Genomic DNA, 72,089 nt, shown 5'->3' with positions numbered 1-72,089 from the left:
GATTAAGCAACAACTTCATTTCATTTTACTTCTCCAAAGCAGAAATTGTTCTGATCTTTCATGTAAGGAAGATCATATGACCTTCATAATGACCTCATTAAATCTATTATACTACTTTTACAAAGGTGAAATTGGGATGGTAAAAGATTGCTTTTCTCTGAAGTTAAATATCTGGTAAATTGCATACTTGAGACTTGAATACGAATAATATAGCTTCAAATTTAAATTGTGAACAATACCGTGACTTCCCTCTAAGTTATTAGATCCAAAATCTTTGAAATGAATACTTCCCCTTTCTCCTGTTAAAAAATAAAAAGTAGATTTACATATGTAGCTTTAAATAGAGATTTTCAAATGAACTAAATCTTTGAAACTTTATTAAACAGCTTATTACAACTATTTTGTTTTTCTGACTATCATGAATCCAGTTTATTAAGTTCCTTTTCCATGATGTAATATTCATGAGTGTAATTTATCTGAAATATCTATGACTTGTGGCCATCCTGATAAATTGCTTACATGCTCATTAAGAGCTATCAACAAGATATTTGTCCTAGGTTCTTGCTTTGTAACTTGCAAATATATCTAAAAATGGTATTCATACAGGCAAATGGATTTTGTTAGAGTCTCTATGAAATTTTAAATTTTGCATTCCGTTTTAGCCTACCATTGAGTGAAATATTTGGTGATAAAGCAATTTAATAAATACCAAATATTCTTTGCAAAATAAAATCTATTGTAGCTTAATATGTCTTTTCAGTTTCAAATAAAATATAAGAAACCCTTACAGAATACCAATTCAATTAAACTGATGCTAATCTTAGAAGATGTATGCTATTGTGGAATAAGATAGTTAGAATTAACTGCCTAAATAGTTCCAAATGTTTCAGTTACTATTTTGTAGCAGTGACTCAGCAAGTAGCTGAGTCTTAATTTCTATATTTTCCTCTATATATTGTTCACATAACCCCTCATTAACATCCTACATGCATGCCACACACACCTACCCGTATTCCCAAATGATAATTGTAGATATTTAAGGAAATCACTAAAGAAAATACCTACTACATTGTTCTATTGCTAAAATAATCTTATTAACAGAATCATAACAGCAGTAACAAAGTCAAAAAGCATTCACCATACACAGGCACACATATATAAAATTATATATATATATATATATATGCATACATACAGTGTGTATATGGTTTTATTTCAGAGACTAATACTGTGACTTGTGTATTATCTTTTCTGTTTGTTAGTAAGTCTGTTAGCAATGGTATAAACTATGAATATCTACTTATATAGGAAGGTGAAATGAAGTATAAGGTATATTTAAACCACAATTATATTATTTGTAATATTTAAAATGTTAAACTATTAGGAAATAATTAATTTTTAATATTATATATACTATATGCAATATATATACTATATGTAATATATAGTACATATGTGTGCATATATATAGTATATTTTATCTGAGCCATTTGATGTTTTTAAAGAGGAAAGTTAATTTAGGCATTAGAATTTTTAAGTAGCCATTACAATTTCACCTATGTTTTTACTCAAGATTGCAAAAAAAGTATTATATTCTCCAACATAAATTTCTTTGGCATCTTACCACAGCTACAATCTGATGTGAAACAAAGCACCCCATTTTGAGAAGTCTTTTGCTCTTCCATGCTTTAAATGTACTACAAGCTTCATCATCCTAAATAAAAGTCATTCCAAATTCATACCGACTTTGTTAATAGTCTAGATTGAGATTGGAGATGACATTTGGACTGGAGTCAATTTATTAGCATTAATTCTTAGTTTTCCTAAAATACAGTAAATAGCTATGGCACATCTTTGTATGTTTATGTAATGACAAACATATGGCTGATATTAAATGATGTTAATACGTCTCCAAACATTACAGGTATTGTAGTCCGTGAGGTGTCCTCATCCCTAATGTTCTGTGGGTAAAAATCCACCCATACTCATTTGTGTGTAGTCCAATTCCATTGTTTATCTCATTCTATGGCTTTAAACTTATTTTTCTGATTTGATTTTGGAGATACCCTGTTTTCTTAAATAGATTCAGGAAAAATTCCAGTTTATCTAGGCAATCTGTCAATATACCACCTGGGACAAAGCAACTGTGATGGTTGCAAAGGAGTTAGTTTTGTCCAAATATTCTAAAGCATACAAACTTGCCAAAGTCATCTGTTGACAAATAAAGGTGCCTGAATAATCTAGACAATGCATGATTATAGTATCCTAAATAGCATACATTATACACCTCTATTAAAATAAATATTCCCTTTAAATCTAAAATTAATAATCCAGAAGAGGCAGGGTTTTTTGTTTTTTGTTTTAGTTTTGTTTTTTATTGTTTTGTTTATTTGTTTATTTATTTATTGGGTTTTATTGCCAAATTTCAGAATACTAAGGCTGAATTATCTTAAGTCTGGCTGGATCTTGCTCAAGTGAGAATGTAAAAATGCATTTTCCTTTTTAGTATCTAATCTATTCATTACGCTTGTGGCTGTGTTTTCTCATTGTTGCAGGATATAAAGGTGCCCCAGTTTGTTTCTGATTTCAATGTTCTTCTCTCTCCTGTTAATAGTTCAATGTAATATTCTTATGTGAATAGACTTGTAAGGGACTAGGAAATAAAAATGTCTAGGGTAGTCCTGGCAGAGGATCACAATAGCTCAATAGTTACATACATATGACTGTATAAAATGATGCTAATCAAAATGAGCTCTAATATATGGAAAGAATTTTTTTTTTCTTTTTTCCTAATGTACTGTGTGAAGTTATTTCATTTTTCTTTAGATTTTTTCCCCTTTGGTTTATCCCTTGTTATCACTGTTTTTTATTTTGGTGCCCTGTGTATTTTGTGTATATGTTTATCTAATTTGGGAAATAGAAGGGGAATAACAAAATGGTGAAACAAAGGACAAAGCAACAGTGACACTTAGAACACACTATGTTGGAAATGATCTATATAACTAGAGGAGGGAAGGGAGTCAAGAGGGAGGACAAGTGGAAGAAAACAAGGGAGTGGGTAACATTGTTCAATAAGAAATGTACTCATTACCTTACTTATGTAATTCCTCTGCATAATCTTATCATATTTTGTAATTTAGATTTGTACTTAACTCATCTGTTTCAAATATTTGTTGTTTGAGACCCTGGGCTGCCATGCTCGTTTATCTATCATGATCAACATTGTGAATTTTCAAGGTTAATATAATATTAAGTAATTTTGCCTTACTTTAAGGTTTTATCCTCTACTTAGTCACTCCATTTAGAAATATCCAATGCATATTGTATGTGCTATTATTCCTATTCTGCATGTCTTTTGCTCTATTATTTAAAAAAGAACAATATCAAATCCACCCTCAAAAGAATCATTATCTTTTCTCCTCTGGTTTCATTTACCATTTTAAAGCTTTAAGTCCTTTTATTCTGAATCAGAAAATGACCAAAGACTTTGTTTTTTCATACTGTCATCAGAGATTTTACCTAAAGCATGCATCTCATTGTGGTGTCTGCCATGACTGGGAAAAGGTTTGCATTTGTTGCTAATTGGTTTCTGGAGAGAAACTGACAAAAAAAATCAGTATTTTTGTTTGCTTAGTATTGTTAGAAAAAATATCTTCAAGTTATTTGAATGTTCATCTAAATACTAATAAAATTAAACTCAGAAGTCAACAATACATTAATAACCTACAGAGCTGTTCTTTTCAGTCAGACTTTGAAATCAATTAAATTCAAATGCTCTTCTCTTTCCCTACATAAATTCCTGCTTCTCTCTGCTTTTGGAGATGTCATTGTTAAGCTTTTTAGTGGGACTGTTTTTGATACTGCAATAAGCCTAAATCAAGTATGACACAAAATATTACTCATCATTCTACATCTTAATTGACTTTATTAAGATTACATATGTCTTAACAGACTTGTTGACAATAACATATAAGTATCACCAATAATATTGTGTTGAACCAAATTTATCCTTGCTATATATAGTACATCTTCCATTTAACTTGTGGATTCTGGGAGAGTGAGGTCCACTGTGATGTGAGATGTGCTTTTTTGTGTTTGGTTAATCTTCGCAGCAGTAAAAAGTCCATCAAATCTTGTCTATAACTTGAGAAATAAAACTCATAATTACTCTGGATCCCTACACTGATATAAACGAAAATCAGTTATGAGCAGGTCACTGATGGCTCTCACTTTAATAATAGTATTCAAGAGGCTAAGATCTGAAGATCATAGTTGAAACCAGACCAGCAGGAAAGTTCATGAGAATCTCTCCAATTAACTACAAAGAAACAGATGTGGAGCTATAAGCTCTAGTGGGAAAATGGCAGCCTTTAGTGAAAAGGTAAGGGACAGTGCCCATGTATTGAATTCATGTGTTTATAGTAGTACTAAAAAGTCAGTGATGAAAAAGATAAAGATTGACTATTAGGAAATCACATTTTTAAATAGCAATATTAAATTCTCCACTTATTACCAATAAATATTTCTTCATGACAGCATTGCCTTTAAAATTAATTTAAATTAATTTCACAAAAGTAAACACAGTCATAAAGCATTTAAGTATCCTACAAGGGCTCAAACAAGTTACTTTTTGTGGTAATTAAAAATGCATTCAGGGCTTTCTACTTGAGTCACATTCTCTACCCAGAAAATGGAATTTTAGTTTTGTACCCTGAATTTTTTTCATCTGTATTAAAGTTCATATAATTAAACTAAATAATTACTTTAAAATTGATACCTGTTTAGTTGCCATTCTCTGAATTCCTGCAATTCATTTTCATTTAAAAGGGGCTTTTGACATGCTTTTATATTTTGATATTATACACATTATGAATAAATGATTCTGCTCAATACTTGGAATCCCATTTATCTTTAAGTGTTTTATTGGAAGATACTTTTCTTTAATACTGAGGATTAACTAAAGAATTATAGTACTGAAAAGTTCATTATATATTTATAAGCATTCTTGAATTACAAAAATTATGTTTTAATTATAAATTCAATGTTCAAATTTTAAAATAGTTAATTCTATATCAATGACACTGATGAAAAATAGAATTTCTTACTAGCCCTAAACACACATAAAATTTGTAATATGGTGGTTTGCCTTGAGCATATGCATGTGTGTGTGTGTGTGTGTGTGTGTGTGTGTGTGTGTGTGTGTGTGTGTGTGTGTTGTAGGGCTTGAACTCTGGGCCTGGGTCCTGTCCCTCAGGTCTTCAACTCAAGGCTACAGCCTTGAGCTACAGCACCACTTCTGGTTGCATGGGTGGTTTAATGGAGGTATGAATCTCATGGACATTACTGCCCAGTCTGGGATTGAACCACAATCCTCAGATCTCAGCCTCCTGAGTAGCTAGGTGAGAGCCACTGGTGCCTGGCATCTTGAGCATTTTGTTCTGTCAAAATCTTTTTTTCTTGATTGTTTGGCTTGTGTTCTTATTTGCTCTTAAAATTTTTAATTTAAAACTTTTAGTCATAACTTTTTTTCACAAGTCTGTGTCAGGTTTTTATGACTAATGATGTAATTAATGACTAGAGAAGTATTTCTTTCATTTTTCTCTAATGTATTTTGAGTACACTTCTTGCTCGATGGTTTTATTTTTTAAATTATAATGAAAGTCAAAGAAATACAATGGTGATTTTTGTTTGGATGAATATATGACACTAATAGTCCAATAATCTGTAACAACAACAATAACAATACTAATAGCAGTTGTATAGTAGTAATAACAATAATTAAATTTCACACAACTTGTCTTTCTTGGTGAAAATAGTGATGTATAATTAACTATATTGAAAATCTGAGAACAAAGTCTTAGAATGATGTAACTTTTCCATAGAACTAGTACATCTAGTACATCTAGTAATTGTCAGGATTTTGAATTAAATCCAGTCCTTCTAGCTCTATTACAGTTTCTCCTACAGAAACAGAACTGCCAATATAGAAAACACTCAAAATACTCAAAAGAAAGTAGCCTTTAAGTAGAGTACACCCACTTTTTAATTTAATTTTATTGTCAAGGTGATGTACAGAAGGGGTACAGCTACTTATGTATGGTACTGAGAACATTTCTTGTTATCCTTCCCCTCATTTTCTTCCATTTCCCTCTCTCTATATGTCCCCTTCCAAGTTGTTAAGTTCATTTCCAACATATTGTCTTATGAGTATCATTGTTGCATTGGTTTGCCCTTTGTCCTTTGTCTCATCATTTTGCTATACACCTTCCCTTCCTTAATTCAGATAAGTATACTTACAACACACAGAGTACCAAAATCAAATACAGTGACAATGAGGGATAAAACATAGGGGAAAAAAAAACAAAACAAAAAAGAAATCACATAGTACATTAAAAACAATAACAAAGAAAATCCTATGGTTCCCACATCTTAGATTTCATTTCGCTTAGCCTCATCTTATATGGTACATCTTATATATATAAGGCTATTGAGCTATTGTGATCCACTTCTAGGACTATCCTAGATATATAGTAATTATTACAAGTGAGGGAAACCATGGAACCTCTGCTTCTTTGGGTCAGGCTTACTTCAACACCCATTTTATTCATGGAATTCCATGCATTTGAACTTCACAAGCCTGATGACCTCTATGTGTTTTTCAGTTTCCAGACCCTCTATCATTTACTCTTTTTCTCCCCAAGTAACCATTGTTTCTGTTGAAACTTTTTTTTCATTCCCTATGATAACAGAACTAAATTATTACCCCAGACATGTAATGAAATTGCTTTATTGCACTCCCACTGAAAAGCAGAGAACTCTAAACATACTAGTGTCTTATATTAGAAAATTACTGATAAGAAAAGTCAGTAAATAGAAGCCTTGGTCAAAATTCTTTCTTTAAGTAATTGAAATGAAATCAGAATTAAACGAATTAGAATCCAAAAATCCATAGAATCAGCAAAACAAAGAGTTGGTTCTTAGAAAAAATTAACAAAAAAGACAGATCTGTACAACTCTTATCAGAAAAAGAAGAGAACACACCCAAATAATAAACACAGAGATGAGAATGGAAACATCACCACAGAAACAACCAAGATTCAGGACATTATAAGGACTACTTTTCAAACTTGGCAGGAATGGACCTTTTCCTAGCAAATATTGACAAGCTGAAACTAAACCAAGGGGACTTGAATCATCTTAACAGTCCCATATCAAGCAAAATAGAAACAGCAATAAGAGACCTCCCACCTAAGGAAAGCCCAGGACCAGATGGATTTACAGTGGAATTCTCCAAAGCCTTCAATGTAGAACCCACACCAATACTCCTTCAATTCTTCAATAAAATTGAAAGAGAAAGTTCACTACCAAACTCATTCTATGAAGCCATCATAACCCTCATCCCAAAACGAGGCAGGGACTCATCAAAGAAAGAGGACTATAGACCCATTTCTTTGATAAACATTGATGCAAAACTTCTCAACAAAATTTTGGCCAATTGACTTCAACAATTCTTCAGAAAAGTCATATACCACAATCAAACAGGATTCATTTCAGGGATACAAAGCTGGTTCAATATATGCAAATCAATTAATATAATTCATCACATCAACAAGAGCAAGGATAAGAACCAAATAGTTATCTCAATAGATGCAGAAAAAACATTTGACAAGATCCAACACCCCTTTATGATGAAGGTTCTGGAAAAAATTAGGAATCCATGGAATATTCCTCAATACAATAAATGTTGTATATGATAAACCTACAGCCGGCATTATGCTTAATAGTGAAAAAAAACATTTCCTCTTAATTCAGGAACAAGATAAGGATGTCCACTTTCTACACTTCTCTTCAATCTAGCATTAGAATGCCTAGCTACAGCAATAAGACAAGATGTAAACATAAAAGGGATCCAAATAGGGAAAGATGAAGTAAAACTCTAACTCCTTGCAGATGACATGATTTTGTCTTTAAAGAATCCCACGGATTCCACTCCCTAATTGCTCAAGCTGATTCAAAACTTTGGCAAAGTAACGGGGTATAAATTGCTCAAGTTGATTCAAAATTTGGCAAAGTAGCAGGGTATAAAATTAACCCTCAAATATCAATGGCTTTTCTGTATGCCAACAATGAGAAAAGAAAAGCGTGGCTGAAATCAGGAAAGCAACACCATTTGTAATAGCCCACAAAAAATAAAAAACCTGGGAATTAACTTAACCAAAGAAGTCAAGGACATCTATGATGAAAACTGTAAAAACCTGAAAAAGGAAATCAAAAAGTGGCAAAACCTTCCATGCTCCTGGATTGGAAGGATCAACATGGTGAAAATGGCAATACTTCCCAAGGCTATCTACAAATTCAACGCGATACCTATCGATATTCCAATCTCATTCTTCAAGGAAATAGAAGAGGCAATCCAAAAATTCATATGGAACAATAAAAGATCCCGAATACCAAAAACAATGCTTAACCGAAAGAACAGTACTGGAAGAATATCAATACCAAATTTCAAACTCTACTACAAAGCCATAGTAATCAAAACAGCTTGGTACTGGCATAAGAACAGACCTCAGGACCAATGGAATAGAATTTAAAACCCAGAAATGAACATACATACATATAGCTATCTAATCTTTGATAAGGGAGCTAAAAAATAGAATGGAAGAAAAACAGTCTCTTCAGTAAAAGGTTCTAGCAAAACTGGTTAATCACTTGTAGAAAACTAAAGCTAGATTCATGTATATATATATATACCCTGCACCAGAATCAACTCCAATGGATCAAAGACCTCGGTGTCAAAGCAGACACTCTGAAAACATTACAGGATGAAATAGGAGAAACCCTAGGACTCCTTGGCACAGGCCGAAATTTTCTTAATAGAGTTCCAGAAACACAACAAACCCAAGAATGATTGGACAAATGGTATTGCATGAAATTTCAGAGCTTCTGCATGACAAAGGACATAGCTACCAAGATCAATAGAAAGCCCAGGGATTGGGAGAAGATCTTCACTAGCCATACAACAGACAAGAGTCACATATCTAAAATATACCTGGAACTCAAAAAATTAAATCCCCCCAAAACAAAGACTCAAAGAAACAATTGCCCAATAAAAAAGAGGGCTAATGTCTTATAGAAAAACTTCTCTGAAGAGGAAAAAAGAATGACCAATAGACACATGAAGAAATGCTCAACCTCTCTAGTCATAAAAAAATGCAAATCAAACAACATTGAGATACCACTTCACCCCAATTAGAATGGCTATAATCAAGAACTCTAAAAACTACAGATGCTGGAGGGGATGTAGACAGAAGGGAACCTTACTGCATTGTTGGTGGGAGTGTAAACTTGTTCAACAACTTTAGAAAGTAGTATGGAGGTTCCTCAAAAGACTCCACATAGAGCTCCCCTATGACCTAGCAATCCCACTTTTGGGCATTTATCCAAATGATCAAAAACAAGACTATACTAAAGCTTCCAGCACAACTATGTTTATTGTAGCATTATTTACCATATGGATATGGAACCAACCCAGATGCTCTTCAGTAGATGAATGGATCAAGAAAATGTGGTATATATACACAATGGAATTCTAGGCCACTATCAGAAAGAATGACATTACCCCATTTATTAAAAAATGGAAAGACTTGGAAAAAATTATATGAAGTGAAGTAAGCTAGGCCCAAAACAACATAGGTCCCGTGATTTCCCATATTTGCAATAACTAGTATATGTCTGAGACAAGCAGAAACAGTCAGATAAGTTGATGTTAGGTGGTGAAATGAACCCCAAGATAAGGATTCGAATCCTTTTTTCTTTCTTTCCATTGTTTCTAACATGTTTATAAGATTATTTCTTTGTTGCTTTGTGTGTCCCTCCCCCATGGTATAACCCCTGCTTTCACTGTATTTGATGTTGGTATAATTTGTGGAAGGGAAAAAAAAATCGTTTAACTAGGGATACAGGTGGACCCATTGCATCAATGAGATGTACATGTCGTTATATTGAAAGACAAACTTTACAACTTTGGTAGAGGGTGGAGGTGGGAGTGGGAGATGGGAAGAGATGAGAAGGGGAAACAAAGGAGGAGGCAACAATGCTTGATAAGTAATGTACTCCTTATATTGTCAATGTAATTGTAACCCTTCTGTACATTATTTTCACAATACAAATTGTTTCTTTAAAGTAAAATTTCTTTGTATTTTTGTTAACATAATAGGCTTTTGCTTATTTGATGTAGTGTGTTATTTTATGTGATATTTAATCTGATCCATTATAAAATGAAAAGAGTTAGGGAATCTATGTAGTTTATGTACAGATATGAAGATGAAAATATATCATATTGTTCATTGTAAGTAGTAGATGTGGTTAAGGATTTCTTAATACATGAAAAAATTATTTAGTAAATATTAAAATAGCAGTAAATTGTTCTTATTTTCTAGTTGGAGTATTGTGCAAATATTTGTACATTTTCAAATGCTTCCCAAATGATAGTGATGCAATTAGCATTAAACTAAGAATCTGTCTAATGTTACATGTTATTTCTACTACAGGGAGCTTTTCTGATTGACTATGAAATAATATACCCAAACTGGTATTTACATAGTAAAAGCTCAATATACAATGGAGGATCAAACTAAGTGAAGTATTGTTGTCTTTGTGTGACAAAAGAGCAGGTGTACTAGCTTAGTTGATTGATTTTTTTTTTCCCATTAGCTGATGCCATTATGATGTACTAACTAAGCAATATTTTTTATAGTTTTTCAGTTTACAGAAAACCTAATTAAGTAAAAACCAATTAGTTTTCTTATGTATGCAGATAGCATGTGCTATATTCTTTCCAATGTTTTTAAGTATACACACACACACACACACACACACACACACACACACACACACGCCACACATACACATACCTAAGTAGTCACTTGTCTCTGTGTACTCACAGCCTGTCTCCCCATCATGTAACGCAGGAGGAGTAAATTTGTTATAATTGATAATTGATATTTAGAATAGAAGAAACTACTAAATCCAGAGAAAATTTTCTATATATCTATCTCACAAACTTAGGCTTATTAAATACATCTTTCTATACTTTCTGTACTATCTTCTGGGAATATATAAAGACAATTTTCAAGGAAATGTACCTTCTGTGCACAAGGCACAATGCCAGAAAATTCCACTCAAGATAAACCATCGAGCCCCAGAACTAGATTTCTGTATTCTAAACTGCACCTTGATAGAAATGAAACTTTTCTTGTGACAAGTGATTTTATCCTTACAAAAGAGTTAGATAAGTTTTAGAAAATAATAAAAAAATGAATTACTTAGAGACAATAGATTATATCTCTTCAGCACATATTTTTATAATAACAAGGAGGCTTCAAACACTTCAGTAAATTTTCTGTTCTTTTAAGAACATTGACATAGAATTTAAAGGAACCAATAACTGAATACATTTTAAGGAATTTAGGTCTCTATGAAACAGAACTCAGACAGACAGACAGACAGACAGACAGACAGACAGACAGACAGACAGACAGACACACACACACACACACACACACACACACACACACACACACACTCGACAATCTCCCGTATTAATCACTTTAGATTAAATTTCACCTGGTCCTCTTCATTTAAGAATACAGGAAAGAAACACTGTACTATTGTCTCATTATCAATGCCATTGTTCTACATAATTATATCCAGTTTATTTGCCACTACAATCAAACTACTTATATTGTGATATAAACAGAATGTACCTAAAGTAACCAAACAGTGGCTTAGAGCTCCTTTAATTCCCCTTCCATGATCATAGAAGTTCAGCAGAGTAGACATGATTTTGTTAAATCACTAAACCTAGATTAAGATAAGTGAACAATTATTAATTGGTTTCTACATGTTCCTACTCATTAAACATGGGGCCGTCCAGTCAATAAACTTCCAACAATTTGATGTACAAGTGATAATAACTAATATCTAAGCATTGTTAATCTTCTAACAGAGATTTTGTAGTATATAATAATATGGCTTCATTAGTATAAAAATAGATCATTGCTAATAATAGTGGTTCATGCTTGTTATACCAGCTATATAGAAAGTTGATATTAGGAAAAGGTTGGTTTGAGACCAACTTGAGCAAAATGTAGGACTTACATTCAACTTATAACCTGGTTATGATCGTGCTTATCTGTAGAATCTAGGCTACAGAAAGACCTTAATTAAAATAATTGACATTTGAGGATAGCCTGAGCAAACACATGAAACTTACTTGAAAAATGACTAATCTTAGGGATTCTTGGAAGTGTCCTCAAGTGTTAGAGTTCCTGCCGAGCAAGTGTGAGGCTCTAAGTTCATATCTTATGCATGTTTATTTATATATTTATATACATACATAAATATAATTAATAAATATATGAATTATTTTCCTAAATTTATATTTATATACAATGAATATAAGAAATAGGTACATGCATACATATGTGCATATATAATGATATTTTCTATGAGCAGTGTAGCTTAATATTACTTTATTAAATGATTTTGAGCAGAAAATTTTACATGTGAAAACATCTTAAGCAAAGTTATTATTTTTTATACAAATACCTAAGTCAACTTCAAGTCAAAGTATGTCATATTAGGTAAAGAATATTATGATGTTCTACTAAAGAAAAGAATTCATTATTATAATACAATAAATATGTAATTGCATGTATCAAACTTTGGTAAATATAATTTTAAAAATGAAACATAAAAACAACCATGAGAAGATACCTCCTGATACAGTAGTAGCCCACTGTAATTCACAGATGTATTCTCTTGACAAAAACAAATGACAAAGAAACATCAGAGTTTATGTACAACATAGGTCCAATAGTCTGAGCAGTTCTCTGAAGAATATTTCATCCAAAAGGTGTGGAATTTTGTGATCTTTTCAGCATCCCATATAACTTAAAGTAATAAAATAACTTCCCCTGTTTTATCAAATCATAATGAAATAAAAAGATAAATTACAGTGCATGCACCAACCATGGAAATTGAACAATACCTAATGGAGCAATCATTAGTCATGGAAGAAATCAGAGAAATAGTAAAAATCTCCCAAGAATCAAGAGAAAATGAAAATACCACTTGTACATATCTAGGGGACACAGTTCACAGACAGAAGCTTATAGCTTTGAGTATTCACATTTTAAAATAAAGAGTTTTCAAAAATAAATAAACTCATGATGCACCTCAGTGTCTTAGAAAAGCAAGAAAAATCAAGCTATAAGTTAATAGATGAAAATACATGATCGAGAGTACAATAGATATTAATGAAACAGAAAGCAAAAGAAAAATCCAGGGTAAACAAAGAAACAAAGTGTTGATCCTTTGGAAAGATAAGTGGGAAACCTTATGCTGAAACCCAAGTCAATCAAGTTAGAGATGAAATAGAAACAAGAAAACACAGAAACCCACAAAATCATTAGAGAATATTTTGAAATAAGTTTGAAAAGTGAGGAGCAATCAATGAATTTTCTATGAAAATTAGACTAAGGATTTAAAAAAATCCTAAATAAGTATAATGAACAATAAGCCTGAAGCATAATAGTCTTTCAACATACAAATCCAGATCAAGAACAATTTACTGCCAAAATTAATCTTTATTTTAAAGAATGAACACCAATGTTCCTCAAGTACTTTCTTAAATTATAAATAGAAGGGATCCATCGATTTTTTTTCTATACAGTCTAAATTGGTCTGATACAAAAACGACAGAAGGACACCTACACAGATTAAGTACATTATTAACATAGACAATAAAACTTTGGTAAAATGAATTTAAAACAGTTTATAAAAATAGTTGAGTACAATAAGTGTTTAAAAATTAACAGAAAAAGCTGGGTGTCAGTGGCTTGTGACTGTAATCCTAGCTACTCAGGAGGCTGAGATCTGAGGATCATGGTTCAAAGCCAGCCGGGACAGGAAAGACCATGAGACTCTTATTGCCAATAAACCACTAGAAAACCGGAAGTGCTTCTGTGCCTCAAGTGGTAGAGAGGTTGCATTGAGCCGAAGAGCTGAGGGACAGTGCCCAAGACAAGAGTTCATGCCCCGAGACAAAAATAAATAAATAAATAAAGCACAGAAAAGATTACACCATGTACAAAATTATTCCTGTCATTTATTCAAAAGAGATATATGGTCATTGAATTAGGAATTCAATCCTGTAGATTATTTTTCAATATGCATTATATGTAATAATAAATTTACAAAATATTTTGAGCCTAAATTATTTATTTTCTAATCAGAAACCTCATTGTAACAATATGAAACATCCTGAAATCAAGTATTTGAAATAATAACTACACTTTACAATATGTGCTTAGTTACTTATAATAAGCATTCTTATATCCTGAACACTATGCATTTAGATCTCCAAGAATACATCAATGGTAACATTTAACATTATGTGGAAGCTAAGGAGAAAAGTGCAATTCCAAAAACACTGGTGAGTTTTTATATTACTTACTATCTTACATACATTGAAATCAATTATATATATAATGAAATTCTATGCTTCCATCAGAAAGAATGGCACCACCCCATTTTTTACGAAATGGAAAATTTGAAGTGAAGTAAGCCAGACCCAAAAAATATAGGTCCCATGGTTTCCCTTATTTGCAATAATTAGTATACAACTAGGATAATCTTACCAGATGAACAGGAAAGCTCAAAAGCTATGTACACATGTCCATATAAGACGATGCTAAGTGAAATGAGCACCAAGATATGAACACAGGAGGTTTTTCTTTGTCATTGTTGTTTTTAATGTACAATGTAATTTTTTTGTTTCTTTTGTATATTCTTCTCCTTAAGGTAGATCCCCTGTTGCTACTGTATTTTATGTTGGTTCACTGTATTTAGCATATACATTTATATAATTTGGGGAGGGGAAGGGGAATAACAAAATGCTGAAACAAGGATACAGGATGACCCATTGTTACAATGATATGCACAAGACACGATGTTGGAGGTGAACTTTACCACTTCTGGGGCAGAAGATGGGTGGAAGGTCAGGGAAGGAAGGGATAATAGGAGAAAAACAAAGGGGGGAATAGCAATGCTGGACAAGAAATGTACTCATTACCTTACTCTGTACAGCATCTTTACAATAAAATTATATTTAAAAAGTCATGGTAACGAACAGTGAAAAAACAAAGGAAAAAATAATAGTATAGATAGAGATCACGGAATTTTATTTTGAGGAATATTTTTAGCTTTTTATATGTTATATTTTTTATGAAATATTATTTATCAACAACAGGCTTGTAAAATCTACAAGTCTCACCCATTGTGCACTGTGATACACTGAGCCCTGATAATTCTGAAGCTGCCAAAAAATCTATTTCAGTACAGATTTAATGAGTACCACCTATAAGTTTTATTTGTGATTTCTCACTTGGAAATTTCAGAAATAATTAGTGCCACTAAAACACTTGGAACAGAAACAGACCTCTAGTTACATTATAAATTAGAAATGAGAGATATTACAATATTCAGAAAGGGAATAAATAATAAATCCCCAGGACATTTCTTCTTACCTCCAACTATTCCCTTTAGAACACAAGTTGATAAAAGGACGCTGGGGTATGAGCAGAGCTGCTCCGGAGGCAGTGTATGGCCTCTGTTCTTGTGCCCAGTGTACTCACAATTGCTTTATACCATTAATTGCAATAATTTGTTTCTTCTGTCATTCAGATTTTTCATTATGCTGATTTTCCCTCACAATATTACATCCATTATCCTCCTTTACCTCTGAAACTGAAGAGAGTACTTCACACCGTTTATATTATTGTAAGAGGCATTTATACTTTCCTTTTTAGTTTTTAAATTTAAATTTTATCATAAATGTGATGTGTAGAGGGGGTGCAGTTATATGAGTCAGGTAATGAGTATATTCCTTTGTGAACAGTGTCACCTCTTCCCTCATTTTCTCTGTTTTTTTTCCCCTGCTTATCGCTCTCTTTCACAAGTTGTATAGTTTATTTTCAACATAGAGTCTAGCTGAATTAGTTCCTGTACCCTCCCCAGATAAGATAAACTTACATACAAGACAAAAGGTACAGAAACCAAAAACAGTGGCAAAAGCCAGAAAACAATAATAAATACATCAACACAAAATAAGGTCTCTAAACATTCACACAGTGAGATCAAAGGTAGATGGGTATCCTTAGGAGATGATCACAAGGTCTCAATCACTATGTGCATACAATCATATGCTTTATTTGAAAGCAAATTTTAGGTTGGTTTACCATTTATTGCTACCAATAAATACAGAAAAACGGAAATTTTGAAGGATATTCATGTATAAGGACTGGTAACTGTTTAGTCAAAAGAACCCTTTCTCCCATCTCTCCAGGACAATTATGTGATATGAAGCATCTCCAAAATAAATTTTAGTGTAATATACTGAATGAAGAAAATGGTTCAAAGAGACCCAAGTTTTGCTGATCAACTTCTTTGTCAGTTTTATTCTCTGTTAGCCCAGGTTGTGCATTAAGGCAACAATTTTCCTGCCAATATCCCCATAAGAAATTTAAATTCCATCTCAAATCCAGGATATTCCCCCTATAGGATGTAATACCAGCACACAACAGAACTCATATACCCAAAGAAATCTATGTGTGAAAGAATAGGAATAGATAGATGATAGATAGATAGATAAATAGATAGATAGATAGATAGATAGATAGATAGATAGATAGATAGATAGATAGATAGATAGAAAATGACTAATAGATGAAAATATATATTTGTAGGCTTTGCTTGCAATTTCCTTTGCATTACTAAACTGTAAAACTGTTACAAACCATGATTTCTTTGAAGTCACTTCAATCAATTCTACTAGCACAAAAGCTCTTGAAGCCACATTCAAAACTGCTCATGCATTGTTTTCAAGTTTGTTTCATTCTGTGCATTCTTTTGTCAGGCGGAACGTGCTTATTCTGAAGATATTTATTGAAACCCGAACTTTTGGAGGATAACACATTTAATCTGATGTTTTGTTCTAGATTTTAAAAGTATCTTCCTTTAAAGGGACACATCTTAAATAATGGGAGGCTGGAAGTATAGCTCAATGACAAGTGCTTGTCTAGTAAAATAGTAGGATCTTGTTCCAAATCTTTAGAAGTCTTACTTCCTCCTATTATCTTTTTGTTGTTGTTTGTTTTTGTTCATTTTTTGATGGCCTTATGAATGCTAGACAGATGCTGGAATCCTGAGTCATGCATCTGTCCCTTGTAAATTTTTCTGATAAAGTCTTATAATTTTTATTGTATTTTCTTACAGTCCTGGACAGCAATCCTCCTACTTCTGTTTCCCATGTAGGTGGCATTACAAATCCTGTCTACCTGCCCCATTCTTTGGTTAAGATAATATCTCAGGAAATTTTCTTCTGTACTGTCTTAAAATCCCAACTCTCCAGGAGCTGTCTTTATGAGCATGAACCCTCACATTGGACTGGATTACTTACTTTTGAAGCTCCACATCTTCTATTTTTGTTCAAATATGTCTAGATAAAAATAGAAATGGTTTCCCCTTCATTTCTACTCATCTTATAGTCATTAATTTAAAGTTTTACTTCAGCCATTTCTTCCCATGGCACTTTTCAAACTTCAGAGGAACAGAAGCACCAACATCAACTAATGGTCTTGTTCCTTTCAAATCTAGATTTATGGGCAAATTGCCACTTATTTTCTTTTCTAACATTAGATACTAGCATGATAGTTTGCTACTGAAACTTTATGTAATCCCTCTTTCAGCATCATTAATCTGTTGCTTTTCTCTCTGCTATTAAATTCTTAACATAGCATCATATATTTCATTACTGCTATTGCAGCACTACATTGACCCTGCTAGAACTGACCCAGCTGTCATAATAAATAAACTCATGTGTGTAATGACTAGAGCTCAATGGAAGTATAGTCTACTTCCCTTAATAAGTTACAGCAGCTCTCCTTCATGGGGAAAACTCCAGTGTAAGTCCCATTGTATTTGGCTACTCTATTGTTTCATGGTGAAAATATCCCTTCAGGAATTTTGACAAGGAAAAGAAAACATGAAAAATAGCTACCTTTGGTGCTCAAAAGTCTAATGCACAATTTTATATCCTTACATTGTCTGGTTTGTACAACTGAGTCATATGAAAGCTTTAATGCAGGTGAAATTGGTTAATAGAGACTAGTAAAGAAACCACCTATGTCAGTTTCTAAAGGATCTCACCATGATATCTTCCACATAATAATTATGGTTATGAATTTTTCTCTTCTGTGAACTCTTGATTTCTCTGTTCTATTGAATGGCAGCAACTGAAAAATGCTTACAATGAAAATACTGAGTTTGGACAAAGATATCCTTGTAATTTTCACACTGACACAGTGATTTAGAATTTGTTTAGTGTTATCCAATATGTGACACAACTGGTATTTTTAGACCTTGCTCGCTGGCATGTATTTGGGAACAACACAGTTGGACAGAATATTCAAGAGCTGTTGCAAAGCCTGAAATGTCTCATTACTCAAGACTTTCTCCTCCTACTTTCATCCTCACCGCCATGTGCACCAAAGGACAATAACAAGCATGTTAATAGTGTCACTACTCCTAACAGGTTTTCTACAGTTTAGGGAAAATGCAGAGTCGATTTCCTGCTATCTACTCTTACATAATTATTCACGATTCTGACAATAGAGGTGAGAAGATCCCTTCCACACTAACTACAGCAAGCTTCCAGCAAATTATTCAGCAAATGCCAGATGGAGATGTTCTAATTAATCTCAGTTCTGTCCATCTGTATCAGATTCCACAAATTGAGAGCTTAATCTAAAATAGTGTCCCCTACTTCAGATGCCAGTTGATACCACAAATTGAGGTTCTTCGAAGCTATAAGGTTTAGGTTCCTCTGAGCTCCTCAATTAGTCACCTAATTTGCTAGAGAATTTTACATACCTCAGGGAAATACTTTTCTTTGGTTTCCCTGAAAAGTAGTAAAGTAGTAGAACATACAGAGGAACACCCAGATAAAAACTATGTGGGGAAAGGAATGGAGGAAAAGACCAGAACTTCTATTTATCTTTCAGAAATCTCCACATGTTTAGTCAACTAAACAGTCACCTGAACCCACTTATTTTAGTGTCTTATAGCTGCTTTATGAGTTATTCACACTTAATTACAGTGCTGGTTACTCGTCATTAATGCAACCATTGCTTCACTCAACTGTGGAGATTGGTGAGGCACTGATGATAGTTCCAAAACTCAAATACTATGTCAGATTCTTTGGCATGACACCTCCATCCCAAAGTGATCTACAAGTTCAACAAATGTTGCCTCTTGAGGTCAAAATACGTGATGATCATAGAGAAAATTCAGAGATTTAATAGTTCCTTATGAGGAAATGAGGTCAAAGAACAGCTATTCGAACAAAGAATTTTAATAAGACCCCAATTGACAAGGATGTTAGGGGCTGTGCCTTAGTATATAAAAGAAGAAAAAACAAAAGAGCAAAATATCCCAAACCATTAACACCCAGGAACTTCTGAAGACTTTAGGAACTCTGGGACACAGGTTTCTCAGACTATTGTGCACATAACTTATTATTCTGTGAGCCCTGCACTTAAGCAAATTATTTAAATACCAGAATGAATGAGTTATGGGTTAATATACAGCACGAGGAATGTACAACACACTTCTATCAGTAAAGTGATAAATCAAATTTATAACTTAACATTGAACAAAAGGTCTTGATACAGAGTGGACTAGACTATAGGTGTGACTAAAACAAAAAAACAAGTTACAATCTCTATAATCTTGTGACCTATGAAGGAAACCGCCATGGCAAACATATTGAAGATGAAATTCTCAATATAATGGACTCTTTAAGTGGGGTTTTTAAGGATAATCAGGATATGAAGGTGGGGTCCTTGTTACTGGAGTTAGTACCCTTAAATAGTATGAAGCAACCAAAGTATCTGTCTGTCTCTGTCTCTCTCTGTCTCTGTCCTTCTCCATCATGTTTCTTTATCTCTCTCTTGTCCAGTTTATAATAAACATGGAAAATAATCATAGGTAAATTAGGAATTTTTTTAGATCCCAGAATTGTGAGTAATAAGCTTACATTTTTAGAGATACATTAATAAATAGGCATAAAAGCCTGCAAAGTATATAAAGAGCTCTATTTACAGAAATAAGAAAAAATATAGAAATATTTGAAATACTGACATTAAAATGGTATGAAATATTTTTGAATTTACCTAAGCTACATGAGAAAATTGGCTAAATATCTCCAAATTCATTTAATAAATTACCTAAATAATATAGAAAATCCTCTAGGAAATTGTGTTTTGTTTCAATCAATATGACTTTGATATGTTATTCTACTTTTGAGACATATCTGTTGGCTTGGTGACCTTGGTGACATTAGGAGAATCTAACCTTTTCAATCTGAGCAGAGTGACAGCCATATTGCTCTGAAACATAAATTTCTCAACAGGATCTCATCATGTTGTAACATGGAATGTTAGCAACATTCCATCAAAAAGCAAGAAGTAGATAAACAACACAAGTATATGTAGTGAACTAAAGGAACAAATATGTAACATGCAGAAGTAGCACAAATTCTCATAGTTTCTATGCCTCTTACCTTAATTTCTATCTCCTGTGTTACACATGTATTCTCATGGGAAGCTCTCCACATTCAGAACAGCTGTCTAAGAGCTGGTTCACAGAAATAATTTTATTTCATGAATCCTCCAACTGAAGTGGACTGTGGCAGCTCAGTTGGACAGCTCCATTCAAACCCCTAAATAACATTACTAAAAAGAAAACTTTCCTCCCAGTAACCTGAACTGTTGGAACCTATTTCTGCACTTTGCTTGAAAAAAAGGAATAGCTAGTTACCTGACTATGTACCAGTCCAGGTACTTAGAAGGAACATAATTGGAAAACTGGTGATACAGGGATTTGAGACAGAGCTTTTTTTTAATTTTGAAAATACCATACAGAGGGGTTACAATTACATGGGCAAGGTAATGAGTGCATTTCTTGTGGAGACAGAGCTTTATATATAAACTTTGGTGAATGAGTAAATAGCATGAAGGTATTTGTATTCTATGTGACCACTCACCAAAGGAAGGCCTCAAAATAAGTAGAATTTAATAATTTAGTGAGAAGAAGGACCTTCCTGTGAATATGAATCAGCTATCATCACTCAATGGTTTCATGAAAAAAAGTCATCAGAAGCAGGAGCAATGCAACGATTCATCAGTATGGATATTTACAAAGGCTAATCTGAGTATAGTCACTAAGTTGCCAATCAGACAGCAGCAGACACAAACACTGATTGGTATGGCACCATTTTGTAAGTGATCAGCCAACTACCTAATGGCATCTTGATTGCATTGAATTATTTCCATCATGGAACTGGCAGTGTTTAGCCTTCTTTACTGAAATAAACATTTCCTATGCATATGGATATTTCTTCCACATATGCTACACTTTTGCAACTGTAATTTGTAAACTAAGAAAATTCTTTAACATTTTCCTCATACCATGTAAAAACCTTATTAGAATAAATTAATTGTATTTATGGGTTTATTTGCTATATACATATATATAATTTACTTTGATCAAATTTATTCTGTCTATATTCCGTCTTCTTAGTTACTCTAGATCAATTCTCTCATTTTAACTTTTTTAGTAAGCTTTCTTTTCTATTTTCATACACATACAAGGTACTTGAACTTATACCTTGAATTAGACTGGGACATTCTTTCCCATTTTTACTTTCTGAAGAAATGATTTAATTTCTTTTCCCAATTAGTACAATGTTGGATATAAGCATTTTTCACATAGCCTTTATTATACTGTGGTATATTCTTTTCATTACTAGTTTTTTTTATTGTGAAGTGAATATTGCAAAGTTTATTTTTTCATCTATTGTGATGTTCACTTATAAAAATCCTTTAATCGGTAATTATACTGATTTGGGTATGTTATACAATACTTGCTTCCTGAAATGAAAACATCATGATCATTTTTTATGATGTTTTGAAGTTTCAAATGTTCTGTAGGATTTAACTTACAATGTATTTTATTGAGAATCTTTCACTGACATTATGCAAAGAGACTGGTGAATAATTCTCCAGATTGAAGAGGATGGGAATCTTCAATGTTTTTAATCACCTGGAAGAAAATATTGCATCTGTATATAATATGTAACAATCCAATTATCTATTTAGCTTCTATATTTCTCTTTATCCTAATGGTCTAGAATTTTCTAGAGAACTCTGACTAGTAAGTAGTGGATAAATGATAACTATATCTATATCTGCAGAAAATAAAACAAAAAACCCTCTGTGAAAATACATGAAAATAAAAATATATTAAAAGAGTAATGGATTATATTTTGTAGATTAACAGAAGAATTTTATAAAGAAAATCTTTTTTCATCATACTTATCTAAAGATAAATTATCATACCGAAATTCCATAAAAGGGACATTTTTTACCTTGATCAAACTTGAAAAATAAAAACTAGAATAAATGGAAATAAAAAATGAATATTCTGGGTACTCCAGATTAATGAACCAGAAGGAATTTCATTGATAGAACAGAATATTATAACAGACTATTCTAAAACTGTCATAACTAAACCATATGCAATTAAAAAGCATCAAAGAAATAGTGTAAATAAAGATAAAATATTGTAATACTAAGTGAGTAGGGATATTTAAAGCAAATATACACTAAACCCAGAAAATCTCTCAAGAAATGAAAAAAGAAACAAAAATTTTATTACTGAATAACTATATGATGTAATATACATGATAATTCACTACAAGAATGAATATAAAGCATTCTTTTTATGTAACCAAACAGAATCAAATCCAACTTTGGCGTTAATTTACTTTTCTAAAACATGATAATAGAGGAGTTACAATTACATGGGTAAGGTAATGAGTAAATTTCTTATCAAGCATTGTTGACTCCTCCTTTGTTTCCCCTTCCCATCCCTTCCCATCTTCACCTCTCCCACTCCCCCCTACCCTTGCCAAAGATGTAAAGTTCGTTTTTCTACATAACAACTTGTACATCTCATTGTTGCAATAGGTCCACCTGTATCCCGATTTAAACAATTTGTTTTTTTCCCTTCCCCTCCACAAATTATACCAACATCAAATACAATGAAAACAGGGGTTATACCGTGGGAGAGATACATACAAAGCAACAAAGAAATCATCTTATAAATATGTTAGAAACAATTAAAAAAAACATTTGAATCCTTATCTTGGGGTTCATTTTGACTAACATCAACTTATCTGACTATTTCTGCTTGTCTCAGACATCTACTAGTTATTGCAAATAAGGGAAACCATGGGACATATATTTCTTTGGTTCTGGCTTACTTCACTTAATATAATTTTTCCAAGACTTTCCATTTCTTAACAGATGAAGCAATGTCATTCTTTCTGATGGAGGCATAGAATAATTCCACTGTGTATATATACCACTTTTGCTTGATCCATTCATTTACTGAGGGACATCTGGGTTGGTTCCATATCTTAGCTATGGTAAATAATGGTGCAATAAACATAGTTGTGCTGGTACCTTTAGTATGGTCTTGTTTGTGATCATTTGGGTAAATGCCCAAAAGTGGGATTGCACGGTATTTTCACAAGAAAAGAAAAGAAAAGAAAGACTATAGAAGAGGAAATACATTGTTCAGTAACTATCACAATGTAGTCAAATTTCAGCAGACACAGTCCAGTTTTTAATTATGAAGTCTGTTTCTTTAAAATAATCTATATTATTGTATTAAAAGCCAAGCTTCTAAATTTAGAATGTCTGAAGTTTAAATAGACACTTTTGTAGTTCCATCAGACAAATTGCTGCCTTTAGTAACTTCATCCTTCTGAATGGTGTCAGCTATGCAATGATTTACTGATATTTGAACAGGTATTTGAGAAAACTGTGATAAACTCTCAGTTTTTCAGAAGGTTTTTTAGTAGTCACAGTGAAATTCTGCCACTAAAAATATATTGTTCTAGCACATAAATAATGTGATAAATATTATATATAAAATATTTAAATATATTCATATAAAATATCTATATATATCACTATAATTAAATAATATGTTATATGCAAATATAATATATAAATATAAATATTCATGTATATGAATATATAATGCAAATGTTTCTACATAGCTTTATCTCTGTATGTGTATATTATACATGGTTTTGCTTAATTGTTATTTGGAAAGACAATATAGTTGATAGATAGATGACAGATTAGATAGATAGTGACAGGTAGTCAATACTTCTCATCACAAGGAAATAAATCTAAAACATAGGCCTCTTGATGTTGCTTTTGGAATGAGTTTAATGAACTTTAAAATTCCATACTCTGAACTAAATGTCAATTTTGTTCATTATTTATTTGTAGATACTTGCCTATGTGCTCTCAACTACTGCCACATTGTCGAAGCCTAAAGTTCATCGGCTGAATCTGCTAGAAAACCAGAAACATTTTTTGCTTAAGTTTACTTGTTTATTGAAAGTTAACTAATTTTAAACTGCTCTAACATACAGAAGGCACATAAAAAAGAAGGATAATAGGAATAAAATAAAATAATGAATTAAAAAATTCTCTAGAATTTACAATTAAAGTTGCCATCAATAAACCAGGAGATTGCAAATAATCACTTCATAATTGATGGGCTTGAGAATTTTCATACTTGAGACAACGATGGTAATTGTTTATGTTTTAATCAGATATTAAAGAAAAGCATATCACATAAAAGAAGGGATTTTCCTTAAGGTGTATGAAATGACCTGAGGGAGGGTGACTATACAAGCTTTATCCTTTTGGATACGATTATGGTTTGCTGGAGTTTCACTTCTTGTTACTTCTGAATCTCATGGCAAAATTTAATCACCAATGTCAGAAATTTGAAAGTGGGGCTTTTACATTAGGGCGGCAGACTCAGGAGAGAGATTAAGTGATTTGTTCAAAAGACTTGTGGGATTGGGCTCAGAGTTGGCCCCTCTGATTCTCACTACCTCGTGGTATAGTGAAATTGACCACCTCAAGAACCATCACGTTGATATTAGGCTTCTTATGCTGCAAAGCCATGGTAAAACAAATGTGTTAATTACAAACTGCCCAATCTCTGGTATTTTGTTATTTTAGGTAAAACAAACAATGAACAACAACAACAACAAAAAGACTTAAGTGTTTTCAATGTTTTTCTAATTGATAGGTATACAAAAATGGTAACAATTCTTCTAGACACTTGTAATGGCCCTTTAATTTTTATATCATAATCAATTTTAACATCTCATCATTTCATGAAGGATAATCACAGAAATTTCTGAGTGCTTTACATTTTAACACTTAAGATTTTCAAGTCTCAGTGACTGATGTCCTAGTGTACTTTTCCTTTTTATTCTTAAGTATTTTTTTTTATTGTGAAAATGCCATACAGAGTGGTTACAATTACATGAGCAAGGACATTTCTTATCAAGCATTGTTACCTCCTTTGTTTCCCCTTCCCATTCCTGCCTTCCCATCTCCCCAGCTAAGTTGTAAAGTTCGGGGTTTTTGTTGTTGTTGTTGTTGTTTTTGGAGGGGTTGGTCATTGGGCTTGAACTCTGGGCCTGAGCGCTGTCCCTCAGCTCTTCAGCTCAAGGCGAGTGCTCTATCACTTGAGCTACAGCGCCACTTCCGGTTTTCTGAGTGTTTATTGGATATAAGAGTTTCACGGACTTTCCTGCCCAGGCTGGCTTTGAACCGAGATCCTCAGATCTCAGCCTCCAAAGTAGCTAGGATTACAGGCGTGAGCCCCAGCGCCCGGCTTAAAGTTCGTTTTTTGACATAACATCTTGTCCATCTCATGTTTACTACAGAATTATTTACCTTAGCTAAGATATGGAACCAACCCAGATGGCCCTCAGTAGATGAATGGATCAAGAAAATGTGGTATATATACACAATGGGATTCTATGCCTCCATCAGAAAGAATGACATTACCCCATTTGCTAGGAAATGGAAAGTCTTGGAAAAAATCATATTAAGTGAAGTAAGCCAGGCCCAAAGAAACATAGGTCCCATGGTTTCCCTTATTTGCAATAACTAGTATATGTCTGAGTCAAGCATATATGGTCAGTTGATGTTAGGCTAAATGAACCCCAAGGTAAGGACTCAAATGTTTTTTTCTTTCTTGCTATTGTTTCTAATATATTTATAAGATGATTTCTTTGTTACTTTATGTGTCTCCCGTATACTTTTCATTCACAATTTTGTTTCTTCTTTATTAATACTGATCCAGTTACTGGTGATCTCTCCTCAATGATTTCTCTATATTACTAATGAAAACAATATTCTACACAGAATTTATATAAAAACAATAATGCTTTTATGCTATTTAACTTTTGGTACAATTTCTGTAGAGTCATTCTATTTTTAAACATAGGCAATTGAAGTTAAAAATAAATGATTATACTAATAATATATTCTAATTGCATATTATGGTAACTCATTATTAAATGTTTGTCATTCTATTGCACTATTGATCATTATGTAAATATAAGAACACATGCTATATATACGTATAATAAAATTAAATATTACAAATTCAGAAAGATAACATAAACCATGAGAATTCACTACTGTCTGAAATAGGATCTGCTTTCTCAGTTTTTTTTTTTTTTTTTTAATCTAATCCACAAAAGCATCTTAGAGTTTCTATCTGCTGTGTGAGGTTTTCTGCTGGAGCAAATTAGTTTGATGAAGGCATTATAAAAGAATGTCAGAAATAGCACTTTATCTTTGCTGTATACATGTGCTGTCCCCTGAAAGTTTCCATGGAGAATAAAAATGGGAAAAAGTAAACATCAATTTAGGATTATAAATTAAATTCTTAAACGAGTTGATATTAGCGTCCTTGGAGAATAGATCTTATCCTACAGACTTCTAATATTATGTCAGAGAGGAATTATGTGTAGTATATTGCATTAAGATATATAAAGATGAAGAGATATGTAAGACTTTTAACCATATTTATGTCAGTTCTACAAAAAGCAAGAACAGAAACTTGATAGGTAACCATGGAACAAATTCATCCTAGAGTACAATTCTTGACTTACTTTGAATTTTACTTAAGACAAAGTACAATATTCTCCCCAGTAATAAATCTATGCAATTTCTTATGGACATTTTCAAGATTGCATAAGGAAAAATATCACACAGAAAATACAGATGCTTATGGAATGTTTTGGACTATAAAAATTGTTCTTTTAACCAAATACATCATGAAAGTATGTCAGGGATTTTTAGTTTTTTATGGATATAAGGTTGAGGTGACTTAGGATTTGGTCTTTTTTTCATTCATTCTACATTTTAGGATGCAAAGCTGGATGTAGACACATAGATGACAGACTGCAGTAGAAGTAAAGGGCACAATGCACATTTATGATTTAGACTCTGTAATTTTTTCTTTACAGGGATGTAAATAGTATGTGTTTAATGATTTTTCTCTGTGAGAGTTGTCTCACCAGATAGAATTCATCAACCTGTAATAACAAACTTGAAACAGGAATATTTTCAAAACTTGTATATTTCCAGATCAGGTCTGCATAGAGTGTGTAGTTTTGTGTAAGGAACAATGTTCATGAAAAGATCTCATGTGATGGTCTATTTGCCTTGAATATGCTCTCTTAAAACCTTATGACTCTCAGATGAGAACACCTCATCTTCAGAAGTTGCAACCGTGAGATAATCTGGGCCATTAGCACATGCATGCACATGTGGCATCTACTCTCAGCACATCAAATGCTAGTTGTGTTCGTGTAAGCCAATCTTCCCAAACATGCATTAGACTTGCTGTTTCATCACAGCCAGTGTAATCCAGCAAGCCATGGTGTAGCAATACAATATTCAGTGATAGAAAAATCTTCTGTTGCTTTTTCGATTCACCCTCAAGAACTGTCTGTCTCTTCTACTACTCTCAGGGGCTCACAGGTGGCCTGAAACCATGTCTTGTTCCAAGAAGACATCAAATATGCTCAATATTAGATAGTAATGTTGCCCTTTTATAGAAATAGGAGTGTTTTGCTATGTTGTAGGCTGAAATGAGGATCATAAACATCTCCCAGAGGTATTTTTTCCTTGTGCTTGTGTTCTGGTAGCCGGAGCACATTTTGTTATAACTTTCAAAATGTTTTTACCAATTTGACAGAGGACAAAGCACCATCTCTGACTGTCAATACTTGTTTAATCTATGTGCATTGTTATTATTATTGTTATTATTATTATTATTATTATTTTGTCAGTTGTGGGCCTGAACTCTAGGCCTGGGCACTGTCCCTCAGCTCTTCAGCTCAAGGCTAGTGCTCTACCTCTTGAGCCACAGCCCCACTTTTGGCTTTTTCTGTTTCTGTTTTGCTGAGGAATTTAACCCAGGGCCTTATGCATGCAAGGCAAGCACTCTACCACTGAGTCACCTTCCCTGCCCCCATAGGTGCATTATTTTAAACACAGGAAATCTGAAAATTTCAAGGAGTATAGAAAAAAAGTTTTATTTTCCTTATTGTGTTCGTCAATTTTGTCTGGCCTTCAAAATATCTTTGCAAACCTTTTTCTTAGTGCTATATCCTGTTTTGCTCTATCCTTTTTGTTGCTTATATTTAATATCCATTCTGATTTGGAAAGAAGATAAGTTATGGCAGTCACTATACCATGATTGGGCAGAAATATCCATAACTGAGCTTAGCTCTCAATCAAAAGAATTTGAGATTCTAATATGCAATACGCACCATTGGATATTTTGTGCAACTAGCCCAGTTATTTGTTTGTTTAGTTAGATAACATTAGTTAATTAGTTTGTTCTGAGAATTAAACTCAGGGACTTATTCTACCACTTGCTTCATACCATCATCCTTCTTTTGCTTTCCCTCAGATAATCTTGAAAATTTTGCTTAAGGACAGCTTAAACTGTGACCCTCCTACATTGCTGTGACAGAGCATCATTTACAAGTATGTTCCACCAGCTTGTTTTTTTAGTTATGATCTTGGCTAATTTTTCCCCCTTGCGCTGGCCTCCAATACAATCCTTACATCTCTACCTTTTGCAAAGCTTGGAAGACAGACACATACCACCATTCCTAGTGATGAAGCGTCCAATATAGGGTCCTTTCCATCATATATAGCTCATATTTTAGGTTCTATAACAGAATTATAAGCTATAATTACCTACCTTGTTTTATTCTTTCAAACAATTATACATTTATATTGCTCTAAAGAAAAGCATGTTCTTGAAATTTCTTTGTGAAGTAATTGTCAGCAAAACAAAATTAGGACAATCTTTTCAGTTTAATTACTTTGGAACTAGTTTTGAACAATTTTCTAATTTTCAGTGCTTAAATCACAAAACTATTGTGTGATTATATAAACACATAATAAAATTACATGTAAACACATTGACCTGCATTTGTAAATGTTTTAATTTCATATTACATCAAACAAATATTTTGTGTAATTTTTTATCATCTCCCTGATGTAAAATGAATAGAACAAAAGAAGCTCTTAAGAATTTCTTCAATGTCAAACGAAAGGCCAAGAGAACTTTTCATAAGAACATTAGATAAAATTTCCAAATTCTTTACACTGTAATTTAGAGTTTCTTTGAAAAGACTTGACTTTTGAAGGGCAGTTTTAATCACAATTTTAGAAATAAGAGTATTATATCATAAAAGCTCTCCACTACAGATAATAGAAAGCTCTTCCTTTTCAGCTTTCTTTAAAATGTCAATGTGAATTTAATATATTTTATATGCGATCAGTTAAAGAATACTATCTTAATATAACTTCTCAGTTCTAAGGATTTCCTCAAAAATTATGCAATACCTTATCGGAGAAGTACTTTATACTTAAGAAATATTTTTTAATTAGCTCTCTTTACCTCTCTGCATAAATATCACTTAATGACACACTTGTGGTCAAAAAGATTCAGTGTGACTTTCATTGTCCTAATTAAGAGAGGAAACTGAATTTTATAAGGAGTAGATTTGGTAATTTACTCTATGTGGTCAAAGAAGTAAAATATAAGAATATATAAGTAACATTTTTAGCATCAACTCTATATCCTCTATGGCTGGAAGTATAAGCGTGGCCTAAAATTGAATAGAAAAAATATTAAGCTAAAGCAGGTCTTCAACATTAGAAAAATACTGAAAAAGTTCTCTAGCAAATTAATAAATGTGACAGGTATTTAATAAAATAATTTCATGACAAGAATGCCACATGATTTAATATTATTTAAGGTTTACCTGCTTAAATATAAAGAATGATAGACATATACTACTACTGAATCATGAGTATTGTTTTTAATGTTGTATTGCCATGAATCCTTTATGTGTCAACTCACAAAATAACCCACAAATCAGCAAGCATTGCTTAATATTTACTCTAGGAGTCAAGTCAAACACACTTGAACATTTGGTCAGAAAAGAACTAAGTGATAAAAATAATTAGGCACGAAGTATTTAGAAAGTACAAAAAGAGGATTATAAATGACCATGCATCTACCTCAGCATACATTTACTCTGCTTACTTTCATTGAGGGTGAGTTGAATAAATTGGAAATATTGAGATCAAGCTTAGTGTTTTAGAAGCAGGTGGCAACCATTTCATATTGGGTTTCACTAAGGGCATGAAATTGTTTGTTTAACAGGTTTTTAAATTAAAACCAGTATGCCAATATAGTTTCAGGAGGAAAAACTTATCTCTACAATACAAAAATCAACATATTGAACTCAAATAAATACCAAATGTAATGAGATGGTGTCTTGATATTCATCTAAGAATTTAAAAAAATATTAGTTATTCAAATTATTAACTTGCACCGAGCAATAAAATCCATCATATTTTAAGTACTGGATAAATATTATTTATTTATTTATTTATTTAGTTAGTTAGTTAGTTATAGTTAGTCAGTTGTGAGGGTTGAACTCTGGGCCTGGGCGCTGTCCCTCAGCTCTTCAGCACACAGCTAGTGCTCTAATTCTTGAGCCACTGTGCCACTTCTGGCTTTTTCTGCTTATGTGGTACTGAGGAATTGAATCCAGGGCTTCATGCATGCAAGGCAAGCAATCTACTACTGAGCCACTTTCTCAGTTTTGGATAAATTTTTAAATACCTGTAGCCAAAAACATTTTCTTCTAAGAGTGATATTAATATCCTGACAGTTTGAAAAGAAAATACCAGTTTCAGTATGTGCTTTGGACAAATATACTAGCTTCCTACCTATCAAATTATCAGAGGATTAAAAATTATTGGATATATTCATAGCATAACCTATTATCCTATTTGAAATCTTTTTCCTTGATATTAATGATGCTGGTCCCTATTCTCCTTCTGTTCCTCTGCCATAAATTCTGATCATTCATTGCATCTTCTTGAAGTCAGTTCTTCTTCTGATTGCAGGTAACCATCAGCTAGAACAACACAGGATGGAATTTAAAAGATTTTTTTTTTTGGTGTTGTTGTTTTGGTCGATCATGAGGCTTGAACTCTGGGCCTGGGCCTATCCCTCAGCTCTTCAGCTCAAAGTGAGCAGTCTACCACTTGAGCCACAGCACCACTTCCCAGGATGGAACTTAAATGTCTAAGTTGGAATCCATGTACTGATCATTAAAATGTCAAGATTTTCACTTTTTATTGATTAATGAATTTTAAAGAAGTACTTGATGAATGTGATTATTGGAAGACTATTCAAGGAAAGCAATAAGAGTAGAATTAATAGTTCTGTTTTGTTAAATGCATCTCATATTTTAAGTTATTATCAGCTCATAAATGGTGGTATCTTGAAGGACCAGTATTCTTGCTATGCATCTTTTTTTCTTCTTTTACTGTCTAATTCCATCATTTTGTCCTCAATGCAACAATGTTTTATCTGTTCTCCAAATACTGAAAAATATTCCAATCTATTTTATCTCAGTTCTAACATATTTAATGAGTACTCCAAAGTAATCAATTTCTAACCTAAATTTACTTTGCAAATCCCTTACTCATACTTTTTTGTGTTAGATTGTCTTTTCATCTTTTATATGGTTAACCAAATTGCCTCTGCCAGAATTTTTTTTTGTCATTTTTGGCTGATTTTGCGCCTTATATCTCACAGACAATCACACAACTTTCCAATTTTAAATAACAGTCATATTCTCTTTCCCCCCTCGATGTTTCAGATTTTGACATAATCAATTAAATTTCTTCATGTAACAGCTATAATATTCTGTATTTAGACTTACTTTCTCCCTACCAAGAAACTATTGAAATCTTTGTCACATAAGAATCTTCTGGTATTCTCCTGCACAAATCCATTGACTTGCATAAGACTGGTCATTCAAATAATTAATAAAAAATAGATTAATTATATCTAATTCATAAAAGCATGAAATAGTTTAGGCCATTTTCCATAACAAAATTAATCCAAAAGATGAAACAATTGAAGCAGCTAATACTTGTACTGAAAATGTTTATTTTTTTTTATTATCTTTAAGTGGTGTTTAGAATACAATTCATCTCCATCAATGTTATCCTTTTCAACATTCTCACCCACCTCTCCCAACTCTCCCCTTCATTCACTTTTCTTAATTTTGTAGGATATAGATTAAAGTATTTTTGCCATTTAACAAAGCAGTTTATGTATACAATGCATCTCAATCTGTGTCATCCCTTTAAAATCTCCTTTCCCTTCTTTGTTTTTCTTAATTTTGTGGTATATGGATGAATTCTTGACTACATTATCCTCACTTACTCCTTCATTTGTTTATCCCTTTCCTTTTGCCTCCATTCATTGGCAAATACCTATTTCTTGGTACTTACTTTTATTGGGCTTTACTAATTTTTTTAATGTGTTATGCAAAATAACACTAGTGGTGATATTTGACATGAACTGTTAGGAAATTAGAAAATATTCAGGGAATATTAAGCTAATTCTTCTGGAAAAATTACAGCAAAACTTAGTGGCATAAGCTATGATTTTATAGAGTCATCATTTGTGTGTCAAGAAATTTTGACTTGTACACTGGCAGTTGGTGCTGTCTTTTGGTATTTAACTATTAAACATTTTTTTTATCAGTCCTGTGACATGAACTCTGGCCTGGGTCCTGTTCCTGACCTATTTAGCACAAGGCAAGTGCTCTACCACTTTAGCCACAGTGCCACTAAAGGTTTTCTGGTGGTAAATTGGAGATAAGACTTTCTTTCCTGAGATGGCTTTGAACGGTGATCCTCAGATCTGTGCCCAGCCTCAGCTCAAACTTTGGCTTGTGAGAAGGTTTATAACATCTTTCTAGATGGGTGTTTTGTGTTTCTAACAGCATGGCTGTATTGTAAATTCACTAAGATGACAGCAATAAAGATGGAGATAGAGGAAGAGTTTGGATTAGTAACAGAGATAGAGGGGATACAAGAGAATGGAGAGAAATTGAACAGAATAAGATAGAGAGTCAATTCTTTTTCTGCAGAGTCAGAAGACATTTTCAGGTCTTATGTCTGCAGAAGACATTTTCAGGTCTTATGTGCCATGTCCTACTGGTTATAGAATTCGTATATTCCTACTTAGAATAAAATAAAAATAACACTTATCTTAATGGTAAGAAAGTTGTCAGATATACAAGAATAGTCTTTGGAAAACATAATCTTTTGTAGTCTGACAGAGTGTTTCAATCATCTGGAATTGTTCAAGCACAGCGTGCAAAAAGCTGTGAAGATGATATAAAGCAAAAGGTCGCACTGATTTCATTTTGCAGGCAATGACCGAATACTAATGAATTTCATGTGGGAGAATAAAAGTATTAGTGTGGTAAAATGGAAGAAATTATTGTGAAAATTATACCTCGAATATGACAAGGGCCACTGTTTCTCTCTGAAGCATGATTAGATTTTACATTGGTTTGTTTTGTCTATACCAATCACAATTTCTTTAAGATGAAGGACCAGCTAACACGGTTTCTCACTGTTTTTAACATTCACTTATTTATATTTGAATCCTTAACACTTATCACAGATGCATTTTATCACAGATCCACTTTCCTTTCCTTGCTCAGCTAGAAGGTAATATCTAGTATAATGGCCTTAAAACTCTATTTCAAATTTTTTGACCAATTTTTGTTGCAATGTTTAAACATGATATATTATCTCTCAATGGGAATTGTAGAATATCTTAATGTAGTGTAAAAGTAGCATAAAATATATGGTTTTTACCAACTTGTTGGAAAAATGGAGGACCCATAATCTGATACCCAGACAGAAATGATATGAAGTGTTGTCTATGTTAGAAATAGCTAGATTACTCTAATGGTCCATCCATACAAATCAATACTCCAAATATAACTTGCTACATGTTTTTTTTCGTTATAAATTTAGGCTTTGTGTCAGTATCTATTTAACTTTTGAACTGTCATTGAGTCTGCTTCTGGTTGATGCGACTCCAGGAGGTTTTGTGTGAACTTCCATGCATTTATAATTTGTTCAATGCTGAACAATTTATGTTTCTACAAGTAAACATCTACCCCATCCTCCTTAAAACATAGATGGTTTTAAACATCTACTCCATCCTCCTTAAAACATAGATGGTTTTAGTGTGTAACATAATTTTAGAACAAAATTTACAGATAAAGTTATCTTTCAGGCTAGTGTAAAATGGCAGAGAGAGCTACATTTTAGTGTAATAACTCATTAGGGTTTTTCTATTATGCCAATCAAGCCATATCTTTTATTTTTTAGTATTTATTTATTTATTTGTTTGTTTGTTTTTGGATCGGCCGTGGGGCTCAAACTCTGTGCCTGGGCGCTGTCCCTGCGCTCTTCAGCTCAAGGCTAGTGCTCTACCACTTGAGCCACAGCACCACTTCCAGTTTTCAAGTGGTTTATTGGAGATAGGAGTCTCAAGGACTTTCCTGCCCGTACTGGCTTTGAACCGCGATCCTCAGATCTCAGCCTCCTGAGTAGCTAGGATTACAGGTGTGAGCCACCAGCGCCCGGCTAAGTATTTATTTTTTTCACAGTTTTTTTTTCTTTTTTCCTTCTATTCCCCCCACCGTTGCCCCCCCCCCCCCCCCGCAGCGCACTCCAAAATTGGAAAGTTCGCTTTTCGACATAACATCTTGTACATATTGTAGTAATGGGTCCACCTATTTAAACAATTTGTTTTTTCCCTTTCCCTCCCCAAATAATACCAATATCATATACAGTGAAAATAAGAGTTATACTGTGAGGGAGAGACATTCAAAGCAACAAAGAAATCATCTTACAAATATGTTAGAAACAATAGCAAGAAAGAACAAACATTTGAGTCCTTATCTTGGGGTTCATTTCATCTAACATCAACTTACCTAACCATTTTTGCTTGTCTCAGACATACACTAGTTATTGCAAATAAGGGAAACCATCGGACTTATGTTTCTTTGGGCCTGACTTACTTCATTAATATATTTTTTTCCAAGTCTTTCAATTTCCTACAAAGGGGGCAATGTCATTCTTTCTGATGGAGACACCCCAGTTAGAATGGCTATAATCAAGAATTCTAATAACAACAGATACTGGAAGCGATGTGGACAGAAGGGAACCCTAGTGTATTGTTGGTGGGAGTGTAAACTTGTTCATCCAATTTGGAAAGCAGTATGGAGATTCCGTAAAAGACTCCACATAGACCTCCCCTATGACTCAGCAATCCCACTTTTGGGCATTTAAACGAATGATCACAAACAAGACCATACTAAAGCTACCAGCACAATTATGTTTATTGCAACATTATTTAGAATAGCTAAGATATGGAACCAACCCAGATGCCCCTCAGTAGATGAATGGATCAAGAAAATGTGGTATATATGTATATAAATATATATATATATATACACACACACACACACACACAATAGAATTCTATGCCTCCATTAGAAAGAATAGCATTGCCCCATTTGTTAGGAAATGGAAAGACTTGTAGTATTTATATATTAAAAAAAAAGATTTCTCATGGCTTGCTTCTGGAATACATTTCTACATCTTTTTCTTTATAATTTGATTTATTTTATTTTTTTGTTCTGAAGTATTTTGCCTTTAATTGATATTCTTTACTTGTTTTCTATGTCTAGAGTAGTCTAAAGTTTATTTAGAAGTATGCTTTTTAATTTCCAGCACAAGGAGGATGCTGTGACTCTTCAATACAATATGTTCAAAGCACTTACTTTTCAAATTTTCAATATTTTGTTGATATTTACTTTGTGATCCAGCATATTGTAAAGTTCTTTTCCTTTGCTTGGAAAGAAAAAATAGTATTCAGGAGTTAACAGTACTATGTTATACAACCCTATTAGCTCATATTTTTTAAAGCATTGACAAAAGTTTCAATATTATAACTAATAGCAATCTGATTTTATTTCAGATCTGCAAGGGATGTTTTGAAGTCTCACTATCATGCCAGATCTGGAAAAAACACTTAAATATTTTGTTAATTATTCGTCAAACATTTTTGTGTGTTATTATTAGGTTGAAAATTACATTAAAAAATCACAGTAATTTACACATAAATTTCTTTTTTATCCCTAACTTTGTAAGGAGTACATTTTGTCACTACAGAGGTAGACAAACATCTTATGGGATGTTTGTGTGTGTGTGTGTGTGTGTGTGTGTGTGTGTGTATGTGTGTGTGTGTGTGTGTGTGTGTGTGTGTGTGTGTGTGTGTGTGTGTGTGTGTGTGCGTGCGTGCATGCGCGCGTGCACCAGTCCTGGGACTTAAATTCAGGGCCTGGGAAATCTCCCTGAGTTATTCTGTTCAGGGCTAGAGATCTACTACTTGAGCCACAGTTCCAAGTCTGACTTTTATGATGCTTAATTGGAGATAAGAATCTCATGTTTTTTCCTGCCTCCGATGGCTTCCAATGGCAATCTTCAAATCTCAGCCTCCTGAATAGTTAGAATTACAGGAGTGTGCCTTCAGTACTGGTGTCAAATAACTCTTTTAAGTGGCTAGACTCACTATGTCTGAATCTGCCTATTTCTTTATTACTGATTCAATTATTAGCTTGTTATCTTTCTTTGTACTTACCAATCTTCTTTCTCATAACATATTGCCTACTTTTAAACCTAAAGTGGTATTAGAGTGAATGGGAACATTTTCTTACTAACCATCCTGTGTGAATGTTTTACAATTTTTTTAACCCATTGAATATACACTACAATAGCTGGGTACCAGTGGCTCACACCTGTAATCCTAGTTACTCAGGAGGCTGAGATATGAGGATCATGGTACAAAGACTGCTCAGGTAGACAATCTATGAGAATCTGACCTCCAATTAACTAACAGAAAACCAGAAGTGGTGCTGTTGCTCAAGTGGTAGAGTGCTTGCCTTGAGCTGAAGAGCTTAAGGACAGTATCTAGACTCAGAGTTCAAGACCCATGACTAAAAAAAACAAAAAAAAAAACAAAACAAAAAACCCTACAATAGTAGTTCTCTTAGATCTCTAAAAGGGAATTTGTTTCATATTTTTTCCATATCATCCTAGATTTTGTAAGGCAATGAAGCACCACTACAGGCAGTAATGCCATTAGCTGACTAAAGGTATTGCTAGTAATGAGTTTCTGGTGTCTCTTCTTAGGTCTAATTAGGTTTGTTTTTATAATATGTTTATTTTCTGATATAGTTTTTATTTTTTAACTTCAAATTTTTATGATCTTTCCAGAACTTTTACTAACTCTAGTTTTACTAGCCATTCATGGCTATCCCAGACAATAATACATAAATCCATTCAAATCCCAGCCTTTGAAAAATAGTGTGTTGACTACTATCCTGGCCTGATAAACATATGGGCCATTTAAGTTTTAAAACCAAGATATTTTCTTGAACCTCATTTTCTCATCATAATCTTCTTTATTTTCCTTAAATTACTTAGCTCACAAAATGCTAACTGGTCCAATTCATCTATATTAAAAATTTGTTGGCAGAACTTTTTATATAATAATTTTTCATTATCCATTCAGTGACCAATCAAAGAAAGGTTGGACAAATGGGATTGCATTAAATTGATATTATTAACTTTCTTTTTGTTTTTCCTGTACAGAATGTCATTGACTATCTTGACCTTTTAAGAAAAACAATTTTCATTAAATCAATTTTCTCAATATAAATTCTTTTTTTAACATAAAATATTTTATTACTTAATAAAATGTCCAAATAACATAGTTTTATACGCATATAACATATGCATATATATACAATATATGTTATGTGTTATAGGCACATGTAATTTTTCTTCTATTTTTATCTTTAATTTTATTATGAAAATACTGTACAGAGGGGTTTCAATTACATGGGCAAGGTAATGAGTATATTTCTTATTCAAGTTTCATTGAATTCCTTTGCTCAGATGTTTCTTTGTTGCTTGCTTAAGGTGTTTTTCTTCATTTAATAATATGTTACTTCATTTAATAATTACTGATTTTAGAAACATTCATTTTGAGTTACAATTTCATTCTCAGGATGCTGTTAATTACATATTTCAAGTCTGAATAATTTTATATTGATGTTGATGAAATGTTTTGAACATTCGATGATACTTTAGTCTTTCTTGTATTAGCTTAGTTTAATATCATGTCAACTGAAAAGTATGTTATATTATCTGTATACTTTGTTATTTAGATTTATGAGAGAATCTGGTCTAATGTGGTAAATGAGCCATGTGACCTCCAGAAGAATGTATATTCTGTTAGCTGTTTGTTATAATATTAATTATATATCAAGTAGATCAAGTTTATTGACAGTGCTGTCAGGTTAACTATTTTTTATGGATTTCCTGTATCTTTATGGATTTCCTGACTGCTAGATTTGTCAATTAAACAAATAAAAAAGAACATTGTAGTTCCTAACTGAAACGGTAGACTTTTCTGTTTTTATTTCCATCATTTTTCTATCCATCATTGGGCATTATTTAGTTGTCTCTTGTTAGTTCATACCAATTCATGATATACAATTTTTGAGATTTTATGTATTTATATAGATGTACTGTGTCTTTGTCCTATATAATTGGTACGGCTACAAATTTAACATTTCCTAAACTATCTATCTATCTATCTATCTATCTATCTATCTATCTATCTATCTATCTATCTATCTGTCTGTCTGTCTGTCTGTCTGTCTGTCTGTCTGTCTGTCTGTCTGTCTATCTATCTATCTATCTATCTATCTATCTATCATCTATCTATCATCTATCTATTGGGCTGAGTGTATGCATGTATTTATGCTTGCTTTCTTTTCACTACTAAAGATAAAATGTATATTTCTGAATCTTTTTCCATTCCAGCTAGCTGTTTCTTTAATATTGGTACATTGTAAAAAACATGGTTGGATTTTTTCACAATTCTTTCTGACAACCTCTATCTTTCTGTTGGTATAGTTTTATTCTACCCTTATTTAAATGGTTACTAACATGAATGAATGAATATTTTTATACTCCTGTGTTTTTAAGATATTTTCTATGTTTTCTACTCATTGTCTTCTCTGTATTAATTGGGAATTTCTATTCTTCATTCTACCTTCTCTTTTATTATATCTATTATATTGTCTAAAACATCCATTATTACTTGAGTGTCCAATCAATAGTCTTGATTAATCTTTTATTTAGTTAAATATCATTACTCTGTAGTGCTTTCTAGGAAATATAAGCACATTATAATATAATGTCTACAAATTTCTCCCTTTTAAGTCAAACATCTTAATATTTTTATGTTTGAAATTATTATATATTAGACAAAGTAAGAATAAAAACAATCAAATACACTACTGTACCTTCATAAATTCCTTCTCTCAAATTCTTCCATTACTTATATAGATTTACACTCCTGACAAATATATTTCCACTGACAAAAGAATTTTATCTAGAAGAAATGTGAATTTCTTGACTCATTTCTTTATCTTCAAAACCAAAATTCTTCAATCACTCCATATGTAATTAGATACACTTCTCTCAATAGAGAATTGTTCTTTGCCATCAGGTACTCTTATGTTGAAACTGAGTCACATTTCTAAAATACATTTTGCCACTGAAAATAATGCATTGACCAAAACCAGAAATTATAGTCATGTGGTCCCATTGTTACATTATTTACGCATAATTTATCATTAGATCATAATGAATTTGAAATAATCCTTGCCAAAAAGTTAAATCAATACCATGTTGCTTTTCTTAGCTGATTCACAAAGATTAGTCATCACCACACAGTTAAAATGGTTTAGTCAGCCACATGCTGGTAGCTCACACCTGTAATCCTAGCTACTAAAGACGATGAGATCTAACGATTACAGTTCAAAGCCAGCCTGGACAAGGAAGTTTGTTAGACTTTGTTAGACACTCTTGTGTCCAAGTACTCACCAGAAAAGCAGAAGTGGAGTTGTGACTCAAGTGGTAGAACAGTAACCTTAAAAGCAAAAAGAGTCAGGGACAGTGCTCAGACCCAAAGTTCAAGCCTCATGAGATTAAAAAAAAATGGTTTAGACAAGGGGGTTTTGAAAGCATTTTACACATAAAAATTTACATGCAAGACATTTGCCAAATAATTTCCTATCCACCAGTAAGAGGAACCAACTAACATGTACTTCTCATTTAATATCGTGGGATGATTCAATATTTTAAAGAAATTATTCAGTAAAAAGCTCCTATATTGTAAATTAGTTTCAGAACTCTGAAAGTGTGAGCAATTAGGTTATACATTAAACAAAACTCATATGTTGTTATAACAAAGTATACTGAAGGAGATTGAATGTGAACATGGTAAAAATAAGTAAACTAAGTTCAAGAGATTTCTTTAATATTACACATTAGAGATGTATGACAGCTCTGTATATGGGGTGAAGATTTAATGAGAAGATTAAATTGTCAGTTAGGATAAAATAACTGATTTTAAACTTGTAGATCAAAGAGAAAATTTCTTTCATAAGAAACTTTCTAACCCAGCCAATTATAACAATCAATATTTCAAGCCAAAGCCCCCTCACATATATTATAAAACAGGTTCTGTTCATCAATTGCCATTACAGTATTGACAACAGGTAATTTATTACCAACTTGCAAAATTTTTATAGTCATTTCACATGAATTTACAAATTTAAACTCAGAATGCTGAACTAACTTCATTAAATGTAAGCCAAGAGAATAGGTGTAATCATTAAAGTGTACTTAAAATTTTTTGAACAGCATGTCAGAAAGAGATACCACAATAGTTACCTTGATGTGTTCTCAGATATAAGATCTCTGCCATCAGTATATAAAATATGAAGGTTGCAGCTGTATTACCTTTTCAACAAATTCAGTGGCCATGGTCATAGGACTGATCATATAAACAAATGTAATTGGATTACTAGCCTGTTCGTAGCTAGAGAGTGGGCAGAACAATATAAGTGCCATCTGGATATAGTACCAAAAAAATTCCTTTATTAACAACTTCCAACCTTGTTTTTGCTGGTTAATTGGAATGAGAGTGTTAGGACTTTTCCTTGGACTGGCTTCACTTTGTGACCCTTTAGATATTAGACTCCTAAATAGGTATGAAGGCACCTGAACCTGGCTAGTTTCTTTTATATTCCACCAATACAAATGTATCCATTTATGGTACATAATGTGATGTTTCAATACATTATAAAATTATCAAAAGAGACAAATCATGAGATTTGCTTCATCAATATTTATTATTTCTTTGTAGTTGTGAACTGAAATATGCAAACTTTATTAAATAAAGCCAATTGTATACAGAATAACACCAGGATTTATTCCTTAGATGAAACTTTATTTTTTTTCATTGTGCAATTTATTTATTTCTTTTTTTTTCTGCCTCAACTCTCTATCACCTCTGGAAACTACTCCTCTGTTCTCCTTCAGTGACTTCTCTATTTTAAATTTTAGCCAAACAGTGACTGAAAGATAAACAGTGTATGCTAAGGGAATGCTGTAATATTTCTGAGGTTAAAAAAAATGTACAACAAAGCTTGGCTTGTGAAACTTAACCCCTTAACCATGTTCTCTCCTTCTTCTTCTAGCTTTCCACTTTTGGTTCTCTTCTAATAAAATATAATTTGGATAAAAAAGACAAAGAATAAGTTAGAATTAATTGGAAAAAAATGTATTAGAAGTTGTAGAAGAAAAAATCCAATAAGAGCATTTACAAAGGAATATATTCAAATAAAACTTGAGGAGGGCAAGGGAACTACTAGGAATGACAGAGGTTATACAACTCAATTACATGAAGGATCCCACACACTAGAAATCAAAATTTGAACCAAGAGGGCAAGCCTTTTATATTAGGAACAGCTTCATGTCTCACATTAGTATTCTTGAAATAACATAACCCTCATTTATGTTGTTATGGGTTTGGAAAATTTCCTTAATTTGCTGTGTTTTTTACTGTGATAAATTCATTTTTATGGATTTTTAAAGGATGAACATATTTAAAGTTATGCAATGCCAAAAAAATAATTTACTAGTAACAAATTTTGTATGACTTAGATATGGAGTTGATGTTACATGTGGCTCTAAGAATTTATTTCTTTGTTAGAAGCCTCTTACAAATTTGTGTGTACATGCACCTTGTTATGAATTGGCAGATAAATTAGATACAGAACTGTGCTGCTAAATAAAGTCACTATCCCATTAAACATTGAAAAATACAAAATATGTTAACATGATTTGGGTAACAAAAGTACTACAACTTAAAATTTATTCAATTAAAATTGGAAGCTAAGATATGTGATACATAAATATTGAAAGCTCAGTTTTAAATTTTCATGAACTTTAGTGCATTTGGATTTAATAAACAAAAGCATAGATATCTCTTACCCCAATCCTTGGATACTTAAAAACAAAACCTTAGATACTTAAACACAATGACCTTTGTAAACACTTCATAAATCTCAAAAATGAAAGTGCCCTGAATAATTTACAAATAGTATTAGAAAACAGTGTACAAAGAACAATACTAGTTCACCACAATGCGGTTTTATAGAGGAAATTACTTCAGTTTCTATGTACGTATTCATCTGATTTTAAGATGAATACACAATAACTATTATGAATATATCAAAACACAAAAGAACAATAATTTCCTTTCCAAATTTTTACAGTGTTCACCATGTTAAATTAGCATAGAAAAGGAACATCTAATCATGAATGTTTTGAATGTACTTGTAGGTAAAGGAAAACAAAGACATGAGAGAGAATTTATGCTTATGCATTTATTTTCATGTTTAAATAAAGTTAAGAAAGTTTTGAATTTAGATCTTACTGCCCCCTCAAATCCAAGTAGTAAAGGCTTTTCCCCAAAGTGGTACTACCAAAGTGGTACTATTGGGGGAATGATGGCACCTGGCAGAGGTGAACTCCAATGGGAAGTATATAGGTGATTGGCAGCATGTTCTGCAGAGGATAGTGTGACCGCAGCTCCTGCCTCTGACTCACCTGCACTCTATGGGAAGAGCAGCATCACTCTGCCAGACACTTCTGTGTTATGCTGCACTTCCACAGGTCCAAAATAACAAATCAAGTGACAGAAGACTGCAGCCTCCAAATGCTAATCCAATTTTTTTGGTCACTTTACAAAAAGTTGCTTGGTTCAGACAATATTTTAGATTAACAAAAATTTTCCTTATAAAAGAATTTACAGATTAAGCAGTTTGAATATATGGGTCCACAATATCCAATTACCTATGTGAATTTATTAGCTTACAGTATTTTAGGTAATGTCTAAAATGCGAAATACTTTAAAGGGAATGTATCAAATTAGGAATCCATAATGAAAATGGAAAATGCTGGATGACTAAGCTTGTTACAAGCTATATATATATATATATATATATATATATATATATATATATATATATATATATACATATACAAATATATGTATATACACATATGTGTGTATATATGCATATATACACATGTATATACATGTATATATAGTGAATGCATATATATGTAGTGTAAGTTTATCATTCACTGTGTCAAACATAAAACTATTGTGATTTTTGACATAATTTAACATAAAACTTGCAATTCTTGATGTAAAATTAGCATACTATAAAACCATAAAATACAAAGTTGCATAAAATAATTAAAACCTCATGAATGAGACAATGACATTCTCTTATCATTTTTTGTTGGTTCTTTTTTTTTGCCAGTCCTGGGACTTGAACTTGGGGCCTGGGCAATGTCCCCAAGCTTCTTTTTACTTAAGACTAGCATTCTACAACTTGAGCCACAGAATCACTTCTCGCATTATCTGTTTCTGTTGTACTGAGGAATTGAACCCAGGGATTCATGCATGCTAAGCAATTTCTCTACCACTAAACCACATTCCCAGCCCAGCAATGTCATTCTTTCTGATGGAAGCATAGAATTCCATTTTGTATATATACCACTTTTTTTGATCCATTCATCTACTGAGGAACATCTGGGTTGATTCCATATCTTTACTATGGTAAATAATGCTGCAATGAACATGGTTGAGTTGCTAGCTTTAGTGTGGCCTTGCCTAGGAGTGGGATTGCTAGGTCATAGGAAAGTCTATGTTTAGTCTTTTGAGGAACATCCATACTGTTTTCTTGAGTGGTTGCACTAGTTAGCATTCCCACCAACAGTGTAGTAGCAGTCCCTTTTGCCTACATCCCTGCCAGCATCTGTTATTATTTGCTTTCTGCATAATGGCTATTCTAACTGGGGTGAGGTGGAATCTGAATGTAGTCTTTATTTTCATTTATTTTAGAGCTAAAGATGTTGAACATTTGTTCATATGTCTATTGGATATTCTTATTTTCCTCTCCAGAGAAGTTTCTTTTTAATTCATTTAATGTCTAGCATATACTTAGCAGAGGCTCATGATGACTCATTAGTGCTGATGCTTATTGAAATGAACTCCAAGTAATGGAAACAAGAGATATTTTTATTATACTCTTTGCAGTAATTTCTTTTATCTGTCTTTCTTGTGTTTCCTTTGGTTTAGTTTCTGTTGTCACTGTTTTGTATTTCTGTACCCTTTATTCTTTATATAAGTATATCTGGTTTGCAGAAGCAAAGGTATCACAGGAATGATTAGACAAAGTATGAATCAATTCAACAGTGATAACTCACTAGACACTATATTGGAAATGAACTTTACAACTTGGAGGTGGGAATTCAAGGTTGAAGTGGGAAAAAATGAGGGTAACACTGTTCAAGAAGAAATATACTCATTACCTTACTTATGTAACTGTAACCCCTCTGTAATCACCTTTACAATAAAATTTAAATAAAAAATAATTAAAACTTTAAATTAATATTTTTTTTGGGTCCGGTCGTGGGGCCTGAACTCTGGGCCTGGGCACTGTCCCTCAGCTCTTCAGCTCAAGGCTAGTGCTCTACTACTTGAGCCACAGTGCCACTGCCGGCTTTTTTCTTTTTGCTTATGTGGTGCTGAGGAATCGAACCCAGGTTTTTATGCATGCAAGGCAAGCACTCTAATACTGATCCACCTTCCCAGCCCTAAATTGGTATTTTTTAAAAGGAAGTAAAAGGATTGATAGAAAGATATCGTTCCACCTCAATGAGCTTATTCTGTATTAGCTTTGTGAGCAACTAGACTTAATTTTAATGATAATTTCACAAATAATATCAAGTTATTGTCTGTATTTCATATATCCATTTTTATTAAATATATATTTCTATTTTAAAAGTAAACAAGTTTTGATGTAAAAATAGCTGGTAAATTATATAATATATTCTCAAGTGATATTTCTTAATTAGAAAGTTGACTCATATGACATCTATGCTTGTTGAATTTGAATCATAAGTATGTTATTAAGTTCATTAACATTTAGGATGTTTACAATTACAGTTCTTAGAAAATAATTTTGTCGGGGCTGGGAAGGTGGCTCAGTGGTAGAGTGCTTGCCTTGCATGCATGAGGCCCTGGGTTCGATAAGCGGAAAAAAGCTGGAAGTGGCGCTGTGGCTCAAGTGGTAGAGCGCTAGCCTTGAGCTGAAGAGCTGAGGGACAGTGCTCAGGCCCAGAGTTCGGGCCCCAGGACTGGCAAAAAAAAAAAAAAAAGAAGATAATTTTGTCTCTCTTTAGGAGGAAACATTTTGAATTCTTTTAACTCATAGATAGGTAAGTAGATAGATAGATAGATAGATAGATAGATAGATAGATAGATAGATAGATAGATAGATAGATAGTTAGATAGATAGACCAGAGAGACTACTTGTTGATTTTCTTTTTGCTCTTTTGCTTTATTGTTTTTTTCTTTAGATTACACTGAAGAAAAAACATTTGGCCTTGTGTAATATAGTAAGTGCTCTACAATAAGATACATTTCCAGGCTAAGTGTATTATGAAAATAGTCTTATAATTCAAGTTGAAGGAAGGAGTATTATAAATTCTAGGCTAGCCTAGACTACATAGTTTGAACTTTTTTCCAAAAAAAAGCAAATAAATAAAATCCCACATATAATTAAAATTCTAAGTTGGTAAAATTTTGATGTTTGTCTCTTTCAAGCCTCATGACCTAGTTGAACTAAGTGGGTAATAAATTGTACACATTTGAAGAAAATTATACATTTTTTATATATCCCTGAAATACAGTCTTTGTGTGCTATTTTCCCAAAATTCTTTCAGATACTACTCCCCACATACAGACTGTACACTCCCAAATTTTAATCTAAACTGATTAAAGTACTTATTTTTAGAGAATGAGTATATTATTTTCATCATTATGTTATTCCCACATTCTGCTTATTATAGGCTTTTTTTGAGGGGGGGATCCGGTCGTGGGGCCTGAACTCTGGGCCTGGGCGCTGTCCCTCAGCTCTTCAGCTCAAGGCTAGCGCTCTACCACTTGAGCCACAGTGCCACTTCCGGCTTTTTCCTTTTTGCTTATGTGGTGCTGAGGAATCAACCCAGGGCCTCAAACATGCAAAGCAAGCTCTATACCACTGAGCCACGTTCCCAGCCCTAGTATAGGCTTCTTAAAAACAAAATCCTCCGATACCACAAATCAAGGTTACATTTGCCCATATTATTGTGTCAATTTACAATCCAACCAAATTCTCCACTCTCTCCATTCTCTAGAATACTATCCTATCCTGTCTCTCAACTTTCACTCAGTTCCTCTTCAATTCTTTCCTTGTCTTAACCAGGTTATCCAGGATTACACAACACTATGTATCTATCTGAAGCAGAATATTTTCCATCCAACTCTTATTCCTTAGCTTAAGGAAAAAGACCCTTGTGATGTATGCCATCCTCTCCACTTCCTTTTTAGTTCAGAAGCTGGAGTAGTTTCAGGAGATTACTGTTGTGTTTCATAAGTAAGCCATTAGGTTTCTAATCAGGTTCATTGACTGAATTTCAATCATAGTCTCCCTTTCTGAATAGCTAAACCTTTAGTTTGATGTCTTTTGGTCATTATTTTGTTTCTTCACATCTATTAGTCAATCTTAAGTGATTTATGATTTTAGGTGTTCTATCCAGCATTTGCATGTGTTACTGAGAAATTCTCTACCAAACAATCTACATCTTTTCCCTCCATTATTCCTCATTTATATTACAGTAGGAATGTATTGGATATTTGATTATTGGTATCTAAATTATATACAGTAGGCGAAGGTTCAACTACTACCATCTTTTTGCATCTCACTTTGTTTTTGCTGGTCATTTCTATGTACCACACGGAAATTTTGATGATTCATTTTTATTGTAACTCCTAATATATTTTCCTTTATATTAACACTCCCCTTTTCTTCTTTCCAACTGGTTTCCTCAATCACAAAAAAAGTTATATAAAATAGTAAAATCAAAACAAATATTCAGTGTTATATTAAAACTTTCACTATCACACACCTGAAAAAGGCATAAACATAGTTTACCAGTAAAACACTAAAAATTATCAAACAAAATAAAATGTAAGCCATGATTTCATTTAGTCTCTAAAGTCAGTTGAAACAAATCTAAGATTAATACAGTTTAACATAAGATTATGATTTTAATGCTTAACTTCATTGTTGACATGTTGATAATTCCTTATTTTTTCTGTTTATATCAGAATTACATTTAATTCTGTTCTTCATGTTAATGTAAATCAGCTTGCAATAAATATTTAGAAAAAATTCTGTGAGTGGAAAATACCTACAAGTTTTCAAATAACAATTACAATTGTAATTAATCATTTATATTTGATTTATAACTTTTACTTTACAAATTCTACATAAGTTTTATTTTCTCATGATTTTCCTTAACTAAATGGATAAATAAGTCATGACTTTGTTAAAAATGGACATCTTAATTTGTATGAGTTTTCTGGGGACCAGGTCCTGTATTAGCTTTGCAAAGGTTAATTTTTTAATACTTATGTTCTTATTCTATTTTAAACATCTAATATAATCAGCAGATAACTCAGAATCTTATTTTTGTACATTCTTTATTGTTAAAATCTTGTACAGAGGGGTTACAATTACATGAGCAAGGTAATGAGTACATTTCCTGTTGAAATTGTTGTCTCCGCCTTTGTTTTCCCCCTACCATCCTTTCCCTCCCACCTATACAACTACCCTCTCTAGACACCCGCCCCACCTTCTCCCTGTCCCCCCTTCCCCTGGCAAAGTTGTAAAGTTTGTTTTCAACATAGTGTTCTGTACATCTCATTGTTACACTGGGTCAACCTGTAACCTTATTTAAGAATTTTGTTTTTTCCCTTCGCCTCCACAAATTAGAGATATGTATATACAAAATGCAGGTTACCGACATCAAATACAGTGAAAACAGGGCTTATACCGTGGGGGATGAACGTACAAAGCAACAGAAAAAAATCACATCATACATTATAAATATGTTAGAAACAAGACCAACCTATCAATATTCCAACCTCATTCTTCAATGAAATAGAAGAAGCAATCCAAAAATTCATACAGAACATTAAAAACTCGAATAGCAAAAACTATCCTTATCAGAAAGAATAGTGCTGAAGTAATATCAATACCAAATTTCCAACTCTACTACAAGGCCATAGTAATGAAAACAGCTTTGTACTCGTACAAGAACAGACCTGAGGACGGGACTAGAACTGAAGACCCAGATGTGAACCCACAGACCTATAGCCACCTAATCTTCGATGAGGGAGTTAAAAAATATAGAATGGAAGAAAGACAGCCTCTTCAGTAAATGGGGCTGGCAAAACTGGTTAATCACTTGCAGAAAACTAAAGCTAGATCCTTATATATCACCCTGTACCAGAATCAACTCCAAATAGATCAAAGACCTCGGAGTCAAAGCAGACACGCAAAAAACATGCAAGAAAGAATAGGAAAAACCCTAGGTCTCCTTGGCACAGGCAGAAATTTTCTTATCCAGAAACACAGAATCTTATTTTTAAAGGTACTTTCATTTCACATTTATGTACAATTACTACCCATCTCTCTCTTATCATAAGTGACCTCGTCATTCTGTTCTTGTCACAAAAAAGCTAGTACAAACTTTGCAATATAGATCCTTTTCAAAATTAATTTCCAGGAAATCTTTTCAACATGGACTCAGGACTCCCGAAAGACCACCAGAGACCACGACCAATGCAAACAGCAAAAGAGGGTTTTTGTTTGTTTGTTTGCTTTTGTTTTTAATGGATAGCAAATGGCTACTTTTTTTTTTAATTGTGAGACTACCGTACAGAGGAGTTCCAATTACATGTCCCTCCCCCACGGTATAACCCCAGCTTTCACTGTATTTGATGTTGGTATAATTTGTGGAGGAGAAGGGCAAAAACAAATCGTTAAACTAGGGATACAGGTGGACCCATTGCAACAATGAGATGTACTAGTGGTTATGTCAAACACGAACTTTACAACTTTGGTGGAGGTAGGGGGGAGGATCAGATGGGGGAGATAGGGGGAGTATGGGAAGGGATGGGAAGGGGAAACAAAAGAAGTTGCTTATTTGCAAGCTGGAGCTTGGTCCTCCGCACCCGGTAACTCGTGATGCTAAGAGGCCCCAGCACAAAATTAGCACAGCTTTTATAACATTTAACAAACAAGTTACATGACAAGTTACACAAGCAGTTACATGATTGGTTAACATTTATAAAAATTGCATAGTCATTTTTTTATTGGCCCATGTATCGAGGTTTGAGTCCACTCTAACCGCGCTGCCCTTTTTCTGAACTATTGGTCCACTTTGATGGTTCGATGGTTGCAAAACCGTTATGTTCTGTTCCTAAAACACTTGGGCAATTGTTCTGTTTCTTAAGGGTGGGCAGGGTTGGCAACTGAGAATTGTTTTTTTTTCCTCTCTCTCTCTCTCTTGAGAGCCTAGCACAAGATGGTGGGTTTAATCTCAACTTGGAGTTACTTTGGCTCTTCATTTCCACCTAGTATCTAAACTCCTATATTAAATTTATTTGCAAAATTCTTAAACTTAGAATGTACTTTTCAGTGAACTATTTGAAAAGTGGTTTTTATGAGCTTGGTTTGTCTTTGTGATGTTGCCTGGTGTATAACTGAAATATAAAGACTTGAATGTATTAAGATGTGTCAAATTTAGACTACAATCATCTGTGACAAAGTCACAAAAATCGACTCAGCTAGTATCTCCCAAAGATTTTCTGTGATTCTTGTTTTTTGGTGTCTTTGTGTTATAACATTCAACATGATATTTATCCTTTTGATAAATTCCAAAGGACCAATAACTCATAATCATAGGTGCTATATTCTACTTCTTAAATACTATTGTCTTTGGTACTTTTATATAACAAAATTGCAATTTTATTTATTCTCATTTGCTACTTAATTTGTCTGACTTTTTTCTCTTCTTTTATCTTTCAAGTCTCTACTATTTGGGAATTATTGCAAGCTGTTGTTTGTTCCCTGCTCTGTCTAACCTTTCTCTCTGCCGGACAAGAATTTTGCCTATGAAGTCCAGATTTAAATAAACACACACACACACACACACACACACACACACACACACACACACACACACACACACACACACACACACAGAGAGAGAGAGAGAGAGAGAGAGAGAGAGAGAGAGAGAGAAATACACACAGAAATTACATGAGGTTCAAATTAACCTATACAACTCTATGTGATATTAACAGTTCAAATTAACCTATACAACTCTATGTGATATTAACAGTTCTATATTTCATTGGTTTCTGAAATTATATTTGAATTCAGATGATTTCATTATCTGAAGACAATAGGTATACTTCATTAAAGATCAAATGTCTACAGAGCCATTTACCTGAGGCACAGGTAACCATTATGATTTCTGATTTTGCGGGTTTTTTTTTTTTTGTCAGTCGTGGGGCTTGAACTCTGGGCTTGGGCACTATCTCTCAGCTCTTCAGCTCAAGGCCAGCACTCTACCACTTGAGATACAGCGCCACTTCCAGCTTTCTAGTGATTTATTGGAGATAAGTGTCTCACGGACTTTCCTGCCTGGGCTGGCTTTGAACTGCGATCCTCAGATCTCAGCCTCCTGAGTTGCTAGGGTTATAGGCGTGAACCACCGGCGCCTGGCTGATTTCTGTTTTTTTTTTTTTATTATTGTGAAAATACTGTGCAGAGGGGTTACAATTACATGGGCAAGATAATGAGTGTGTTTCTTATCAAGCATTGTAGCCTCCTCCTTTGATTTCTGTTTTTGTAACTAGTAATTTCCTGTGTCTAGTGGTGATTACAGTAGTACTTCTTCTCCCACTGTTCTCTACCAAAACTTATATTTTCTTCCTCTATCCTTCCATTCCTTCCTTCCTTTCTTTTTCCCTCTCTGTCTGCTTGTCTTTCTTCCTTTCTTCCTTCCTCCCTCCCCCCACTCTCTCTCTCTCTCTTGCTTGCTTTCCTTCTTTCCTTCATTCTTTCTCTTTCTTGCTTTCTTGCCTTCTTGCTTTCTTTCTCCTTTCCTTAATCTTGGCATTTGCAACTGATTATATTTTGGTGGGGAGAAAGGGAATGAAGAAATATTTCTGAACCACTTCCTAACAACACACATATTTCACTTGTTCTGAAAAAGTTCTTCTAATGATTATTCTAATTATAGTTCGTATTTCTTCATCTTATTACGTACTACATAGCATTTATTGTTATGAAGCTTATTTTTCATTTATTTTATTGCATGTTTTAACCTTTGAATGTGCCTGTATTTATCATATTTCTTAGGACACACAAATCGAAAACAGGCAATCTTCACTTGATTTATTATTTTTTTACATTTTATATTCCCTTTTAACACTAATTTTTAGATAGGATGCCCTATTTGTGCTGAGCCCTACCCAAAGTCAGTTTTTGTGCTTCTAACAAGATTGAGAGGATTTATGCAATATTGCTGAAGCCATTCTGAAATGACTTCATGTGGCTCATCACCAAACTCAAATACAGTTTCTTTCTTTTATCATGTGGCAGAATGCAACTCATATTTTATTTAAGAACCACCAGTCTCTGTGTTGTAAGTCGGAATTCTTTAGTTTTCACACAAGAATGACTTAGATTTCATGCAAGATTGTCTTTTTATGCCAGTTTCATACATCACTCAGCCTGAGATACTATTAGTTACATCAGATGACAAAGCAGTCATAAATGTTGGAACATCCTAGTTTGAAGGCTGAATGGTAATAACCAGGGCAGGGGGGAGATGCTGAGAACACATTGGTTACAGACTCAAAAATTTCACTCATTTAAAAGAAATAATTCAGGTCTACTTTGCAGTATGATTATTATCAGAAATAAAATATTTTTGTCAGTCATGGGGCTTGAACTCTGGGACTGGGTGCTGTCCCTCAGCTTTTCAGCTCAAGGCAAGCGCTCTACCAATTGAGCCACAGAGACAATTTCAGTTTCCTGGTGGTTAATTGGAGATGAGTGTCACACAGATTTTTCTGCCCAAGCTGGCTTTGAACCGCGATGCTCAGATCTCAGTCTCCTAAGTAGCTAGGATTACAGGCCTGAGCCACTGGTGCCCAGCTTAAAGTATTTTGTATATGAAATATGCTCATATAAGGTTTTAAATGAAAACAAATGAGGTAATTATTTATTTGATTTAGTAATTACAAATTTTAAAATATATTAAAACTTTTTTAAGTATTAAAACTATGTTATGAAAGCATTATATATTTTATACATATTTAATACATATGTACTCTCTATATAAGGGAAAGATCAGTCTTCACCTCTTTTGGTTACTTTCTTGAAGAAAATAGGTTTTATTCTGAGCAGAACAAATCTATGTTCTCTTCAATGCCCTTGTCATAGATAATACTTGTGGTGCTGTGCAAAGCACCCTCTAATTCTCCTTCAGCCACTGTTTTGCTTACACTTTCATTGCTGTACATGTACAGCTTGGTAGATAAAAATAAATTTAGGTAAAGCAGACCCTCTTAGCAGTTTCCTTTTTTGGGTTTTCTTAGAAAAGAAATGCCATTTTTTTCTTAAGAAGATCAAGATTTTGTTGTTGTTGTACTGAAAAAAATGTATTTTACAGGCCTCCATAGATTACAGTTAAAATGAAAATGTTTTGTACTGTTATCTGGAACACTGTGTCATTTCCCCAAAAGCCCCAATTTTTAAGTTGATTCTTTCTTCCTGTTTTCAAATGTCAAAATTCCAATGCATAATACAGGATTAAAAGCAATCTAGCTGGCTAAACACAGAATACTTTCCCTGGATTACTTGATATAGGAATGAATTAAATTGTAATATTAATCAGTATAGTTAACCCAAATCAGATTTTTGTATATCAGAAGATAGAGTAAATAAAAGTACTTCAAGCCCCACAATCGACCAAAAAAATACTTAATTGCCCTATTAAACAATCTTTAGTTGTGAAGCAGTTTTTTTTTGTAATTCGGCGTGACTGCTATTCAGTTTTATTTATAGGCATTTTTTTAATTGTGAAAATATCTTACAGAGGGGTTACAATTACATGGGCAAGGTAATGAGCACATTCCTTATCAAGCATTGTTGCCTCCTCCTTTTTTCCCCTTACCATCCCTTCCCATCTCCTCCCCTCCCCAAGCCTCTCCTCCCCTCCTACCCCGCTCCCCTCGCTAAAGTTGTAAAGTTCGTTTTTCAACATAACGTCTTGTATATCTCATTGTTGTAATGGGTCCACCTGTATTCCTATTTAAACAATTTGTTTTTTCCCTTCTCCTTCACAAATTATATCAACATCAAATACAGTGAAAACAGGAGTTATACTGTGGAGGAAGGACATACAAAGCAACAAAGAAACCATCTTATAAATATGTTAGAAACAACAGTAAGAAAGAAAAAAAAATTGAGTCCTTATCTTGAGGTTCATTTTGCCTAACATCAACTTATCTGACTGTTTCTGCTTGTCTCAGACATATACTAGTTATTGCAAATAATGGAAACCATGGGACCTATGCTTCTTTGGTGAAGCATTTTTTGATAAGCCAGAACTTAAGGTTTGGATGACTAACCTAATAGCAAACATTACAATTTGGTTTATAGTTTGTTTTATATTATTAATTTGATTTACATTCAGCCAGAAAACTTGTCTTCAAGTCAACAATTAGGTTGTATTTACATAGTTTATTTAGTGATAGTTGTTTAAAATAATTTTTAATATTGCATTGTGAAAAAGTGGCAAACATTTCCATTGGAAGCTAATGTTAGTCTTCAATTTGTAGATTTTTTGCATCTACACTCTTCTTAGTGTTCATGCAGATAAACCTACTTTTTGTTATTTAGAAAATAACTAAACTATTCATAGAGTTTATTCAAACCTTTCAAACATGACCATAATCAATATTACTGTAAAGTTCAATGCCTTTGCATGTACATTTGGTGTTGATCTGTGTTTCTGGAAATCAGTCATATTCTGCTAGAAATCTAAGATAATATTGCTTACATGGAAATACAGGAAAAATTGTAGGTAACTATGTAGCCTCCCTTTATCTGTACAGAAAAAAATTAATAAATCAACCAAAACTAGTTCAGTATAGTTTTCCCAATACAAATGGGAAAAAAGATAGTAATCAAACAACTTGAGACATACTTCAATTTCAATCAATTTGCACAATTTATGTGTCTCCAATTTAGCTTGAATTGAATTTGTTGAATTTTCTTCCTTTTTTTCCATTGTATAAAAACCCATAGGTATCAGCAGTTACAATGAAAATAATAGACACTAGCTACAGATTTATTTTGAAAACATTTAAGATTTATGTTTTACATTTCTTTAAACAAAATAATGTTTTTCATGTATACATTTTTAATATTTATACATAGATAGGCTTTCATTGCCAAACATTTCAACAAACCTATTTTCTATAAAGTTTTTTGCTAACATATTTCAATTTTAGCAAACAATTTTTGTGTTAGAATTTCTACGTTGTTTGTATTACAAGCAAATCAATAAGCTTAGTCGGATCTCACAAGAGACTCATATTATTGTATAAATCTGCAAGAACAGGTTAGTTTATCAGAATTATAAAGAAGCAATGAAGAAGTACAATTAGACAAGGTGAAGATAATCATTCAACAAAATCTAGAAATAGAGAAAGCTAAAAAGTATAATAGAAGAGAAAACTTCATGCATCTGCAAAGCAAAGAAAGTTTATACCTACACACAGACACAGACACAGACACACACACACACACACAAACAAACACACATACTCTACACACATATACCCAAATATATTTGTATACACATCTAAATGAATTTTGTATTTATTCATTTTTATTCTTCCAGGAGCTACACTGAAAAGATGAAAAGTAAGAAGAAAACATGATTATTAATATTAATACTTTTAAAAGATAATATATTTTACACTGAAAATGATGTTAAGCTTTTTGAGCTCGACGCAGGATTTTTGCTGTCTGGTTAAGTATTTTAAACTTACTATTTACCACAGTGTGGAGAATAGCTCAGATAAGAGCAGGTTGAGATAAGAAAGTGGAAAGATGGCTGTTCTGAATGAGAGTCTTAGTGAAAAGTGAGGAGGATAGTTAGGGTATGAAAATTAACTTCAACTTTATCCTGACAGCAGAGACACAAAAAGTTAGGAGGGTTTTGGCTTACTAAATAGCACATTATTTCAGTTGTGTGATGTAAATCCACATTCAATAGACACTACTTAACCACTGGAGGAAAATCTAGATATAGCTAGTGAAAATGTATTTCCCAATAAGCTTTGCAAAAATGACTTCATCAATATATATATATAATATTAACAAATAATTTATCATTAAAGAGGTAATATACAGAGGGTATATTATATTAGTCAGGTAATGTGTACATTTCTTTTTGTACAATGACTTCTGCAATATATCAATTACCAATAATAAATATTTGCTTACTAGTTTAAAAAGTGACCTTAAAATTTATTGACTTTAACTAAAAGCAGATATCTAAATAAATTGAATTGCATATGAAATAAACTTTTATTTTTCCTATCCTGTTCCATTTGTCTCTTCCCAAAATACTAGGACAGGCCAAATTCTCTTTTGCAAAAGTGATTGTGGGTTGGAATCCATAGCATTATTAAAGTTATTCTTAATTCAAAATTCCCATTTGCTTAACCGTACAATAGACTGCTTGTTTGAAGGAGAATAATTACTCTTTTTTACATGTTAATTTAACATTTGTTGTAATAATTCATTAACTTGTTGAGCTTGCTTATAGCTTTCGTGTTTGTACAAATAAACTTTTATTTGTTCTGTCAGTCTTGGTTATTGAATTCAGGGCCTGGAATTTGTCCCAGAACATTTTTGCTTAAGGCTAGTGCTCTACCACTTTGAGCCACAGCACCATTTACAGTTTGCTGATAGTTAATTGGAGATATGAGCCTCATGGACATTTCTGCCTGGGCTGGCTTTGATCCACTTTCCTCAGCCTCCTGAGCAGCTAGGATTACAGGCATGAGCCACTGGCACCTGGCTCAAAAAAAACCCTTAAAATTTTAACACAGGATTTTGTTTTTGGTAGTCAGGTGCTCAACGATTTGATTCATGCCACTAGCTCTTTCTGATTTATCAATTTTTCATATAGATTCTTATGCTTTTTCATACAGCTTACCTGGGCTGGAAACTTTCTACCTATACATATTGTGTAGCTCATTTGGCTCGTTTATTCAGGTGGGTTCTCCCTAAAACTGTCCTTTAACAGTCAATGATGCTCAGTGAGTTCCATCCTCTCATTCTCTCTCTCTTGTGGTAACCGAGGACAGATCCCAGAGCCATCTTATCTAACTGATTTCTGCTCATTGGTGTTTGACATAATACACTATGATGTCATAAAGCAGTATAAAAAGAACATTTTCTTTCAGCTAATCATATTTCTGCATTTGTTTACAGTGTATGATCATATGTGCTCTACCATTCCTAGGAACTCCATCTGATTCTTAGGGTGTCCACAGCTGTCTATCTTTCTTCCCACAGAAACAACAGCTGGGCAACATGTGAAAACCTTTATTGAAAGTGGTACATATCAGCTGAGGCCTCTCTCTGTTCACTAGTGGCTTTCACTCTGTATTTCCAATATACTCAAGGCCTTATTTTTTTCCTTTTTCTGTACACAAGTGTTATGAGATTCCTGTACTCATCCTTGCTTCTTTATGTTTTTTTATCCTTTCTACCTAGCCCAGTGTTGGATTATTGTAAAGGTGCACAATTTTTTTTTTTCATTCATGGCTCCAAATGGCCATTAGGGTAGATTGGATTTTTTTTTTTTTTTTTTACTTATTTTATACCAGTCCTGGGGCTTAAAATCAGTTCCTGGGCACTATCCATGACTTTTTGTTGCTCAAGTCCAACCTCTTGAGCCACAGCACCACTTCTGGCTTTGTCTGTTATGTGATACTGAGGAATCAAACCCAGGGCTTCATGCTTGCTAGGCAAACACTCTACCACTCCCAGCCTGACTGGATGGCTTTAAGACTGAACATAAGATATTCTGTCCTGTAGGGATAGCAGAATCTTCACAGGTGCTTAATTCTCTTATGAATGGGGTCTCCCAGGAGGTTGGTTTTCTGTCTATAGGGAAGTTAAACATTCAAGAAGGGACTATTAAATAATCAAAGCAATGCCTCTAGCCATTCTATGTTCACTTTTAGTCTTCTGCCAGTTATCTCAAATCTTATATTTCTCTTCCCTTAAGGTAGTGTTGTATCACTTTAAAAAAATAATTTCTTTCTTTCAGCAAACAGAAATTTTTTCCATACAAGTGTATGTATTCTTAGGAAGGGCCAGGGAAACACTGAAATCTTTATAATCAGCATAGAATGTTGTCAAGGTGATCCTTAAAATAACAGGTAAAAGATTGTTGAGTCTTAAGAATGCAGTTCTCTTTTGACCCTCTGTGACACTACCATTGTGAAAAGAAAAGAAAACAGGCAATTAACGTACCCTTACACTAAATTATCCAGCATTAATTTGTTTGTACACAAAATACACAAACACAAATGTGTATATGTATATAAATGCATATATAATTTTACCGAAACATTTATGTGTATAAAGAAACACGTATTTATACACAAAACAGCAAATGAAAAGAGTAGGTAGGCACCTCACAATTTTCATTTAAATAATTTATTTGACCTTTTGACATCATAAACATTGACAGTTTGAAACTTCTTGTTTAAAGACATAACTATGTTTCTAGCACCTTATATAAATGTTTTTAGTAATCCTAAAATATTTCTGAACAAAGAAAAATTTTATCTTTTCAAATCAACACATTTAATGTTATATATTTTGTTCTTGCCAGCAGAAGTTTGCTGTAAAGCTCATACATCTGATATCAACGTGTTTATTAGGCAAATATATATATATTTGTATATATATATATATTTATATATGTATATATAAATAATATATATGTATATATATTAATTTAGGGACTTAATTTTGAACTTGTCCTATATTACTTGTGTTTCTTATTATTTTCATATCTACTTAAAGGTAACTTCAACACTATATTGTAATATAATTTAATTTTAATAGTATATCAGTGGTCATGAATCTTCTGTTTCAGTAATAATAGAAAATAAAAGAGATAGAAAAAGATTATACTTTCAGGAAAATAGCTTTAATTAAAAGGAAAAGGAATTGTGGAGAAGACAGAACTCTTCAAGTGGTCAGAGCACTAACCTTGAGCTGAAGAGCTCAGGGTCAGTACCCAGGCCCAGAGTTCAAGTCCCAGAACCAACCAAAAAAAAAAAAAAGAAAGATGACTGATAACTCTAATGATGAGATTCACATTCCTCAAATCTAAGAAAGGAATAATGCCACTGAAGTTGTTTGGACTCTTGTCATTTCTACTTCTTGTGAGAATTTGGATTTTTGAGGTTGTCTCTTCTTTGAATTGTTAGAAATTTTTTCTCATGTAAGATGTGGATCAATGGATAGCTCAACTTTGGAGATGTTGTACTGTCATCCTGCACTTGGGACATTTTCTTCCTCATGGTAAAATTAAACTGTTGAGACAGGTTATTGTCAATATGCTGTTGACAGGAAGGGAAAATATTCTTATTTATATTATATTCATGAACTTTAAGGCTCAGGAATCAATTCATATCTCAGCCATGTAAAAATTTCTTCTACCTTTAATACTCATATTCACTTGGATTGTGACAGGAAAAAAATCTTGATTAATTATGTATTCACTAACAGACATTTTATGAATAAAAATGGTCTTCTAAATTATCATATTCACAAACAACAGTTATTTATGGTCTTATAGAGTGTGATATCTTAAGGTTGAGTACCAATACCTGAAGTTCTACCATTTCACATTTTCTGTTATTTTTATATTACAGAAATTTATAAGCTATTTTATTTTAAATTTGTTAAGAATGATACTGCATTTTCTTAAATTCCATCTCTATTTAGTCTTTAAGATAGACTGTTAAATAGAGTAACTTCTATAGAATGTTTTATTTCAATCTAAAGATAGCCTAAGAAATTTTATAACATCACTAAAGAAATAATTATTTTTTTCATCATGTTATTCAACCTATTGGCTTGCCAATAGAAGATTCAACCTACTGTTAAATGAGAATTATGTAAGAATTTAATGTATTTATTTTATATTTTAATTTATTATTTTATTATTGTTACTTAAACCATGCTTTTGCATTTAATGTGAAACAAAATACTAAAGGTAGTTTGAAAATGTGCTAATCTTGAATCCCTGAATAGCAGGTCTTCCTTCCCTTTATAATTGTGTTTAATCTGAAAAATTATGCGAAAACTAAGTTAAAATTTATATTGGGATAATTGCAATATGTTTTGTTACAAACAAACCAATGAGGCTCCTAGAAATGATTAAATTTATATTACAATGTCAACTTTAAAAACGTATTTTTTTCATAGAATGTTGGACTACTAATGCATTTTTCTATTTATTTGCACAAATTATTATGAAGAACATGGCATAAGGGTGTTCTCTAGAAACTACACATTTCTATGGAACCTAATCTTTTTCTCCTGACCTTTGAAAGTAAGATATTTTGTGGAACAATTATAGCAGTCAACTGCTTATGAGTTTTCACAGTCCAGAATGGAAATGTGAATAAAAGAGACCTTTAACCCTGAAGGTAAAATATATTCTATAAATTTCAGTGAGTGTAACAGTAACTTTATCTCTTATCATAGCCATACAAAACAATACCCTGCTGTTTCATATATGGTAAAAGTATTGTGTGAATATATATCATTTATTTCAAATAAATTACATCTTAAAAGTTGATACAGTGATACTATTTGTATGTAAATTGTATCTTTTAGTTTGTCAATTCCCCTCCAAAAAAACATATAATTTTCCTTCAAATAATTTTCTCTATATAACTACAACAATAGTTTGAAGATATGTATGTATGTGTGTATGTATATGGGTATATAAGTATGTGTATACATATATGTCTGTGTATGCATCAATATCTATATCTATCTATGCCTATCTATATATAAATGTTTTCTTGGAATAATTAAAAACAATGAAAAATGATTTGTTTCAACTTCCAATAAGTTGATTAAACTGATCTTTCTAACTTCCAAGTGTGTGGTGAAGAAAATAATATAGTATATTGAGTGAAAATGTAAAAAGTAGTGGCACAGATTTTCCCTCTTTTCTTATTTATTTACTTATTTATTTTAATAAGTTTTTTATTGTGAAAATACCATACCAAGGGGTTACAATTACATGAGGTAGGTAAGAAATACATTTCTTATCAAGCATTGTTGCCTCCTCCTTTATTTTTCCTCTACCACCCCTCTCCTGCCAAAGTTGTAAAGTTCCTTTTTCAACAAAGCATTTTGTACATCTCATTGTTGCAATGGGTCCATCTGAATCCCTATGTGAACAATTTGTTTTTTCCCTTCCCCTCCCCAAATTATACCAACCTCCCCCACGGTATAATCCATCTGAGTTTATAGTTTAACTTCTGTCTGAGAAAGAAAGAGAATTAATGATCAAATTCTTTTTCAAGGTCATAGTTCCACACACCTATGTAATATATGAAATTGAGATAAACCTTGTAAGGGAGGGCACTAATTGACTAGTTCAGTTGTAAAGTAGTAAACTTTTTCTATTTCCTAAAATTGGATATATTCCTCTTGTGTTTCATCCTATAGAATGACCAACTTGTTTGAAATTGGCACTAGTTTAAGTTGTTGTTGCCGTCGTTGTTGTTTAACAATTTCCCTTTTAACTGTGGTTTTTCTATCTCTACCTTTGATATGAGATCTATTTCTGACTCTGTCTTAACACAGTACCTTAAAGAAATGTGAATAATATTGTCTATGGAATGATGTTAAATCTCAGCTAAAATAAAACATTTATTTTATCTCTTCAGTGTGGCCAATTACGATTGTGGACTGGAGTAGTTGTACACTATTCTGCTTGTGTCTCTAAGGACACAATAGTTTAATAGTTTAATTCATTGAATAGTTTAATTCATTGGTGGAGTAAGAATTTAAACTATTGGAAGTTAGAGGAAATGCTGAAGGTAGTGCCTAGTTGGAGAAAGTGGATCATGGTGCTGCCATGATGTTCTGCCTCATTCCAGGCCAAAGCATTGGAGCCAGCCAACTATGTACTGAAACTCTGAGGTGACTGAAAAGGTCCTCCATTAGCTTGCATTTCTTAGATGTTTTGTCACAGAAATAAATGCTGTGCACTATATTATAATGTGATTATAGTATGTAATATTCCTATCTTTTTAATCTTAATGAATATTGTGCTTGTAATTATTTACCATTCATGAATCCTATCTGTAGCCTTCCAATTTATTGTGTGGACATAATAATTCATACTAATACAAAAACTTACATTTCAATACTGGGAAGGAACAAACTACTAGAATGTACTACATTATACATTTGTCAACATCATCCTAAGAAAGTAGAAAGAAGAAACTATGTACAATATGATACTCTATGACTACAAGGCCTCTCAGAAGGGCAAATTTCCACAACTAGAAAGTCCTAGGGTTGGGGAGTAACATAGAGGAGTCATTATGCATGGGTAGGTGGGATTTAATTGTATCTTATGTTAAAGGCATTAAAAAATGAATCAATCAGAATGGGATAATTTTATGACAGGTACATTATTTCTTAATAAAACTTGCAATGTAAGTAAAGCAAAGGGAATATAAAGTATTGAAAGAACTAGAGCAATCAGAATTAATTGGGCAATCACTGAATGTAGTATAACAATGAAGCTTACAAATATTTTGAAGTGAAGATTCCTGTCATTTTAAATAAGTTTAGACTTACCCATGTCTATTTTCTTATCAGCAAAAAATGATAATGCACAAAAGCAGATGACCTTATGGATAAATAGGTGAGCTAACCCAAATTGCATCCCACTCCCCTGAAGGAATATTTAAAAATTGTTAAGTCTATTGGGAAATTAAATAGCCTCATTTAGTTTCCATCCTTTTTCTCTTTCCAAGCCAAATCACTAATGAAAGTGCTAAAGAGCAATGAAATGGCCAAAGGCAGGAAGCCAGAGAGAAATGGGGAGAGAAGAAAAAGCCAAATAAGCAACCTTTAAATAACTAAGAGTTGATTGATTGATTCAATCCATTTAGACAATTATCTTAATAGCTCTGTTTGCTAAAATTTCCTGGTGGTCTTGCCAGATACTCTAAAATAGCCAGGATTCAGAAACAATAGGAGTGGTGTTTAAGTACAGAATATAAGAAGTCAGAAAATGTTGATTTTTAAATAGAGGCTCCATGAGAGTTGACCTTTGTAATTTCTTTTTGCTTTGTGTTCAACTTATATGGATGTAGAGACTTTGTAAAGACACATGTAATGCTGAACATAGTAGTATCCAATATGTTATATTTTCTCAAATGAACAATTATGAAATGAAAATAATAGATATTAGTCTTCAATAATATTTCAGAAATCCATTAAGAGTATATAAACATATAGATCACCAAAACTGTAATCCATTAGATCAACTACTTAATAATACTTCACTTATTTACCAAAGATCAATATAATGGTAGAAGCCATTCTTTTCGAGAAACAGTTCAATTAGTAGGCACAAATTTAAAAATTGATTGCTTGGCTAATAAGACTAAGCCACACAGATCAAGTAATGGCATAAGCTATTAGACCAACACAAACATCTATGCTACTTTTACTGCTTAAAATAATCTGATGTAGCTGGGCACTGATGGCTCATGCCTATAATCCTAGCTACTCAGAATCATGATTCCAAGCCATCCTGGACAGGAAAGTCTGTGAGACTTTCATCTCCAATAACCATCAGAAAACTTGAAGAAGCACTGTGTTTCAAACTCATAGAGTGCTAGCCTTGAGCATAAAGAGCATCGGGATAGCACCCAAGTCATGGGTTCAAGCCCCATGACTGACAACTGCAAACATTGTGATGTTTAAAGATAGGCAATTTCCATATTAATGAACTTAGAAATGTAACTATTTCCCTCAGTTGAAAAAAAGTAGTATACATAAACACTTCTGTACTAATTCTGCTTGGTGTGTGTGTGTGTGTGTGTGTGTGTGTGTGTGTGTGTGTGTGTGTGTGTGTGTGTGTGTGTGTGTGTGTGTGTGTGTCTATGTTTGGTACTGGGGCTTGAATACAGGACCTGGGTACTGTCTTGAAGGTTTTGATCAAAGCTATGAAGTTATGGCATCACTTCTTTTGGGTGTTTGGAGGTTAATTGGAGACCAGAGTTGACTGATCTGACGGTGTAGTTGACTGTGGGGTTTTTCTAGGTTAATTGGAGATCAGTTGCCTTGATCACTTGAGCAATCTTTAAATCATGATCCTTTATCTCAGACTCCCAAGTAGCTAAAATTATCAGTGTTAGTTACCAGTGCCCAGCTCATGCCTATCTTATACTTGAAATATTTTCACTAAGAAATCAATTCTAAGTAGCTGTTATGTATCATGTTTAGGGAGAGAGATGTGCAATGGCTTCTCTTTGTTTTGACTATACTAGGGTAAAAATTCTGAGTTTCAGCTAAACTACCTTAAGCAAATTTCCAGATATGTAATTTGTCCAAAAATGCTTAATTTTGCAAGTAAGTGTTGTTTAGTTCACATAATTAGTCATATTTCCTATTACAATTAGTCAATAGCCAATAATGATCTTACCAGTATTATCGCAATTTACAATTACAGTGCAGATAAAAATTCAAAAGCAAATTAATTAACCTACTATTGAGTGTACATGTCATCATAAATAAAATGAAGTCTTTGTACCAAGTAACAGCTATCATGGATAAAACAAAATAAATTATGTTTAATTTCTGTTTACATCTAGACTGGGATAAAGAACATTTAACTTTATTCTGAGGTACAAAGATAATAGCCTTGCTGAGCGTTAGGTGATGAGAGAATAATGTAATTATGTATTACATGCTAATTGTTCTGAAGTGATAATGAGACACACCTCAGAAATAAAGACATCGTTGTAAGTAGTTTTCCCTTAGGAAGGGAAGATATTTTCTCAAAAAAAAATGAAATAATTAAATAACTAAGTATTCTAACAGCCATTTTAAAAAACAGTAAGAAGATACATAATAAAACCAATATAAAATGAAATGGGTCATGAACTATTTTATTCTTTTTTCTTTCTATCTACCATGTGTTTAAAGAATTGGAACAAAAATAAATAAAATATCTTGCAAAGCATTTCAGATTCAATATATGCCGAAACACCACTTTGGATGTGTTGGGAAGATAAATATTTATTATTGAAATTTATATTCTATACATTTCACTATGGAAATTAGTTCAATTTCATATGATCATTGGCATACTGTGACACTCGATGTCTGCAAGGTAAAGTAACTGTCAGCCATTATCATTAACTAAGACTTATACAAAGCAAGAAACAACATTATCAAATCTGCATACTACATCAGATAAATATATGGGTTCCCTGTGAAAATTATCTGTGTTATTGCCAATTAGTTGAGTATACTTCTGCATTTTGAATGTTGTCTTTGATGATTTACTTAAAAGTGTTTCACTATTATCTTTTCAAATTTTGATGCTTATTTCTTGAACTTTGGCCATTAAAGGACAACAACAATAAATGCAAATTTGTTTATTATTATTTTACAGGTATTTTTCTATTTACTTAAATTACATGAATATACTTATCAAATCTTTTGAAAGTAGGTGCTATTACTCCATCTATCTAGTCTGAGCAAACAAAGACACAGAAATGTTAGTTTGATAAGAATCCATGTCTCAGTGTTTATCTATGGAAGGAAAAATGGATCCACGATGAATCCTCTACTACCAACTCTGCTTTCTTTCTTTTTAGTCAGTACCAGACATCCGGGACTTCCCTATTTGGATGACCTTGTCACTCATTTCAGCTGTTCTCCAGGTCCCCATGAATGTCTCAGGGCATGACTGGTGTATTTTAATATTTCCATAAACTTGGGTAGTTCAATTTAAGAGATGCAGTACAGAAATGTCCTTAAGACAAATATATTCTTAAGTGTCCTAGTTTTGAAACAAAAAAAATATTGTCGAAAATTTCTTAATGTGGAGGATCAATTACTTCTGGCAGGATGGTGAATCATTTTCTTGCCTCATTTCCTTCCATTAAAGTTTAATGGGATACTTACTGTGCCTCCTGACGGAAACAGTTCACTACTAGAGTTATAGATACTAGAATTGCAATGATAGGAAGTTCAGATTTTCTAAGCAAGTCACTGCAATGGATTATAACCAGGAAAAAAATTACTTACCCTCTTTAGTAGCTGGGTACTTTTTTTTCTACATGGAGATCACAATATATTGCACATTTCAGTAGACTTCATAACATATTGGTGAATGTATGCCTTTTTGAAGGATTTAATCATCAGTTTCTTATTCCACCTGAGCCCTAAAATATCTGTTTCTTTTTCTGTATTGTGATAGTTTATTCCAGGAGCATTAGTATGAGATACTACCAGTGAATCAGTCAGGCATTAGCCACCTGCCAGGCAATTTTACTGTAAAGTGGGTGGCTTGGTAGAATTAGATATTATGTAAGATCTCATTTCAGTAAATCAAATTGTCTCTAAATCCTAGTAACAGTGGGGATTAAAAAAAAACAACTCTGAAGATATAAAAGGCAATCACATACCTGGAAAACATATAGACTCCAACAAAAATGAATCTGCCCTACTAGAATGACTGGTTTCCAGTTTAATCTACCTAAATCTTTTTCATCTTTAGAGTCAAACATTGTTTCTATGACAATTAACATGGGTCTTTCTCAGGTATATTTTCCATTATCTTTTCTTTGCACTCAGGCCTCTAATAAGTGGGTCAGGATCTTTTCTTGCATTTGTGATAACACACACACACACACACACACACACACACACACACACACACACACACACACAACACAAACACAGAGTTTTTTTCTTTTCCAGATTTTTTTCTATACCAAATGAAATAAACCATGTATATTTCTTTGAGTGGCATCCATTTTTTAATATACACACAGGTATAATAATGAAGAGGTCCAGTGTGTATGTCATACATAACAGGTATTTTGATCATAGGCTTATACAGCAAAATCATACCAGTTAGAACTATGGGTGTCTGAATCTGGAGTTGGTGGAAATAACTACACAAAAATGTGAATAGTTTCCAAGTTTTCTAAAATTTATGAATGAAACTAATAAAACCTACATCAAAGTAAAGCAGTTCTGGATATTCCATCACGTGATTTCTTATATTCAAATGGTTTTTCTCAGTCAAACAGTGGCTCTTGAAATGTGAATGGTGTCATGTTACAGATGTAATGGCCTTGTTTCTCAACTCTAGGATTTACTTTAACAGGCATTTCATTGTGCTCCTGACAAATGTCACATAATTCTGTCCCTGATATGCAAATAATTACAATATTTTTTAATTTATTCTTAGGAGAGTGATTTACAAACTGCTATAATAAGTTACATAGAATATCTTATACAATTCATAGACAATGAGATTATTAAGACTTCACTGCTGTGATATTAATGATCATCATCATTCTCTGGTCACAGAATGCTCTCTAACTGTAGGCACCAGAAATGCAATTTGAGAGATAATAAGAATGTTTATTCATCATTTGGGACAAACAAAAGAAAACAGACAGTTTATAAGCAGATCAGATATAGAAGACCAAGGAGGAGTCATTTTCTTAGGAATTTTATAGCCTTTGAGGAGTGAGGTTCAGCTAAGAACCCCTTATGTAGTGAAATTCCAAGAAACATAATATGAAGTGGATGAACTAAGATACGATAACTAGGAAAATTTGAGTTATTATTTAAATATATATTATATGGAATTATATATAGAACATTACATATAATATATATGGAATTCATATAATTATATTATTTTTCTTTTTAAATATTATTTAAAAATAGAAATACTGCCAAAGGCTAGTTACAAATTCAATGCATTAATTATATTATATTTAAATTTTCTTTTGTGGATATGATGTACAGAGGGGTGACAGTTACATATGTCAGATAAAAAGTACATCCTTGCTCCTTGATTGGAAGGTTCAAATCATGAAAATGGCAATACTTCCCAAAGCTATGTACAAATTCAATACAATACCTATCAATATTCCAGCCTCATTCTTCAAGGAAATAGAAGAGGAAATCCAAAAATTCATATAGAAAAATAAAAGACCCCGATAGCAAAAAATGATCCTTAACAGAAAGAAAAGATCTGGAGGAATATCAATACCAGATTTCAAACTCTACTTCAAAGCCATAGTAATCAAAATAGCTTGGTACTGGCACAAGAACAGACCTCAGGACCAATGGAATAGAATTGAAAACCCAGAAATGAATGCACAGATCTACAGCCATCTAATCTTCCATAAGGGAGCTAAAAAAATAGAATGGAAGAAAAACAGCCTCTTCAGTAAAGGGTGCTGGCAAAATTGGTTAATCACTTGTGGAAAACTAAAGCTAGATCCTTATCTATCACCCTGCACCAGAATTAACTCCAAATGGATCAAAGACCTCAGAGTCTAAGCAGACTCTCTGAAAACATTACAGGATGGAAGAGGAGAAACCCTAGGTATCCTTGGCACAGGCCCAAATTTTCTTAATGGAGACCCAGAAACACAACAAATCAAAGAAAGGTTGGACAAATGGGATTGAATGAAGATGCAGAGCTTCTGCATGGCAAAGGACACAGCTAGCAAGATCAATTGAAAGCCCATGGATTGGGAGAAGATCTTCACTAGCCATACAACAGACAAGGGTCTGATACCTAAAATATACCTGGAACTCAAAAATTTTAGTCTCCCAACAACAAAGACTCAAAGAAACAACTGCCCAATAAATAAGTGGGGTATAGACTTACAGAGAAGCTTCTCTGAAGAAGAAAGAAGGATGGCCAATGGACACATGGAGAAATGTTCAACCTCCCTAGACATAAAAGAAATACAAATCAAAACAACATTGAGATAACACCTCACCCCAGTTAGAATGGCTAAAATCAAGAACTCTAATAACATCAGCTGCTGGAGGGGATGTGGACAGAAGGGAACCGTACTGCATTGTTGGTGGGAGTGTAAACTTGTTCAACCACTTTGGAAAGCAGTATGGAGGTTCCTCAAAAGCCTCCATAGAGCCTCCCTATGACCCAGCAATCCCACTTTTGGGCATTTACCCAAAAAATCACAAACAAGACCATACTAAAGCTACCAGCACGATTATGTTTATTGCAGCATTATTTACCATAGCTAAGATATGGAACCAACCCAGATGCCCCTCAGTATATGAATAGATTAAGAAAAAATGGTATATGTACACAGTGGAATTCTATGCCTCCAATCAGAAAGAATGACATTGCCCCATTTGTTAGGAAATAGAAAGACTGGGAAAAATTATATTAAATGAAGTAACCCAGGCCCCCCAAAAACATAGGTCCCATAGTTTCCCTTATTTGCAATTACTAGTATATGTCTGAGACAAGCAGAAACGGTCAGATAAGTTGATGTTAGGCGAAATGAACCCCAAGATAAGGATTAAAATGATTTTTTTCTTTCTTGCGGTTGTTTCTAATATGTTTATAAGAAGATTTCTTTGTTGCTTTGTATGTCCCTCCCCCATGGTATAATCCCTGTTTTCACTGTGTTTGATGTTGGTATAATTTGTGGAGGGGAAGGGAAAAATCAAATTGTTTAAATAGGAATACAGGTGGACCCATTTCAACAATGAGATGTACAAGAATTTATGTCGCAAAATGAACTCTACAACTTTGGCCCCGAAGGGCGGGGGGGGGGGGGGGGCGGGGGGGGGGGGAGCGGGTGAGGGGGGTATCGGGGGCGGGGGAAGTGAGGGTGGGAGATGGGAAAGGATGAAAGGGGAAACAAAGGAGGAGGCAACAATGCTTGATAAGAAATGTTCTCATTACCTTGCCCATGTAATTTTAACCCCTCTGTAAGGTATTTTCACAATAAAAAATAAAATTAAATTAAAAAGTACATCCTTTTTGAACAATGTCCTTTCTTCCCTTGCTCTCTCACAGTTTTACCTTCCTGATCCCACCGTTATATAGTTAATCTTCAACATAAAATCTAGTGAGTATTACTAGTGAATATCATTGTTAAATTTGTTCAAACTTTGTCCCAACATTTCTATTCCTTTCCTAAGCCTTACAAAGACAGATAAACTTACAAACAAAAAAATTCAGAAAACAAGAACAGCAAAAAAGAGAAAATAATTTTGTTTCCATTTCCTGGCATTCATTTTGATAAATATAATTTTGTATCATCAAATGCACATAGCTATTCTACCTTTGTGAGCCTCTCCTAAGAATATCTTCCTTTCGTTAATTTATCATATACCAGTGTATTTTTAAATATATATACATATATAGTTAGAATTATATTTCAGTATTTAACTAATGCCTTCAGAGGAATAGCATTAAAACATATGATTATTTTATAATAACATGTCATCTTAATGATAAGCAATTAAAGTGCTTATATAAAATAATCAATAGAAATTAGACAGTAGTCCAGGAGCCGGTGGCTCATGCCTGTAATCCTGGCTACTCAGGAGGCTGAGGTTTGAGGTTCATTGCAGTTCATATACAGCCCAGGCAGAAAAGTTCTCCTGAGACTCTTATTTTTAATTAATTACTCAAAAACTGGAAGTGGTGCTGTGGCTCAAGTGATAGAGTGCTATCCTTGGGCACCAAGAGGCTCAGGAACAGTGACTAAACCATGAGTTCAATGCACCCAACCGACCAAAAAAAGAAAGAAAATTAGCCAGTATACATATTAAAAACATGTATGAAAAGAATTCCCTGTTTGTAGTGACATTAGATTAAATAAAGCTGTTTTTTTTGCAATATACTCTCTATATATTATGTTACTGTAATATTTGTGTGTTAACAAAGAAAAGGAAGGCTATTGCAATATCTATCAAACTTATAAAATTTGCCTTTAGCTGTGATACACAAATGAGAAATTGTCTAAAGGAAATCATTCAACACACTAAAAATGCTAAATTTCATGAAAAATATTGTTGCAATCTCTTTATTACTGAAATGAGGAAACAACTACAAATGAAGAGATTATATGTGCAACTATTAAAGTAAATAATTTTGAAAACAGAATCAGAATGTGTGGTAATTGTATATTGTAGAAAAATACAACTGTACATATTCTATTGTAGTATTATGTTTAGAAATATAATTAATCTTGAAAGAAACAATTGCTACAATAATGGATTTTTAGTATGTTTTCTGTAGTTATTATTTGTCATTTTTCTCCCTAAGACTTTACAGCTGTAAAAATCCTAAAAGAAACAGACTATACTGACATGAGGAGTTTGGGAGAAATAATGATGATGAGAATTTCAAGATCAAGAGAAAAATGGTGCTTGGAGTAGAGAATTTGAATACCTCAGAAAGAATGGGAAGGTGGAAAGTTTTGACTGGAGTATAGAATTTATTTTTTTAATGAAGAGCAATTATACTCCAATTACCAAATATTGAATCAGAAGAAACACATTCAACTCTGAAACAAAGGACAATCTTGTCCTACAGCAGAACTCCTTCTAAGAACATCTATCCAAAGCCAGGACAACAAATGCCTGAAAGTGCCAGAAACTTCTACAACTAATTGAAAATGATCTGACTCTATCTGTTGAGCTTACCTACCTCAGATTGTTTTTAGTGGTTCTGATAGTGTGAGCAAAGTACTCCACTGAGAACAATGTACATTTGTATAACAAGTTACTTTTGGTACACACATTGTTTCTTAATTTGCAATGGAACATGTAGAGAAATATGATTAAACAGTGCAATAAAAATCCATAGTTGAGTGCAAACATCTTGCAGGGATGAGAGAGGAAAGAGCTGGGGGTAGAATATTACAAAACAAATTATCCATGTCCTTCTTTTAAACCTCAAATAAAAGAAGAAAACTTTATCTCTTTCTCACACAGAGAGCAAAAGAAGACATTTGTCAGCAAGTATCCAAATGAAGTCAGAATC

General features: G+C 33.0%; 1 long non-coding RNA gene across 1 annotated transcript; it reads right to left on the bottom strand.

Annotated features, from left to right (window-relative positions):
* Positions 1-22,143: 22,143 nt before the first annotated feature.
* LOC138813509 (uncharacterized) lies at positions 22,144-57,300 on the bottom strand. The gene is made up of 4 exons (XR_011367828.1): positions 57,156-57,300; positions 40,473-40,518; positions 24,497-24,554; positions 22,144-22,224 (listed from the first exon to the last, which is right to left on the bottom strand). It is a non-coding gene; the product is annotated as an uncharacterized lncRNA (long non-coding RNA).
* Between the last annotated feature and the right edge of the window lie 14,789 nt (positions 57,301-72,089).

This window comes from Dipodomys merriami, unplaced genomic scaffold, assembly GCF_024711535.1.
Source record: "Dipodomys merriami isolate MVZ:Mamm:240054 unplaced genomic scaffold, mDipMer1.0.p SCAF_6, whole genome shotgun sequence".
NCBI classification, from domain to species: domain Eukaryota; kingdom Metazoa; phylum Chordata; class Mammalia; order Rodentia; family Heteromyidae; genus Dipodomys; species Dipodomys merriami.
Note: the sequence above shows the minus strand (reverse complement) of the source record. Positions and strands in the feature narration are given on the sequence as shown.